Source organism: Cibotium barometz, chromosome 46, assembly GCF_041138505.1.
Source record: "Cibotium barometz isolate CiBa-2024 chromosome 46, ASM4113850v1, whole genome shotgun sequence".
Classification (NCBI taxonomy): domain Eukaryota; kingdom Viridiplantae; phylum Streptophyta; class Polypodiopsida; order Cyatheales; family Cibotiaceae; genus Cibotium; species Cibotium barometz.
Genome location: NC_141091.1, coordinates 9,690,316 through 9,762,404, shown reverse-complemented (window position 1 = coordinate 9,762,404; position 72,089 = coordinate 9,690,316). Strand labels below are relative to the sequence as shown.

The 72,089-nt window shown below is 44.5% G+C and overlaps 1 protein-coding gene across 2 annotated transcripts; it reads left to right on the top strand.

Moving 5' to 3' along the window:
* Positions 1-16,312: 16,312 nt before the first annotated feature.
* Positions 16,313-59,605, top strand: TPR2 (Tetratricopeptide repeat (TPR)-like superfamily protein). 2 transcript variants are annotated; one of them, XM_086783734.1, is made up of 8 exons: positions 16,313-16,539; positions 33,607-33,819; positions 51,188-51,379; positions 51,533-51,735; positions 51,848-51,926; positions 52,050-52,164; positions 58,852-58,944; positions 59,060-59,605. In XM_086783734.1, the coding sequence occupies exons 1-8, from the start codon at positions 16,435-16,437 to the stop codon at positions 59,128-59,130; spliced, it is 1,071 nt and encodes a 356-aa protein (XP_086639860.1). In that variant the 5' UTR covers positions 16,313-16,434; the 3' UTR covers positions 59,131-59,605. The 2 variants fall into 2 exon arrangements, with proteins under 2 accessions (XP_086639860.1, XP_086639861.1); XM_086783735.1 differs by lacking the exon at positions 33,607-33,819 and having other exon boundaries at positions 16,327-16,539.
* The last annotated feature ends 12,484 nt before the right edge of the window (positions 59,606-72,089 follow it).

Below are 72,089 nucleotides of genomic sequence, written 5' to 3'. Positions count from 1 at the left end.
TGGATCTTAAGAAAAAGAGTTGTCCTCTACCTTGCGAGATGAGGACATCTCGCTCTTTTCAAGTGGGGTAGAATGTAAGATTCTCCCCCAGCCTTAGAGGAATACAGGAGTAAGAATCTCCCTTTCTGATCTTATAATTATTCTCTCTCTAAAATAAAAGAAAGATTCTGTTTAAAAAAGGAAGAACCTTTTTCCTGAATACTTCTCAAGAGTCCCACCTGTTTTAAGGATTCAGAACAACGAGTTCAGAAGTGAGAATCGATGTTTTGGATATCAAGGTTTTGGTCTCGAGTACGGCCCAAAAGAAGTTCTTTATCTCTTGGGAAGTATAAGAAGTTATCTCCCACATATTGTGGACCAAAGAAAGTAGGTGATTTAGCTTACGAACTTCTTTTATCTCCTCATCTCAAAGTTTTGAATGCCTTCTATAGAAAAACGTGCCAAACCCAAATCATGGAAAGACGGTAAAACTTCAGTGGCAAGTTACCGTTGGCTTCTAAGTTACGCTAGCTCCTTCCTTTATATAAGTCGTAACTTTTACTTGTCGCTCACAGTAATCTTACTTCCATCGATCTCCTTTCTTTCTTAATCTCCTTCATGGCTTGGCAACAAGAACTAGTTTTATCCATAATGATTCCTCACCTTCAAGACGCAAGTGAGTCTGTGAAGAAGGATTTTATAGAGCAGTATGAGCGCTCACTTTTCCCTCACTTGGGAACTTCTGTAGCGCAAACCAAATGGCGGACCTATCAAGACATAACTAGGGTAACACCCTGGGGTCAGCAACATTTTCGTAATAATGTCCGCTTGGCCATGGCTATTGAAGCTTTGGGATTGGGTCCCCGGTACTACTGCGTCATGAGATCAAGGCATCTTGGGTTTTCTGAGCGGGTCTTCTTACTGGCGTGTTTTCTTCCTCATGAGAAGATATGTCTTTATCCTGTTTTTGGCTTGCCTCTCAGAGGTCCTTTTGTTAGATCGCCTCATACCACTGAGATAGGTGCGGCAATAACTAGCAGAATCATTCCCATAGATGAGTTACCCTATACTTGTGCAGCTTGTGAGGACTGCTTTTGTGACCATATGATGGACGGACTTATGGAAGTGTAAAGAGTTCTTCTATCTTTACTGTATAAGTTCCGAGAATGAATAAAGTTTAAATCTTGTTCTTATCTTGAATCTTGCTCTCTTGAGACTTTTTTTAATTGGTGGTTAATCTTAATTAAAAAAATTTTCTCTCAGTCTCATACTTGTGCATCTTGCGAAATTACCCCCAGTTTGCGAGATGAGGGCATCTCGCGTTTTTTAAGTGGGGTAGAATGTAAGATTCCTCTCCCAACCCCTTTTTGATGTCTAGTATCTTCCCCTGTAATCAACCCCTCTTCAGAAATATAAAGACCTTGTTTCTAACTATTTTAGCCTAGAGAGAGAAAATATTCTAGAGAGAGAATATTCAGATTTTGAATATTTTTGGATAGAAAAATATCTCTTATAATTCAGATGAGTTCCCCTGAAACAGAAATTCAAAAAGAATTTTCCAATATGCAATTGGAATTAATTGGAAATAGGTATAAAGAACCTTAGTCTAAGGGTCTAGATTTTCAGAAATCTTTAGACTATGGTCCAATTAAGGTTCCTATGGGCCAATAGCATCAATCCATGTGTAGGGAGTAGATAAATCCAATTTGTAAAAAAGAAGATACCCAAAAATGAGTAAATGCTCACATAAGGTGAAGAGTTGAAAATGTACAAGGTTTATTAGTAAAAAACTATGAGCAATATTAAAAATATGAGATATTTTGGGAATAATGATTTTATTATGACACATATGTAAGGAAGGAGAGTCCCTTAAATGCTCACATAAGATGAAGAGTTGAAAATGTACAAGGTTTATTAGTAAAAAACTATGAGCAATATTAAAATGATTCCATTATGACACTTATGTAAGGAAAGAGAGTTCTTTAAAGGAGGTGCATATTTCACATGCTTGAATGAGTTTTAAACTCATAAAAATTGAGATATTTCATCTCTCCTCTCTCCTCATTTAAGTCTAGTTCCAAAAAGTTAGCTTAACTGACCTAAAAATGGTCAAATATTGACCAAACTAATTTAGAAAATTCTAGAATCAGTTTGTTTGGTTAGGAGCTCAATTTTTCCTATAAATAGAAGCCTCCCCCTTGTTGAAAAATAGATAGTGTTTATGCATCGTTACTCTACTCCACCTAAGCCAAGAACTGTGAATTCATTTAATAATTCACTAGTTTTTGGAGCTTCCCTCTTTCTTCAATCCCCATTAGTGGCTCCATCAACATACTTAACCAATTGATTGGTTGGGGGCCTCTACCGTGAACAAAGAATCAAGCAATTTGTAAGGTAATTAGTGAATATTGCTCTTTTCTATAATTTCTCAATGTTTCTCTCTTCTCAACCCCTCTTAAGCTTGAGAAGTTTAATTGGTATGGTTTTTTTTAAATGCTATTGAAGTTTGAATAGTAGTGAAGAGTTACATAATTTAATAAATGCTATTGAAGTTAATTTTCATTTATGTTTAAATTCTAATGATTCTTATGTAAATTCTCTCTCTCACTCAAGAAATGGTCATACTCATGACCCATTCTCAATCCAAATCAAGCTTTTCATAAAGCTTTTCCTTAACCCAAGATTAAGCTATGCTTGAGGCCAAATTAATGGCTTTTTCTTATGCTTTTAGTTTATGTATATTGATGATTCAATCCATTATGGATTAAGGATCCAATTAGAGAATCATTTTAATTATTTCCTTAATGATAAGCTTTATCCCTTAGAAAAATTGAGATTTATCAGTCATAGCAGCGGAGCTATGGCAAAATTTTTATAAAAATTATGCATAAAAAAATTTTCATTCAAAGCATAAAAAGAGGACTTCCTACCATATTCTAGGAATCATCATCCTAGATTAATTGAAAGAATTTCATTATAATCATGGAGAAATTGAATTTTAATATTATGCATAAAGGATAAATTTTTATATCAAAAGTGTTATTTTTACCATTTTTATTTTCATGCATAGAAGTATGCATAATGGATAAATTTTTATATCAAAAGTGTTACTTTTATCATTTTTACTTTCATGCATAGAAGTATGCATAAAGGATAAATTTTTATATCAAAAGTGTTATTTTTACCATTTTTATTTTCATGCATAGAAGTATGCATAATGGATAAATTTTTATATCAAAAGTGTTACTTTTTTTCATACATAAAAGTATGCATAAAAGAAAATTTTTATATCAAAAGTGTTACTTTTATCATTTTTAATTTTCATGCATAGAAGTATGCATAAAGGAAAATTTTTATATCAAAAGTGTTACTTTTATCATTTTTAATTTTCATGCATAGAAGTATGCATAAAGGAAAATTTTTTATATCAAAAGTGTTACTTTTATCATATTGGATTTCATATAGGTATGCATAAAAGATATTCTTTTTATACTAAAAGTATGATTTTCCTCATAAATGGATTTTATGCTTAACTTAGATGCATAAGAGAAATTCTTTTATTCTAAAAGTATAATTCCCTACCAAATTGAAATCATGCATAAGAAGATGCATAAAAGATTGATTTTAATTTCGAAAGTGTTAGTCTCCTTAAATGGAATTTATGTATAAATAAATGTGTAGAGAAATCTTATATCAAATAAAAGAATTCTCTTTTTTAAAAAAAAGATATGAAATGTGATAAGATGTGATAAGAGGTGTATGAGATGTGATAAGAATTGATAAGATGCGTATGGAAAGTGATAGGATGTGATAAGAGGTGTGATAAGAGGTGATAAGATGCTTATGAAATAAGTTAGGATGTGATAAGATGAATTAAGATGTGTATGGGGGGATGAGGTAAGAAGTGTATGTGATAGGATAAGATGTATATGGGTTGTGATAGGGCGAGAATGGATGTGATGTAAAAGATTAGATGTGAAGGTATATGGGGTTATATAAATGGGAATGTGAAAATGGATGTATGTATGTGGATGTGTGGATATGGAGATGGGAGTGTGGATGTATGAACATGAAAATGGATATATGCATGAAGATGTATATGCATAGATGTAAATGTGGATGTAGATGTGGATGTATAGATGTGAATGGATGTGGATGTATAGATGTGAATGGAAATGTGGATGTGGATGTATGTGAATGTGGATGTAGATGTGGATGTATGTGAATGTGAATGTAGATGTGAATGTGGAATGTGGATGTATAGATGTGGATGTATGGGAATGTGGATGTGGATGTATGTGAATGTGAATGTAGATGTGGATGTATAGATGTGAATGTGGAATGTGGATGTGGATGTATGTATGTATGTGGATGTAGATGTGGATGTATGGATGTGTATGTATGAATGTGGATATGGGATGTGGATGTATAAATGAGGATGTGAAAATGGAGGTAAGCATGTAGATGTGGATGCATGTATGTGAATGTGAATGTAGATGTGAATGTGGAATGTGGATGTATAGATGTGGATGTATGGGAATGTGGATGTGGATGTATGTGAATGTGAATGTAGATGTGGATGTATAGATGTGAATGTGGAATGTGGATGTGGATGTATGTATGTATGTGGATGTAGATGTGGATGTATGGATGTGTATGTATGAATGTGGATATGGGATGTGGATGTATAAATGAGGATGTGAAAATGGAGGTAAGCATGTAGATGTGGATGCATGGATGTGAATGTGGATGTGGATGTGGATGTGGATATGGATGTGTATGTATGAATGTGGATATGGGATGTGGATGTATAAATGAGGATGTGAAAATGGAGATAAGCATGTAGATGTGGATGTATGGATGTGAATGTGGATGTGGATGTGGATGTATGGATGTGGATATGGATGTGAATATATGATATGTGATGTGAAGGAATCTGAAGTGAAGAGATGGAAAAGGAGGTGATTGGATGAGTACACATATACATGGAATGTGGAATAAGTAATGTGGATTAATAAGGGATAATGTGGAAAAATGAGAGTTAATATAGAAACTGTATTTGTAAACTGTTTGTAAATGCTGTTTGTAAATGGCTGTTTTATGTCAAGAATGCTGGAGAAGCATTTTGACCGTCTTGTGATTAAGGTCGTGGAGACCTAACTGATAAAGTTGCAACTGCTGACGGAGAGTCAATGGAGGACGTCTCGCGTAGCAAGGTCGACCGAGGTCTTGACCAGCCTCGGTTCGATTAAAATGGTGAGCTTCCGGTACGGTGGATGAGGGACCAAGGAAGCGGCCTATGAGTGAAGCGCTAGGTCACCTGCGAAGGATCCTAGAGGGTGCTGACCATACGGTGCTCGGGCTCTGGGTCGCCTAGGATACCCACGCGTGCGTCGAGGAAGATATTGGAACAAGGAGCAAGAGTTGTTTTGTGAAACCGGGCATGGATCTGGTTGACTGACCTTGCTGGTCCTCAACGGATGAGTCCATGGCTCTTTTATATGGATCTGTTGGTTGATCTTGCTGATCTTCAACGAGAGTCCATCTTGATAAGTGATTATATTGCCGAGTATTATGGGCTAGGAACTATGGAAACGGCCTCTGTGTGGACAGGTGGTGAGCGTTCTAGTTGCCAATGATGCCATAGATACTCTGATGAAGGAATGATGGGAAATTATGAATCAACTGGATAAATTGGGAGATTGTGATCAGTGGTACTATGGTTTCATTAAAGGATTGTTTTAAAGTTAGCTGATGCCAAGAAAAAGGCAATTTTCATATTGGGTGTGTAAGTGGTGTGGCTAGTTTTATGTTTGCATGAAATTCCGGCTAGGGGACCTTGGAACTCTTTTCCTTGGTACCCGGGACAAAACCTAACCAAATTCCAAATTGGATCCCATCACTACAGTGGTTGGGCGGTTGGCTAACCCATGGGATCGGATGGGGTTAGGCTGGACTAATGGATCCGTAAACCGAGACTCAATTTCTGTTATTACGATAGATGAAGTAAGTCCCGGATAGTAATTGTTCTATGGATAGGAATCAACGGCTGTGCCTCTTGATGGGGAAAAAAGCGTTGATCCCAATGATCCAAGTGCAAGTTTCTTCCTTGATCCGACCGAGTATCTTTATAGGTGCAGTTGGATCAGCGTGATCAGTAATGATCTTGACTACGTTAGAGTAAAAAATTATCCTGGTGGAATCGCCCGTGCTTTCCGGGTAAGGGAAGTTTTTCCCGGGTTCGGTTTTGGAAAAACCGACGGATTAGTCTCTTGTCCGGATATCCGTGGACGAGGCCTCGAATGTGGGACCCCTGTCCCGTGCGAGAAGTGCTACTTTCGCTGCTAGTACCCCGAATCCGTTGCTCGGTGGGAACAGGGATCTCACAATTCTCATTTAAAATGAATTTATGCATAGGAAAATGCATAAAAGATTGATTTTTAATTCAAAAGTATCATTCTCATTTAAAATGAAATTTATGCATAGTAAAATGCATAAAATGTTTATTTTTAATTCAAAAGTGTTATTTTCCCTAAAATTGCATTTATGCCTAAATAGATGCATAAAAAGATTTTTATAAAAGTGTTATTCCTACTAAAGTTGTCTTTATGCCTAATTAGAAGCGTAAAGAATCTTTATATCAAAAAATTAGAATTCTCTTATAAATAGATGTGATAGGAATCAGATAGATGTAAATGGATGGATGGAAGTGATATGAATCAGATAAATAAAAATGGATGAATGGATGTGATGTCCTGTGAATTAGGATGTGAATGAATGGTATAGGATGGGAAGGAATGTGAATCGTGATATGAATGAATGATAAGGGATGTGAATGAATGACGGCATGTGAATCAAATGTGAATGGATGATGTGGTTTGATGTGTGAATGATGTGGATTGATGTGGATGTATGAATGTCAATGTGAATATGGATGTGGATGTATGAATGTGGATGTGGATGTGGATGTATGAATGTGAATGTGGATGTGTGGATGTGAAAATAGAAGTGTGGATGTATGAATGTAGATGTGGATGTGGATGTATGAATGTGGATGTATGGATGTGAATGTGGATGTGGATGTATGAATGTGGATGTGGATGTGGATGTATGGATATGGATGTGGATGTGGATGTGGATGTGGATGTGAATTTGGATGTGGATGTGGATGTATAGATGTGGATGTGTATATATGAATGTAGATGTGGATGTGGATGTATGAATGTGGATGTGGAGATGGATGTGGATGTATGAATGTGGATGTGGATGTGGATGTGTGGATGTGTGGATGTGGATGTGGATGTGGATGTGTGGATGTGGATGTGGATGTGGATGTATGGATGTAGATATGGAATGTGGATGTGTATATATGAATGCGGATGTGGATGTATGGATATGGATGTGGATGTGGATGTATGGATGTGAATGTGGATGTGGATGTATAGATGTGGATGTGTATGTATGAATGTAGATGTGGATGTGGATGTATAAATGTGGATGTGAAAATGGATGTATGGATGTGGATGTGGATGTGGATGTGTGGATGTGGATGTGGATGTGGATGTGGATGTATGGATGTAGATATGGAATGTGGATGTGTATGTATGAATGTGGATATGGATGTGGATGTATGGATGTAGATATGGAATGTGGATGTGTATGTATGAATGCGGATATGGATGTGGATGTATGGATGTGGATGTACGAATGTGGATGTGTATGTGGAATAATGAAATGCGAATGTGTATGTGAAATGATGTGACGATGATATAAATGAATTTGATGTGATGAGATGGAAATTGATGTGATTGGATGAGAATGAGTACACATATGAATGGAATGTGATTGGATGAGAATGAGTACACATATGAATGGAATGTGGAATAAGTAATGTGGATTGATGAGAGATAATGTGGAAAGATGAGAGTTCATTATAGAAACTGTATTTGTAACCTGTTTGTAAATGACTGTTTTATGTCAAGAATGCTGGGGAAGCATTTTGACCGTCTTGTGATTAAGGTCGTGGAGACCTAACTGATAAAGTTGCAACTGCTGCTGTGACAGAGAGTCAATGGAGGACGTCTCGCGTAGCAAGGTCGGCCGAGGTCTTGACCAGCCTCGCTTCGATTTAAATGGTGAGCTTCTGGTACGGTGGATGAGGGACCAAGGAAGTGGCCTATGAGTGAAGCGCTAGGTGACCTGCAAAAGATCCTAGAGGGTGCTGACCATACGGTGCTCGGGCTCTGGGTCGTCGAAGATACCCACACGTGCGTCGTGGAAGATATTGGAACAAGGAGTAAGAGTTGTTTCTGAAACCGAGTATGGATCTGGTTGATTGACCTTGCTGGTCCTCAACTGATGAGTCCATAGCTCTCTTATATGGATCTGTTGATTGATCTTGCTGATCTTCAACGAGGATTCCGTCTTGATTTTTATAAGTGAATATTGCCGGGTACTATGAGCTAGGAACTATCGAAAAGGCCCCTGAGTGAACAGGTGGTGAGCGTTCTGGTTGCCAATGATGCCATAGATACTCCGATGAAGGAATGATTGGAAATTAAGATTCAACTGGATACTTGGAAGTTTATGATCAGTAACACTATGATTTCATTAAATGACTGATTTAAATACATTTGAATTTGGGAAAAAGGCAATTTCATATTGGGTGTGTAAGTGGTGTGACTGGAGTTAAATTTGCTTGAAATTCCGGCTAGGGGGCCTGGGAACTCTTTTCCCTAGTATCCGAGACAAAACCTAACCAAATTCTAAATTGGATCCCATCACTACAGTGGTTGGGCGGTTGGGCTGTTGGCTAACCCATGGGACTAGATGGGGTTAGGCTGGATTGATGGATTCGTAAATCGAGACTCAGTTTCTGTTTAGTTCGATAGATGAAGTAAATTTCGGACAAAAATTGTTCTATGGAAAAGAATCAACAGCTGTGCCTCTCAATGAGGAAAAAAGCGTTGGTCTCTATGATCCAAGTACAGTCTTTTTCCCTGATCTGACAATGGGAGTTACGGGTTCGGTCAGATGAGTTCAGTTAGTTAAGGCTTTTGACTACGTTAGGGAAAAGTTATCCTGGTGGAATCGCCCGCGCTTTCCGGACAAAGGAAGTTTTTTTCGGGTTCGGTTTTGGAAAAACCGATGGATTAGTCTCTTATCCGGATATCCGTGGTGGGCGAGGCCCCGAGTGTGGAATCCTACCCTGCGCAAGAAGTGCTACTTCCGCTACTAGCAACCCGAATCTGTTGTGCGGTGGGGACGGGGATCTCACAGTATATTAAAAAATATCTTTTATGCATACAAATCATTTATGATGAAAATCACTCTTTTAATATAAAAGCATTACTTTTATGCATCTAATTTATGCATAAAATCATTTATGATGAAAATCAGACTTTTAATATAAAAAATATCTTTTATGCATATGTTTATGCATACAAATCATTTATGATGAAAATCACTCTTTTAATATAAAAGAATTTCTTTTATGCATCTAATTTATGCATAAAAATCAGTTATGATGAAAATCACACTTTTATAATCAAAATAACAATTTCAATATGCTTCCTTCTATGCATAGAATTTAATTCTAAAGAAAGTAACACTTTTTTAATAAAATATTTTTAGTATGCATTTTCTTACCTAGGATGAAAATTAACACTTTAAGAATACATATACGATGGGAATTACTCTTTTTGAGTAAAACTTATTTTACACAATTTTAGAAAATTTTGCCATAATCTCCTTTGTATGGCTGACCATTTTTTAATTTTTTATTCTCTAAAATTAATTAGAAGTTCACCAAGAGTATTTAAATCATTCTAATGTAAACATTTTCTACTTATTAAAGAGAAACATCATGAAAACTTGATTTTATCCATTAATCATTCATCTAGGATAAGAATGGTTGGATTTACTGAAGAAGAGAGGGGAATGCCTTTTTTCAATGAGGCATAACATCATAATCATTTTAGAGAAGACCAAAATCATAAAAACCATTAAAATTAAGCATAAATGAGAATTTATGTATTTCCTTACTACCATTCATCAATTAACTTCAATAGCATTAAAAATCCATTCCAATTAAGCTTCTCAAGCTTGAGAGGGGTTAAGAAGAGAGAAACATTGAGAAATTATGGAAAAAGATCAAAATTCACACTTTACCTTACAAATTGCTTGATTCTTTGATCACGGTAGAGGCCCCCAACCAATCAATTGGTTTGGTGTGTTGATGGAGCCACCAATGGAGATTGAAGAAGGAGGGAAGCTCCAATTTCTTCAATTTGGAGAGAATTTTAGAGAATAGTAAAAATTATCATTATTTCAAAGTAAGGGGGCAGCTCAAATCTGAAGCACAGGGGCTGCTTGTGCCCATAATCATGGGGCTTGAGAACAGACAGAGAAGAAAGAGATTGGAAATCTAGCTTGTCATGGTGTTTTGGTGAGCCCTTGGAGCTCCAAACCTCATCGCCTGGTACAAAAGCGTGCACCTGCTTCGGTCTGTAATAGTCAAAGAAGAGAAGAAGAGTTAAAGTTTTTTTTTTTTGCATTGGCTATGGCTTAGTATAGCCTTGGTGCCTCCAAATTGAATCGAGTGCTGTCAGAGAAGGTTTTCATCTGGATTGGCGGTGTCAAACCTACATTTTCATCCTGGCGAAATCGACGCCGTCTCGAGATGATCGCGGGTTTGCTTTTGTGCGGATAAGGTCTTTTAAAAAGGCCTTAAGCCTTATCTAAGGCTTCTTAACCTTAAGCCTTATCTAAGGCTTCTTAACCTTAGTATTAATTAATCCCTTTTCACACTATGGTCATCTCTTGTAATGGTTTAGAGCAAACCCCTTTCACACTGGGCAGCAGTGAGCTAGTTCAAACAGAACTGGTTCAAGAAATCTACTTTCACACTGGAACTCTGGAGCTGGATATTCTGGAAGGCTGCTTTCACACTGCAGAATTGAACTATTTTGGATTAAACCACTTGGACGAGTTATGTTCACTGCAGAATTGAACTATTTTGGATTAAACCACTTGGATTAAACCACTTGGATGAGTTGTGTTCACACCACAAGCCTGCAAACTGGATATTTGTGAAGCTGTTTTCACATTGGATGTATCTGAACTGGTTTTTCAGTGAACCGGTTCAGCTGTTTTGCGTTCACATCACAGTAAGGAAGCCGGTTGCTTTGGAAGACATAAAGGGTTGTTTTGGCATTGCATTAGCCATTGTTTAGCCATTGCGGTGGCACTCGGGTTGCAGCTATACTTGTCTTCTTGGTTGTGTAGTTGATACTATCTTGGTTGCTTGTTGGTTTGCACATATAGTGGTTATGGCTTCGTCTTCTACTTTAGAAAATGCCTTGTTTAATATTGAGAAGTTGGATGGTACAAACTTCTCATATTGGAAGGAACAAATATACAATGTCTTGGTGCAAAAGAAGCAAGTTAAGCCTATCAAATGCGAAGGGGTAAAGCCTGAAGGCATGGACAGAGATGATTGGGATGAGATGGATGAGCTTGCACGCTCTACCATTATGTTGACTCTCTCAAAATCAGTTTATTTTAATGTAAAGGACATTGAGGGTGGTGCATATGGAGTTTGGAAGAAGTTATGCTACCTCTATGAGAGGCAATGTAAGATTCCTCCCCAGTCTCTCAGGATGACCAGTATTTTCCCTTGTAGTCATATCCCTCTTCAGAAATATAAAAGATCTTGTTTCTACTACCAGTTTTTGGCCTAGAGAGTGGTAGTTCAGTTTTTAAATATTTTTGGATGGAAAAATATCTCTTCTTATTAAAATAAGTTCCCCCGAAATAAAAGTTCAAAAAGATTTTCAGAAGGTGCATTAGAAATCAAGTATAATCTATTCAAGAGGCCTTATCCTGAGAGTTAAGATTTTTTCGAAATTTTAAATTAAGGTTCCTATGGGCCAATAAGATCAATCCATGTGTGGGGAAAAGATAAATCCAATTTGTAAAAGAAAAATACCCAAAAACGAGTAAATGCTCACATAAGATGAAGAGTTGACTATGTATAAGGGTTATTAGTAAAAAACTATGAGTATTACTAAAAAAATGAGATATTTTGGGTATAATGATTCCATTTTGACACGTGTAAGGAAGGGGAGTCCCTTCAAGGAGGCGCCTACTTCACATGCTTGAATGAGTTTTAAACTCAAAAATAATGTGATACTTTTATCTCTCCTCTCTCTTGGATCAAACCGAATCAAAACCGAACTAGGTCCAAACCGAATAAAAAAGGAACCAAACTAGGTCCAAATCTGGTCCAAATTCAACCAAACTGAATCTAGAAAATTCTAGAAATCAGTTGGTCTTGGTTAGAGCCTCCCTCTCCTATAAATAGAACCTGAACCCTTTTTAAAAAAATAGGAGAATTATACTATGCCAGGGCACAAGCAGGCCCCCTGCTTAAGCAACCCCCGTGCTTGCATATATCGAATACATGTACCAAAACCTCTTCTCGAGCAATCCAAAACCAAGCTATTCTGCCTTATTTCCATCCACTATTGGCTGTCCAAACACTTCCAAATTGGGCTATGGCAACCCCCAAACTGAGCCTCAATGGATCCCTTAATCGAAGTACCTGTTTGACTTAAATGCCGGAGAGCTCGGTATTGAGATTTGTACCTTTTTCAAATCTGGACAGCAAGCACGAATGTCGCAACAATGAAGCTTGAATCCTTGAACTTGCAATAAAGCTTGTCTCCTTGCTCCAACCATGAGCCCCCACGGATGTAGCTCTCGGATGTAGCTCTGATACCAGTTGAGAGGAAGCAATGGTGGGATGATGCGGAGTCAATGCAATGAGAGAGCAAGAGGGTGAGAGAGAGAGAGAGCAAAGCACACAAGAAGTTTTTGTGGGTACTCAGTTACCCTTATTCTTCATTATCTTCACTTATATATGACAGTACAATGTGTACATGTATAAGGGGTGCCCGCCCGGCCTTTGGCCATTGGCCTTTACCCCAATAGTATGTGGAATGTCCATCCCAAAGGGTGGCCAAAAGAAGGCACCTAGAAGAAGGTAACAAAAGGCCGACGTGGGTGCTCAGAGGTGGTCCTAAAATCTAGGCAAGATTAGAGGATGGCTTGATAAAGCTTATGAGTCATATTTAGTGGCTAATAGAGATGTACTCAAGCTTATATATAGTTCCTCTATCTAATGGAATGTGTGGAAGATTGGCAATGCAATGAAATTAAGCATATTATTGTATCCATTTAAGTGTTAAGTAGTGGAAATCTTCTAATGGGGGATAGAGTCTTCCTTTGTGCTTATTTACTTGGTGTGTTTATATTTGGTTAATTCTAATTTTCTTGCTTAATCATGATTAGAGTGTGGTTTTTGGACCTCCTTAGATCCAAATTTTAAGTTGGTATCAAAGCTAACTAGGGTAAGACTGACACCTTAATTGTTGAGCTAGATTAGGTCGTATGCTTGATTGCTACTTAGTTCACCACACCAATAGGGTTTATGTGTTTTTTATTAGGGTTCATGTTAGCAAATCATTAGAGAAGAGAGAAATAACGGTTTTTAAAATTAGGGTTCATGTTAGAAAATCATTAGAGTAGAGATAGATTTGCTAACATGTTAGGGTTCGTTTTCTAGCAAATCATTAGAGTAGAGAGGGAGATATTTTTTTAGAAAAATTAGGGTTCATGTTAGCAAATCATTAGAGTAGAGATAGATGGCAAATTTTTTGGCCTAACCTTGCTCCATCACATAGACATCAATTCAGCAAGATATAGTAGCCTCTAGAAGACATTAAGAGCAATGCATTCAACAATTCATTCAACCACAAGAAGACATCATTGAAGGGAGAGAAAATGTCCTTCTCCTCATAAGCTTACCATTGATTCATGAGAGTGGAGCGAGGAAGTGATTGATGATGAAGATGTATCAAGCATGTAACTGTTTTGTATTATGATCAATGATTAATTAATGACCTCTCATGTTTTGCCTCAATCTACTTTGGTGTGCATGTGTATTCGTATTTTTTCAAGTATTATGTCAGGGGTGACAAAAGTTATTGTAACCTTTGTAAGTTGCGATCAAATGAGCATATGAGTGTGTATGGGTGGAGAGCTTGGGCTCTCAGACTCACAAAATGACTGAGCGAAGAAAGTCAAGGGCATAACTCCCTCCTTGTGTTTAAACTCACTACATATGTACCCTTGTATTTAAACTCCCACCTTGTGTTTAAACTCACTCACTGTAAACATACCCTTGCATAAAAATTCAAACTGCAAGTTAACATTATAGCTTATGAGGCACCTTTGATAGACCACTCTAGCAAATGACTAAGAGTGTAGATCTAGTAGTGTATGTATGGTGGTAGGAACTCATCAATTAAGGGGGAGTCTTGAAAATAGCAAGTGATGTTGGGTAAATGTTAGGAGCAAGGGGGAGTTCTATGCGACCCTCAACAAGATTAGGGAATGGCTTAATCAATATTATGAGTCACCAGCCTAGTGGCTAATGGAGATATACTCAAGCCTATATAAAGGCCCTCTATCTAATGGAATGTGTGCAATGCAATCAACCTCTTGATTAAGCATATTATTGTGTCCATTTAAGTGTTTAGTGGGATTTTGCAATGGGATAGAGTCTTCCTTTTGTGCTTATTTACTTGGTATGTTTATGTTTGTTTAGTGCTAATTATCTTGCTTAATCAAGATTAGAGTTATGGTGTTTAAATTGCTTAGATCCAAATTTAACTAATAGACAAAGGTGTTTAAACTGCTTAGATCCAAATTTAACTAATAGACAAAGGTGATTGTTGGGAGTAATAGGCAAAGATGGTTGTTTTGGGAGTAATAAACAAAGATGGTTGTTGGGAGCAATGCAGTTAATCTCTTTAGGATGCTTGCTTTGCATGGAACTATCTTATCCCCTTTGCAATTCATTATCAAGTACAAGAATGAATAACATGCTAGGGAACATGAGATTAGTGTGACTTTACATTGTATGGAAGGACATGCACAACCCCTCACTCTTGTAAATGGGAGATTGTACTCACCCATCCCTCTATTTATGAGCCAAAAAATTATTATTGAGGTTAGGTTAAACATGCATACGCATGCCTATGGTGGGTGTACGAGAGTGCTTGCATTTGCCAGTGTGAGAAGGACATGTCATCATAAAAGATCCTTCTTGTGAGAGACATTGCCAGCCTCACCTTAGTGTAATAAAGCCAATCTATTATGGCCTTTTGGTCTCATTACATATTCTCTCCTTTAAACTAGACCTCTTCACATCAAGGAAATCGGAAGAATGCTGCTTGAAAAATCATCTAGGCTTCTATGTCCATAACATCCAGACAATGCAATGCTTTCTCTTAAAGATTTACAACTTTTAGGAATATTCATATTCTAATGCCATCAGATCAGATGAGTATTGTGAAATTGATTTGTTTGTGGTAGTCTCTATTATGTTTTGTAAGGCTTGTATAAGGATAATTAATATGTTGCCTATACTAGATATAGAAGATTCTCTTGTATAAAGAGGAAATATAAGATCACTCTAGGATATTTATTATTCTAAATAAGTAAGGTCTACACATGCCTCATGATCTAACAGAAGAGGTTACCTCTTATAAGGATAATTAATATGTTGCCTATACTAGATATAGAAGATTCTCTTGTGTAAAGAGGAAATATAAGATCACTGTAAGGATATTTATTATTCTAAATAAGTAAGGTCTACATGCCTCATGATCTAACAGAAGAAGAGTTTACCTCTTATATGTAATGACAACACTTGTGCAATATACCAATGGACCCTCTCTATGAACCATAGTCAGCATTTGGATATTGCGCATTGGAGTGTCATAGCATTCGTTGTACTCAAGTGTTACACTTGTGGAGTTAAGGGCATGCAACCTATATAAGAGACCTAGATGTGCACATATCAATGTTTTGAGCCAACTGTGTATGGGTTCAGGGACATGTGGTGTGTTGCAAGGTGGTCCACAGATCAAGTGTCCTCATGATAGTTAGGAGAAGCGAATCTATGGATGGGTGATGAGTTCATGGAACCACGTGAATGCGTGCATGTTGATTAAGGGGCATCGGGTGTGAGTTATAATACTAGTGGGGTGTATGCACGGAAGCCGATTGAGACATCGGGTGTGAGTTGTAACACTTGTGGGTGGGAAACTCATTGGATGGGATGTGTATGTAAAGACTCTTAAGGGTTTAGAGTGAGAAGCAATAATTATTCATGCAATTTTACAACCCTTTCTCACACCTAAGTTAACTTGCATCAAATTTTACATTAAATACAACTATATGTTTATCATATGTGTTGCACTGTTGTGGATTCTGGAACCTAGAACGACCGACCATGAGGCCTTGACGCTGGTCTAGTTTTCACACTCCATCGCGGAGAGGGTCCGGTATCGTAATCAACCGAGCTCACTAATCAGAGAAGGTTTGATGGCTCTGTGGCTGGAGCCAGGTTCGGAGTCTATCACTCCCGAAGCGCAGGCGGACCTGGACGCCCTCTCAGCCCTCAGAGAGTCTGCTGCAATCGAGCTCAAGGTAATCTCGTCCTTCTCTCTCGACATCGACTTCGAAATCCTCTTAGTTCATGAACTCATCCAGCAGCTCTCGATTTTTCTTCTGGTTATGCGCCCTTGCTTCCTTTTGGGGGGTACTCAACACAAATTGAGCTTCCTTTTGAGGGTACTCAACACAAATTGGTTTGTGAAGCTCCCATCATATCTAATGTGCAAAGTATTTATCATACTTTGGTACACTGAAGGGAATATTCAATTGCTGTGGAATGTCAATTCCTGCACCACCTGTTTGAGGAGGAGTAGGTGCATACTCTTACCTGATTACCCTTTTAAAGAAAATGTAAACTCCTTCAATGCTGTCCCATAAGAGAAATATGAGTACAATTGTAAGCTGAGAATAGGTGCTTTCCTAAGCAACTGCCCCAGAAAACCCGCTTACTAGTAAATTAGCAAGGGCAAGAGTCAATTGCATACCTCTTTGTGTACACCAATGACAGGATGAAAGAGATGAGATGAAGTAGTAGATGAGCTTCGCTGGTGTGTTGGGTTATGTCTTTGAGTAATTCTACTATAGAGCATCAAGAAGTAAATGGCAATGAGGATCTAGAAGGATTGGATCATTTGTAAGGCTTCATTCTTTCGTGTCTTGAGTGAGACTGGCCTCCCTCTTTTGGCTTTCAATTCAGATCAGCAACTTGCTCATGGTCCACATTATTGAGGGTAATAATCCGTCATCAGTAAGGGTGCATATTTTTCTAGCTAAGAGGGATTTCGCTATCCACATGGGGTTTGGGAACCAGGATTTTGAGAGTCTTAGGTATTTTTTTTAAAATTGATAAGATAAAGTCAGGAGAAATGAGCATACAAGATCAAGGAGTTGTAACACCTCCTCTGTATAAGAAGGAATTTTTAAAAAGTTCAGCTTCTTTAGGGTTCGGTAGAGTTTCAATCAAGTTATCAACCCAAGAATGTGGAATAGATGCTTGAAGTAGGATCAATGCAATGAGTGCAAATTGAAACACACAAACTAATATTCAAATTTTGAAATTTTGAAATCTCTCATTAGTTGAATTAATAGGGAGAGAAAAGTTTGGCCAACATTAGCCCAAATAGAAAACTATTAGGCATAGAGTGCTCATCTTTGAGTAAAAATGGCTACCTTGAAGCAGGTGTCACTATTTGGGCATTCTCTGTGCTTCAGGCTTATGGACGAGTTCCATAAGATGGACTGGCATGGTCGAGGACTTGCTGTTAACACCAAGAGCCTGTAGGTTGGTTATGTAGGCTGGGGATATTGATCCGTGCCCATATCTAGAATATGGTACCATGGGTTACTAGCTAAATGAAATGAGAAACTGTTCCACGGTGCATTCTTGCATTGCATCTATACGTGTAAGGTTTTGAACTTATTTTCGCATGAGCTGTTTTGTTTCATGCGTGAATTGTGCGTATAGTTCATGAGTTGGGGATGCCCTCTTGCGAACCGTGTGAGTGAAACTGTCTTCTGACCTCACAAGTGGTAAGTAGGTGCCCATCACCTCCGGAGAGTGATAGAAACTCAGTTCGTTGGTTTTATAAAGCATGTTCTTTTGGACTAATCTTATACAAACTTGCACGTACTCTTGGGCACTAATGACATAAGTAGGGATGTCATAGCTTATTGTCCACGCTATGCATGATAGAGTTGATGAACCTACACTTCATGTTCGGACAGACATTGGAGTTAATGGTTACACTTTTGAGTTGAAGTCTTTTTTAAAGTTTAGCTTAATGTTTGGTTCTGGCTCTTAAGTGCTTTAGGTCTAGAGTTTACAGTTCTTTGTTTTGCTATTTTATGTTCTTGTTTAGTATCTCAGCTTAAAAGATTTAAGTTCTTATTAAGAAGAAGTGTGTGTATGCTTGTGTGTGTGTGTGTTAAAAAAAAAAAGTTTCTTTCATTTATGTAATTGTTTTGTTTTGTTTTCTTGTTTTCTTGTTTTCTTGTTTCTTGTTTTTCTTTTTTGTCTTTTTTGTCTTTTGTCTTTTGTTTTTTGTTTTGTTTTGTTTTGTTTGTTTTTGTTTTGTTTTTTGGTTTTTTTTAATTTCTTAATTAAAAGTCTTCGTTTGATATTATCTTTTGATTTCCCCTTCTTAGTAGCTAGGTTTGTTAGTTTATTTATTTTTGATCTTTCAAATGCTTTGTTTTTGTCTTTGTCCTTCTTCACTATTATTTCTTTCTCAAATTTCTCAATTCGTAACTTCAGATTTTTATGACCTTATGAAGGTATATACTACTTTACTCTATGTTGCTTATTTTATGAACAAATGGCAAATTTTTCTGTTTTGCAGGTCCACACTTTAATAATTGTGTCTGCCCAAGTTATAAGTGAGTTTGGACATCCACACCTCATTAAAGTTTGGGCGGACAATTCATAAAGAGGTTGGACTAGTTTCCACTTCCGGTCGGCTAGGCACAGGTGCCCTTATGAGCTTTGGGCGGCCTCCCACATGTCAAGAGGAGGGATGGTTTGGACGGGTGGCCCAATAGGCACCCTCCATTCATCCTCTACATATCAGGAAAGCTTATCTTTCCTCTCTCCTCCCTCTAGAAGTGAGCGCCAGCCATATGGAGGCTCCTCTTTTCATTTTTGGACACACACACTTATGCGAAAGCTGATTTTCTTCTTTTTCATGATTCCCATAGCCATGAAAGCTAGAGAAATCTTGTCTTCCACTTATGAAACCCTAATTTCAGTTGGGAGTGGAAATGGACTCCTGGAAGCGTAGACATCAACCATATGATGGTTGTACTCAAAGGCAAGAAGCAAAATTGCGGTAAGAGCTCATTTAAGCTCTCTTTCACTTACTCAAGATCCAAATACTAGTCATTATGGTCCTATGTCTCGGTCTTGGCACACACAATGTTTGTGTATGGATGTCTACGGAGCATAGTTGCATTTGATTAGCTATGAGGGATTGAGGAGTGAGACTGTGAAATCAAATGGAAGCTATGGAAGCAATCAACCACATCAACAACCATGTTTGCAATGCTGTTTTCATTTGCATGAATGCCATGGACAGTTTGGCATGTGAATGCCTGTGAAGCTTGTAATAGGAACCTTGATAATACAATCTATTACAAGCGGGGTTGGACCTTTCCGGCCCCAGTGCAACGTGCAAGTGATTTTAATTTTCAGCTTTGTTAAGCTTCATTTTGTGGTGCCATTTTCAAGTTGTTTAATTGTGTTAATTGCTTAAGTGTAAGGTGTGAGGGTAAAAGGATGGAAGGACCAGATATACGAGAGATTAGAGCAAAACCACACAGCATGAAATATGTTAGTGAATATATATAAAAGGGTGAGTGCAGTTATGTACAAGAGCCCTCATATGAGAGGTGACTCTGAGCAGAAAGAAGATCAGTGCTGAAGCAGAGAAGACGTCGGAGCTGAAGCACGGTTGATGATGAAGGCTTGCGTCGATATGAGGCAAAGCACTCCGAGGTGATAGTGGTAGTAGAAAAAGGTAACATCGATGACGATGATGGTGGTGCAGTCTCTGATGACACGGGTGCTGCATACCTGAAGTAGAGCGGGCTGCTGTCCTGAGTGGTGCAAGCTCTGGTGACACGGGCTACTGTCCCGAAATAGCAGAGAGGGCCACTGTCCCAATGTGTAGCAGAGAGGGTTGCCGTCCCGATGTGTAGCAGAGAGGGATGCTGTCCCGAAGTAGTAGAGGGGACTATTGTCCCAATGTGTAGCAGAGAGGGCTGCCGTCCTGAGTGTAGCAGAGAGGGCTGCCGTCCCGATGTGTAGGAGAGAGGGTTGCTATCCCGATGTGTAGCAGAGAGGGCTGCTGTCCTGAAGGTAACCACGGATGTGAGCCCTGATGTATGCGTTGATGTAAGGCTGAGATAAACGTTGATATAAGCCTTGATGTAAGCACATATGTGGGCTGATGTATGCTGTAGCAAAAACGCAGCATTGATGTGATGCAAAGCACTCCGAGGTGATAGCGGAGAAAGGTAACGTCGATGACGATGACGATGGTGCAATCTCTGATGACACGAGTGCTGCGTACCTGAAGCAGAGAGGGTGCCGTCCCGAGTGGTGCAAGCTTTGGTGACACGAGTGTTGCGTACCTGAAGCAAAGAGGGCTGTTGTCCCGAAGTAGCAAAGAGGGATGCTGTCCCGAAGTGTAGCAGAGAGGGCTGCTGTCCCGAGTGTAGCAAAGAGGGCTGCCGTCCCGATGTGTAGTAGAGAGGGCTGTGGCAAAACGCACAAGATATGCTGAAGGTAAGCACGGATGTGAGCCTTGATGTAAGGCTGAGATAAATGCTGATATAAGCCCTGACGTAAGCCTGATGTGAGCCCTGACGTAAGGCTGAGATAAATGCTGATATAAGTCCTGACGTAAGCCTGATGTAAGCACAGATGTGGGCTGATGTCTAGCGCTGATGTATGCTGCAGCGAAAATGCAGATGACTGCTGAAGCAAAGCGCAGATGTCTGCTGAACCAAAACGCAGATGTAAGCTGATGTATAAACGCTAACGTATGCTTTGATGTAGGCGTTGACATATGCAGGAGTAAAACGCAGATATGGTGCAGAAGTAAGCCTGATGTAAGCGCCGAAAACAGCCTGATGTAAGGCTGATGTGAGCCCTGTAGAAGGCGGCCTGGACCAGCAGAGGAAAACGCTGATGTGAGCCCCTGCTGTAGGCAGCCAGATGGTACCTGATATGGCGATGAAGTGGTACAGTGATGATGAGGTATAGGCAATGCTATATATAGTGAAGGAGGGGTGCTGGTCGGTCACCATAAAGGCATGGGCCAGCAGCCAAGACAAAAAAGCCCCAAAAATAAAATATAAGATATCCAGAAAGTCCCTTTTTAGGGCTGGAAAAAGTGCTGTTTCTTCACAAAGGCAAGATTGTGCTCAACCCCGAATGGGGGAGTCTCAATAGGAGAATATTAGCCACTGTAATCCCAAAGTTGATCAAATTCTGCTCAAGAGATGGTGAAAGAGCTGAAAAACTAGTTTAACCTTTGGAAACTAGACTAGACTAAGTTAGGCAAGCTGAGACAATGTGTGCAAAGTGAGGGGGAGAAGCTTAATTTATAGTACTTGGGAAACTCTAGTGTAGAGAAGGAAAGTATAGGATGAAATGACAAGTTGGCTGATTTGACAAGGAGCAGGACAAGTGTCAAACGGTTGCCAAGTTTGGGGACAACTACAGATTGTCTTGACGCTTGTCTTCAAATTTTCAGGACTATTGCTGCTGAATTTTAGGGACGGTTGGAGCTGGCATCATGAAAGTTCTGTCACAATGCATTTCAAATTGAATCTTATGCAAAAGAAGCAAAACATCAAGCAAGTCGTGAGCGTTCTCTCTGAGCTTCCCCCCCTTCCTTGTTTGTTTCCTGTGCCCCCCCCCCCCTCTCGTGCTGTTTTGCCCCTCCACTCGCCTGTCCAGCCCGCCTCCGCCCCCCTTGTTTTCTGCGCCTCTGCCTACCTTTCCTCTGCCCCGCCCTCTCCAGCCTCTCCCGTCTCCCCTCCCCTTTGCCGCCCTCTTGGCCGCCTTGTCCCCCCTTTCTTTCCCTGTGCCTGCCCTGCCTCTCCCTCACTAGTCTCTCCCCACCCCCCTTTGCCAGCCTCTCCCTGCCCCCCGTCACCCAGCTATCCTCTGCCCCCCCTCGTTTGCATCCCCTGCCCCCCCCCCCTTTTTTTTTCTTCTTCTTGTCTCCTCGCCTTCCTGTCGCCGTGTCTGTTTCATTTTCCTTTTTCCTCTCCCTCTTCCCCGTAGGTTGAGTTTCTGGATCTTCGGGATGTTCTCATCTCGACAAGTTTTCGGCATTTTCTAGTCTTCAGCCCCAGGAGGACTCCATGGCAGCCGCTCCGTCATCCCTGACCAAGGCCGCCGGTGCTTGCTTATCCTTTTCCGAAGCGGACCTTCAGATTCTTGCTACCACGACTGTTGTAGCTTTAGAGGCCTCCATCCTGGTTTGCAAAATTGTTGGTAGCAGCCCTGCGCACCGACAACTCAGGGATCTTTTAGCCTCATTGGTGAGCATTCAAAGATCACATACATTCACTCTTTGGGGTGTGGTTACTACCAGCTCGCCAGCAACGTCAAACCGAGTCATGCAGCTGAGCCCCTTGGCACTGCGTACGGCGTAGGCCTTCTTTGTGCGCGGTGGCAGTACGGCTTCAACCCTGCGTTTGACCCACTTGCTGGTGTGTCGGGCTTCCCAGTGACAGTTTGCTTCCCAGGCCTTAGGAAGGAATACCTTCCTCTTCTTTCGGTGATTGGTGGTGCCATCGGGAGAGTGATGAATCCCCCCCCCCCATTGTTGCCTCGGCCTTGGTGCGAGCAACTGGGATTCCATCCCTCTGCATTTGTGTTACCTCGTTAGATTCAATGCCACATGTTATATCTATCCCATGCCTCCGGGGAGACCCCATCCTTCAGCGAGTGGAGTATTAGGCCTTCCAGGCCAATGTTTCATTTGTAGGCAGATGGGCCATCTAGCCAGAGCTTGCCCTCGCGATGTCTAGGAGACCGCCTCGAGTGGTTCCCTGTAACGTGCACACCAGTCAGGTGTACAGTGACATGGCATCATATTAGCATCATAGACATCATCAGGAGCCATTAAATATTTTATTGGCATTTATAGGCATTTTTACAGGCATTTATGGGGCAGCCGACAGCATTTATGGACATGGCATCTGGCCGACAGCCCTTATGCTGGCCGACCAGCAGCATTCACCCATATATATTCAGGCGCCTCTCCATTCAGCCAACCAAGCTCATCATTCAAGCATTCAGCAGTGTGTTCTCCAACGCATCTCCTCCAGGAAGCATTGGGAGCAGCATAATCAGCAAACGCATCATCCGCATCAACATAATCAGCAAACGCAGTCAGTTCAGCCCAACAGATCTGCGTTTCATCATCAGGTCAGCATTCAGCATCTGTTCCAAAGCCTCCCTTCAGCGTTTCCTTCCCAGGAGACGAGGGAAAGATAGTGGACAGCAGTTCATTCAGTTCATTCAGCATATTCAGCATATAGGCAGCATATTCAGCAGTACAGATCCATTTGGATCTCATTGTAACCGCATTCATCATTTAATATAGCTGTATTGCACAAGTTGTGTGGTTTTTGGGTAGGCTCAGCACCCGCCCCGACTTGGCACCCAGTTGAGGCTTTCTAGTGGATTCTGTGGGGCACTCCTGTTCGCTATCTTGGTTGCCAGGTTGGCATTGACATTTCTCCTGAGCAATAGCTCACGCCTCTTCTTCTGACCATTTGGAAGAAACTTTTATACTTGAGTTTTGTGAGGATCTCCCTAGCAGGTAGAGTGGTAGTGGCAAACCAAGTTCTTCTTGCCACCATGTGGTACATCACTTCGTGCTGGGTCTTCTCTCCGGCATGTATTGGCCATGTACAACGGTTGATCAAGAACTTCCTATGGTCCGGCAATGATGGGAGGCTAGCTAGGGCCAAGGTGGCAGGGAGAGTGATCATTCAGCCATGTAGTAGAGGGGGGCTAGACCTCGTTGGCCCTACTATTCAGAGCCGTGTCCTGTTGCTGATCGTTAGAGGACTCCTTCCCGGTGGTGAGCCCTGGAAGGGTTTCCTCTTGGCCCGGATCTGAGCCCGCACCCCGAGTCTAGGGGGACCTTGGTCACATAGTACCAGATGGATTTTCACAAAGGTGCGGGCCCGCGGTTTTAGCCCATCTTTTTAGGACAGATTTGCAGCCAGCTTACTTCGAGCTTGGGATCACGTCAGGCTTGCCCTTAGGAAGATAGCTCCAGCAGCGTCAAAGAAGCGGCTTCGGCAGCCTTTGGTCTGGAACCCCTTGATCCGCTATTTAGAGCTATGCCCTGTTGGGCAAGCTGATCATTAGAGGACTCTTTCCCGGTGGTGAGCCCTAGAAGGGTTTCCTCTTGGCCCGGATTTCAGCCCGCACCCCGAGTCTAGGGGGACCTTGGCCACAGAGTACCAGATGGATTTTCACAGAGATGCAAGCCCACGGTTTTAGCCTAGCTGTTGGGGATAGATTTGCAGATAGCTTACTTCGAGCTTGGGATCACCTCAAGCTGGCCCTTAGGCAGATAGCTCTAGTAGCCTTAGAGGAGCGGCTTTGGCAGGCTTTGGTCTGCAACCCCTTGATCCGTTTACCCAGTGGGCATATGTTAGGGGCCCGACCTCACGTATCATGGGGAACCTTGAGCATAGGACCAGCCAAGTCCCTTGGAGATTGGATCGCACACAGGCAGTTACCCCCGGAGGTGTAGGAGAGAGGCTTGGTAGGGGTACGAGGTAGAGCTAGGCTCAGCATTGACATCGACTTAGCTATCCCTCAAGAGTGGATGACCCCTATCCTAGACCCGACTTAGGGTGGCTAGGTGTGTTTAACAGGCATGATATTCTCGTGGCAGTCCACACGGAGCAGATGAGGGCAGTGGTGTGCTCACTTTTTCTATTGGATCCCATGGCAAACTAGAGAGATCCGACCTTCCCTTAGAGGACTTTAGTGGCTACATCTTGCAAAGGGTGAGGGTGATTGGTTTTCGGGCATGGGAGTGGCACATAGACCCTGGGGAGAGATTCTGGCGGCTATGGATATAGGAGTGCCGACCTGTCATGCGCCTACAGTGGGACCCGGGAGTGGACTTGGCATGACCCCGTGGATCGGCAGGAGACTCTGGATGCCCCCTTCTTTGCACATACAACGTGGCTAGGCCACAAGATCTAGATGCTAGAGATAGATGGCACCCCGACAATAGCAGCACATTGGTAGTTCACAGGGCCTTTCATAGCGTTTCCTTTCAGATTACTGGAAGAGGCTTTGGGACAGTTTTCGGCCTAGAAAGATCACCTGCTTTCTTTGGTTGATGGCACACAAGAGCTTGGCGGTCGGTACTTGGTTGGTAGTTGGAGGTTGGCCAGGAGCTTGCTCGCGGTGCGGCCACCCTTAGGAATCTCAGCGACATTGTCTTTGGGATTGCCTGAAGGCTCAGCAGATTTGGCAGTGGATTCTCCGCATCTTCACTATGGACAGGGCATCAACCCAGATCATTACATGGGGCATTGTCGTTTGGGCCATAGAGGTTGGAGTGGTCAGGGCTTATGAGGAGGATGGGGGAGGGCTAGCCCTTCAGGTCTCTCATCATCGTATTTCGGCAGCACCAGTCACAGCCCCACCTAGAGACTACTGGCGACCAAGCTCATGCGAGAGATGGGGGATTTGCAGTAGCATAGCAGCCTGGCACATTTGGTGAGCTAGATGCAACAAAGCCATCGAGGGTACCCACACTCTGCTGGCTGAGTCCATTGGGAGCATATGGCCCGGTATCATTCACACCCCCGCGGTCAGTGGGAGAAGCTACAGGGAGATTTTGACTGCATGTAGAAGTGGCGGGAAGCTTTCTTGAGGCTTGGCCCATTTCTCACAGATAGAGGTTGTGACCCCACTTGGCATTACAGACCACCTGTGTGGTTGCTCCCCCCCCCTCCCCCTGTATGAGATAGCCGTCTCCTCACAGAGCAGCCAGCCGGAGGAGAAGTCTCTTTTGGCATGGTTTCATACCCACGTCGTCATAGAAGGTACTCAACAACTACCATAATCCACTTTCTAATAGCAGTGACCATGTGCCGAGTTAGTACCATTATCATTGCAGAGTCTCCTTTAACTTTCTTTGACTGTGCATGGATTGGCCTTTTTTGATATGTAGGGAATGGTATGCAACTCTTAGCTTAGGAGGACGTCAAGATGTGATTGATTTTGGTTTCTTTTATTGATTTTTTTTTTTTTGGAAAAACGATCCTTCTATTAGTTAATGAGAAAACGCCATAAGGCTACAAAGCTCACCTCACAAGGAGGGATAATAAACACAGTGAACACCGGAGCTCAACCCCGTGGCTGGCCGCTCTCTGGGGGGGGGGCTACCTAGTAGTACATGCGGGAGGTGAGAGGAGCCAAACTGGAGGCCTGTAGTGCCAAGTGACATCCTCGCCCCTCGCGATGAGGAAAGGGCCAGGCTGCCAAGTGCGGAGGAACGCCTTCCGGCGACCTCTCATGCGATCCGAGTCGCCCTGAAGTTTCCCCCAGTGTCCTCTCAAGGTGTGAATGATGTCCACCCAGAGGGCTTGTATGACCTCCGCCGGTGGAGTCGCCTGGCGGTCTATGGCCTCCCTGCATCGGGCTCTCCATATGTGCCAAGCCGTCATGCTGCTGATCATCTCCCATCTGTGCCCGTCCCCCTCCAGACTGCCGAAGAGAAGTCTGGCGTCGGAACCACCGCCATCACCCTGTCAGAGACCTGGATGGTCACACTGCTAGGGACGTCCTCGTATCCAAGGGCCGGGCCGCTGTCCGTGGCCCAAGCCACCGCACCCCACGTCGCCATCATCTCACCTGGCGAGCCTGCAAAAACCATCCTGAGAGCGCGTTGCCAGACCTGCTGTGCCTGTGGGCAATCCCATAAGCAGTGCTGCTGCGACTCCTGTGCATGGCCGCACCGAGGGCAGGACGCTGGGTGTCTGCCAAAAGCTAGCCAAGCCCCCACAGCCAGTCCTCTATGCGCTGTAAGCCAGAGAAAAAGCGTCACCTTCCGGGGCCGGAAGCTGGCCCAAAGGCGCTGCCAGAAGTCCCTAAGGAAGGCATGGGAGAGCCCCTGTCGCCGCCAATGCTCGGCCGCCGCCGGGGTGCCCGCTGTCCTGTGCCTTTGGATCCGCCACCCCAGCCTCGCTGTGTACTGAAAAAAGGGGGTGCCTGGGCTGGTAGGGGCCGAGTAGGGATCTCGCCAAAGCCACTCGCGTGGATCCCACTGAAGGCGAATAAGAGGCCTGCTGTCCCAAGCCCATAATCTCCAAGAATAGTCCTCCCCTATCGAGGCCGGTGAGGGGTCTACATGCCACTGTCTCTGATGAAAGCCGACCACCCGCACCCTCTGAAAGATACAACCCTGGAACTCATCCAAATCTAGTCGGGTCCTCTGAAGCTGGCCTCCCTCTCCCACCTCGAAGGTGAGTGGGGCGACTCTCTCTGCTGAGCCGCAGACCGCTAGAAGGATCTCATGCCGAGTAAAGACGCCCATCCACTGTGGAGGTGGAGGGTCCTGTACTGGAGTCCGCCACTCCGGGGGGATGGCCGCCTCAATGTCTTTCCTCATCAACTCTCTGCCCCTCATCCCGCTGGGTCTCCTCTCCTGAGCCTCTAGAGGCAGCTGCTGAAAACATATCCAGTCGTCTAGGGACTGGGCTGGGCCGGAGCTCAACGGGCCCCACGACACGTGAGATCGCGATCCAACCATATGACCACTGGGAAGTCGGATCAAGGGGTTCCAGATCAATGGCTGCCTCAGGCGCTCCTCATCGGTGCCCGGGGGAGTTTGGAAGAGTGACGGCCTGAGATGCTCCCAAGCCCTCAGAAGGCTAGCTGCAAAACGCTCCTCGAAACCAAGGCCCACTCCTCTGGATCGCTGCTCTGTAAAGATCCACCTGATGCTGGGGGTCCAGGGGCCGCTAAGAGAAGGAGTGCGGCTAAGAATCCTGGAAACAAGAAACTCCTTCCACAGCTCAGCGCCTGGTAGGAGGCCACGAACCACCAACTTGCCAAGCAAAGCTTGGCTCTGACAAATAGGATCAACTATGCCCAGGCCGCCTCTCTCCCTCGGCTGGGTGATCACAGCCCATGCCACCTTGGCCCTGGCGGGCCGCCCGTCGCCACCGGACCAAAGAAAGTTCCTGATGAGCCTCTGCACCTGGCCAATACACGCCCGCGAGAAGGCCCAGCAAGAAGTGATGTACCACATGGTAGCAAGCAGAACCTGGTTGGCCACAACCACTCGGCCAGCCAGAGATAAACGAGCGGTACTCCAATACAGAAGCTTCTTCCGAATGCTCAGAAGAAGGGGGCTATCTGTTGCTCTGGAGATATGTCAATGCCCACATAGCATCCCAAATAGCGCACTGTAGTGCCGGGGGGCAGCCACTGAAACCCGTACTGGCCTCCAAGTCGGGGGGGGCACAGAGCTGACCCACAACCCACACGACTTGTGCCAGTTGATCAAAGCGCCCGAAGCTCTGCAAAACCTGTCCATGGCTGAGGCGAAGCGGCGGAGGTTCTCCTCCCCTCCCTGAAGATAGACAGCAGTGTCATCCGCAAACTGCGAGTCTAGGAGCTCCTCCGAGGTGCGGATGGGGAGCTGGAGGCCCCGCAAACCTGTATCCTGTGCCGTCAAGAAAGTGCTCATGGCCTCCGCCACAAAAAGAAAAAGAAAGGGCGCCAAGGGGCACCCCTGCCGCACCGAGCGCGAGAGCTGGAACCTCTCTCCGCGCACGCCCTGTATCAGCACCTGGCTATGGGGCGATGTGTAGAGTGCAGAGACCCCACGGATCCACTGAGGGGGGAAGCCCATCCTCTCCATAGTGCCTTCCAAGAAGGCCCAGTCCACCCGATCATATGCCTTCTCGAAGTCGAGAAGGAGCACTGCCAGATCCTCCTGCCGAAATCTAGCCAAAGCCGTAGCCTCCCAGAAAGAGAAGATGTTATCCAGGATGCTCCTATCCTAGATGAAGCCTGTCTGCGTGGAGTGGATGATGTCCGGAAGGTGAGGCTGTAGAAGCCGCCTGCTGATCGCCTTAGCTAGGACCTTGTAGGCCGTGCCTAGCAAGGTGATCGGTCTCCACTGTCTAATCTCCAGTCTGTCTCCTCCCTCTTTGGGGATCAAGTGAATCAACCCCTCTGCCATGCTGTCCGGCATGTCTCCCGACTCCATGATCTCCTGGAATGCCAATCTGAAACCCCTATGCAAGAGACCCCAGTACCTCTGGAAGAAAGCCACTGAGAGACCGTCCTCACCAGGGCATTTGCCCCGAGGAAGTGCCTGAAGAGCCTCCTCCAGTTCCGTATCCGAGAAGGGGGAGAGAAGGGAGTGCTGCAAATGGGCCGGCACAACCGGTCTCGTGAAGCTCCAGACTGCCTCCCGAGCCTCTCTCACCCTGTCATCTGCTGGCTCAGTAGAGAGCAGATCCCTGTAAAAATCTGTGGCGATCGCCCGAACCCTGGGGGGATCCACCACCACCTGGCCATCAGCCTGCCAAAGACGCCTGAGACCCTCTCGTCTGAAGCGAGGCCGTGTCGCCTCAAAGAAGTCTCGAGTCACTCTGTCTCCAGCCTGTGTCCAAAAAGAAGCCCGAGCATGGAATCGGAACTCCACCCTCCTCTCCTCGATGGATCTGATCTCTGTGCGAGCTGACTCCATCTGCTCTGAAATCCAAGGGCTCGTAGGCTCCCTCTCCTGAAGTCTCTGAAGGGAAGCTAGACTCCTCCGCAGGCTCCTCTCCTACTCTCTGAAAGCCTCCAGACGGTCCAGGGCAGCCTGTCTGAGCATCCTATTGATCTCCTGCAAACCCTTGTCAAGATCGCTGGCTGCCGATCCTCTCCTGAACTGAAGCTCCTGCCAGACCTGCTCAACTCTGGTCGCAATCTCGGGCTCCTCTATGAGACAATCTGGAATCCGGACGCTCTGGCCTCGCTCTCCTCTCGTAGGGTCATCGATCTGGAGAAGCACTGGAAAGTGGTCTGAAAACGAGGAGCCTGCAAGTATACCCACAGTGCCACCTCTATCGCAAGCCCACTCATCAATGTAAAACCTGTCGATGCGGGAAAGGTTAACTCCTGTGGCCCGTCTATCCGAGCGCGAGAAAGATAAACTCCCCTGCAACCTGCCAAACTCCGAGAGAGTCCACGGATCCTGGCCTCTCACCTGCAGCACTAGTTCCTCCCAGGCAGCGAACTCCGGCCCATGAATGGTCTCCTGGCTGCCCCCCATCCTGTCCTCTGCATCCTCCAGCATGTTGCAATCCCCCCCTAGGCACCAATGGTCTGCCATGGGGAGGGACTGCCTAATGGTGCTCCAGAACTCAGCTCTCCCGGTCGCCCCATTAGGGGCGTAGAAGTTGAGGAAGCCAATGCGGTCTTCCCCAACCCGAAGGATGATCCACTGCGCTCGACCCTGGACCAGAGTGCCAGAATCCACAACCTCGGATAGAAGCTGCTCGCTGACTGAGATGCATACTCCACCCTGGTTCCCCTGGGAGCCATATGCCAGTGAACAAAAAGTGTGACTCCTGCTTGGCAAGATCTTCCCGCAGGTGCGGGTACGCCCGGCAGAAAGGTGGTGCTCCTGGATGAAAAGGATATCTATGGGTCCTCCAACGAGAGCCCTCTGGATCTCCTGGCGAAGCCCCGACCAATGTAGCAGCGAGGTCCACCAAGACCCTGGATGTTCAATGAGAGGATCCTCATGGATGAGCTATGGCAAGTGAAGCAGCCGCCACTGGCTCACCCCTCTCAGCCGGCCCGGATGAGCTGCCCTCCACTCTGTGAGTCTTGGGCGCCGGCTTGGAGGGAGAATAGTCGCCGTCTGTCCGGGTGCGGAGTCTCTCCAAAAAAAGGGTGACCTGTCTCTGTGTCCAGCCCCACTCCGCCTTCGCCCTGTCCGGGGCATAGGCGTGAGACCAATCCTCAGCATATATGTATCTAAAGGTAGGCTGCACCCTCGGGGCGGCGTGGAGGAGAATCAGTAGCACCGCCTCAACTGAGGTGTGGACCGGATCCGCCCGCCAATCTCCTATACCAAACAAGCTCATGCGGGCTGAGTGTAACCGGGTCTGCAATAGGTCCGTGAGCCCCAGGTCACTGAAGTGGTGAGAAAACTCCAGTATCTGATCACGCAAAACTTCCTCTACAGAGTTGCAATCCCATGCTGTGTCTGGGGCAACACTGAGAGGAAAGGAGAAGGCCACCATACTGCTCACCACTGAAGGAGAACGAGATGGATGGCACACCACGCAAACTCGCAAGGGCGCTACCAGTGTCTCAAACGGGCCAGCGTCCAGCTGGAGACACCTGAAAAAACCATAATCAAATGGGAGCCCCATCACTCGCGGGGGCCCCCCAGGGGAGGCTGGAGAGAACTCTGTGGGGCGGGCGAAGCTATGATCGCCATCTCCACCGGCCCGGAGTGGCGGTGGAACAGCCGCTGAACTGAACTCTGGCCTACCCAGCTACGCTGCCCCGCCGGGGCAGTGGGTGGTCTGGAGGAGTATCCTGGAGAGGCCGAGGGAGGGATGGTGGCTCGCGGAGAGGAGGGGGGAGAGCGAGGAGAGGATGGAGAGGCATCTGCCAGAGGAGAGGTGCCAGGGGGGGCCGCCGGGGGAGGCGGGAGGGGGGGGGCTGGGGGGGGAGAGGGGAGGGAGGAAGGAGTGCTCTCCGAGTGAAGGGAAGAGGGGCCGAGGGTCGCAGAGTGCGGCCCGGGATCCTCAGGAATCTGCTCCATGGAGGGGGCGGGGCCCCCCGCGGGGGGAGGCGGGAGCGGGGTCTCCACGTGGGGGGCTCCACCGGCGGCCTCAATGGGCACTGAGACTGAATCCTCGTTCATCGGGGTGGGACCTGCTGGCCGCCTATCCCTGACTGGAGCATAAGTGCGGGTAGGTGCCTGGACGCCAGCCAGGGTCGCCTGTCCGCCAGCCTGTGCTGCCTGCTGGCGTCTGCGATGGTCCCTGCGGGCCGGCGTTTCCGCCGGCGAACCTCCTGCCATCCACCAGCCTCCTGGGACTGCGCGGCATCCTCCGCCGGGGCCTGCTCGTCAGATGATGGCGCCTGCTGAGACGAGCCAAGGATGTCCGGTCTCTGAGGTGGATGGCCACCCCTCAGGCCTCCTGAAGGGGGTCCAGAGGCTGCAGAGGGTGAAGGATGAACCCCCTTGCGGGGACAAGCACGTGCGAGGTGGCCCATCTCCCGACAGATGTAGCACTGGCCGGGGAGGCCCGAATACTCCACGCGCTGTATCAGATGTCCTCCAGAAAGACAAGGGAGGAGGATCGTCTTCGGGAGGGACTCCAGTGACGGAACCACAACACGAATGGCCGGGAGTCCTGCTGCCCGAGCTATCACTGAGGCCGCTGTCTGAGGCGTCTCCACCACCTGCCCGAACGCCTTGCCAATGGATGACAAGAGGGGCAAGTACTCCCTGCGGAGTCCAGGAAAGCAGATAGTGATGGGGAAACCTGTCGCGCCTGCTAGCGGGTCAGAAGCGGGGTCGAAACCGTGAGTCCATCGCGCCAGGAACGCCTGGGATGAGCGGAGGGCAATGGGGCTCCGAGCCAGCACCGTCTGAGCTGCCTGGGGGGGGGCTCGAAATCCATCTGGTAGTAACCACGTCCCAAAAAATCGACGCTGACGATCTTGGCAGGCACGCCAACGAGGCTGCCTTGCAGAAGGTCGCGAAGCTCTCTCCGCATCGGACGGCTACCCACTATCTTGCAGACCAAGGAGGAGGCCTCAAGAGCGGATACTGTGGAAACAAACAACTGTTGATCTGCAGCTGTGAACTCCAGACGGAGACCGGAATCGGCGGGGGTAGTCGGAGCGGCTTCCATGGAGTCCTCCAGAGGGAAAAGGCCAGAGACCGGGGTCACCAACGGGAGGGACACAGCCCTACGAGGAAACGGAGAGGCGGAGGTGAGAGGATAGCGGGGGCGGAGCGGGGGGGGGGGGGGGGGGGGGGGGGGGGGGGAGCTAGCGGTGGGAGGAAGGGCGAGACGGAGGGGGAGGTGAGGGAGAAGGCGGAGGGAAGAGCCGGCGGAGGAGAAGGCGGGGGGGGAGAAATGGCGGGGGAGAGATGGTGGGGGAGAGATGGCGGGGGAGGAAATGGCGGGGGAGAGAGGGCGGGGGAGAGATGGTGGGGGAGGAAGCGAGGAAGGAGGCGGGGGGGGGGGGAGAGATGGCGGGGGAGGAAGCGAGGAAGGAGGCGGGGGAGGAGAAGGCGGGGGGGAGAAGGTGGGGGAGGAAGCGAGGAAGGAGGCGGGGGACGGGGGGGGGGGGGGGGGGGGGGGGGGAGGGGGGCGCGCGACGGTGAGGGGCAACGGGGGGAGGGTAGACGGGAGGGGGGGATGGGGCGTAGCTCGCAGGAGCAGATCGCGCAGCAGCGATGCTTCTCTCTTTTATTGATTTTGGACTTGGTGATATGCAATAATTGTGGCTTTTCTTCTGGAATAACACAGCTTTTTAAATGCTTTTGAGTTTGCGTTGCACAGGAGAAAGGAAACGAGTATGTCAAGATGGGGAAAAAGTTTTATAAAGATGCTGTTGATTGCTACACTAGGGCAATCGAGCAAAAAAGCATGGATGCAGTGAGTACTGCAGTTTTGTATGCCAATAGAGCTCAAGTTCACCTACTTCTTGGCAACTATAGATGTTCACTCATTGATGCACAAGAGGCACTCAAACTGAATAAAGCAAACATTAAGGTATATACTTCTTTGCTCAAGTTTTGTGCCTTGTTTTCTAGCGAGTTTTGTGCCTTGTTTTCAAGAGTTTGATTGAGACAAAAGTAAATACGCTCTTGGGCACGTGTGTGTGTGTGAGAAAGAAGAAAGAAAGAAAGTTGTATTAACGTCTTCAAAAGGCCAAAATGACCTATGAGACCAAAAGGTTACATCATATCCATGAGGTACATAATCCTGGGTACAAAATAGTAATAAAGAAAGATAACAAAAATCTAGAACTTAAAAATCTGATCTAGGTACATGAGTAGAGAGCTCTCATATCACCCTGATACATCCCTCATGGGCTGCTGTGACATGGTGCTCAAGGTGGTAAAACTGAGTTGGCGCGAGAAGGTCGTGTGATGATGGGAGATGATGGCCCAGATCTTCCTGTGGTGGCGTGGCCGTGGGCGAGGGCCATGGGGTCTGGGGCATCGAGCTCTGCATAACTCAATGGCTCTGTCGAGTGTCACACCTCTCGGCCAAGCTCCTACACTAGCCTATGGTCTGGTATGATGGGTGGATCGGCCCTCGGAGTGCTGGTATGGAAGAAGTCAGTGAGAGCTCTCTGTGCTGGTCCTCGAGCAAGTATAGCTGATCTGGATCTCACTAAGGGCTCCCTGTGTCTACGGAGCTCTAGAAGAAAAAGTCCCAGGCATCTTTGATCCGGGAAGTCCATGATCCTAGAAAGTGGTCCGAACCTAGCTCGGAAGAGGCAGTGGAACCTCCCCTGAATCTCATAGTACATGGGGCATCGGCATATGTAATGGTCCTTTGTCTCAGGCTCTGTGTGACAGAGCTGGCATATCCTGTCCTCTGGTGCGGCTGCCCTAGGCCCATATCTGGTAGTCTCCACTCTCAGCTGGTGGGACGAGGTGCGGATCTGGCCGATCGCACATCTCACCCCAAAGGATAGGTGTATGCCCATGTACTGTGGACGGATGATGAACCCATCCTCTGTCAGGCATAGGAGGTGATCTCTGTAGAAGGCCATCTTTGTCCCCAGTGGACGACTAGGTGAACTCCATGTCCTCTGAGTATCCAGTCTGACAATGTCCTTCTTGATAACCCTGTTCCGCTCTGTGTGGCTGAGAGCAAATGACGGGGCCTCTATGCTGTACTGGAAGGGGGGGAGTGCCTCCATATGCATACCGTGCATGCCAAACCAAGTGCCGACTTGGGCATACCAGCACTCTGTATCTCCCTCAAGTGTCAACTGTCTGGAGGACTCTAGGGCTAGCCGGGGGTATCTATCAAGTGGAAGCTCCTATGCCAGTATGTCACTGTCTGGAATAGAGCCTCTGTGACTATCGGTGCAGTGCCCATCTTTGCCCGCACAATCTCATGTGGCACTGATGGTTTACTCCTAATCATGCGTGAGATCATCGCCACTAGGGGCCTCTCCATTGGCTTCCACCCATCATATACCTCCTTTGTATCTGTCTCGGCCGGCTCTCTCCTCTGTCTCCTCCTGTGGTATAAGCTAGGACCCCAGATGGGGGCACCATACAGTAGTGCAGGTGTAACTAGAGTATCAAATAGCCAAAGCTTCGTCCTCGGCTCCTGAAACTGTATCTGTGAGCATTGCCTCTCTAGCGAGCCAAGGGCTGCATATCCCCTCGTCAATCTAGCGTCGGCCGCCTTCCGCATTGAGAGAGAAAGAGAGAGAAATATTATGTCTACAAAACAGTTATAGACCCAAAGGGACTATGAGACCAAAAGTGATACATCGGTACCATGGATATATCGAGCCATGGAAAATTGAAAGAAAATTGTGAAAAGAAAACACCTAACACTAGTGTATGTACATGTAATCAGCGGATGATCTTGTGTAGAGTGAGATATGCGGTGATCAGCTAATACTAGAACATATCTCATGGCGAACGGAATGAGGCCTCTGATGGGAGCATGTCAAAATCTCATGGATCTTCCTCTGTGAGATGGAAGGTCATGGTGCTTTGGATTGAGGGCGTCTGGCCAACAGAATAGATTGGGCTCACTCACTGGTGACTGAACTCTTTTGGGGCACAAAGCGGAAGTGTGGGTATGGGTGGTGGTCATTGATTGTAACATGCCGAAGCTTTGGGGTCAAATCAGTAACTTCAGTGCTCAGAATTCAGCAATCTTTCACGACGAACATAATGCACAAAACTGAAGTAGATGTACAGAATATATATATATATATATATATATATATATATATATATATAGAGAGAGAGAGAGAGAGAGAGAGAGAGAGAGAGAGAGAGAGAGAGAGAGAAATTTTATTAACGTCTTCCAAAAGACCGAACTCGGCCTATGAGACAAATCAGTGTACCTATGTGGGGTATCCTTTGTCATCCCAACAAAATGAAAAAGTACTGAACTAAAAAGCTGAATCTGGGTGTGCAATAAGTACAATGAGTGGGGGAGGGGATGGAGCTCTACTACTAGGAGAATGCAAAGCTATATGCATGGAGTATACAATCATGATATGCAACCTAGCTAGCTCCATCCTGTACCATACTGGGGGTATAAAATGGTATACATCAATGAAGGGGGTGTCCACAGCTCCTTGAAGAACATGCCTGGGTCTGCTCTGAAGCGAGCCAGTCGCTCCGCACCCTCTTTGTGAAACTGAGCTCTGATCTCTGTCATCTCTCTCTGGTATAGGCGTGGTGTCCGAAAGCCAGGTGTCCTCTATCTCCTGCGGGCTCTGAGTGTCTCTGCTCTCTGGAGAGTAATTCCCTGCTGTGTAGGGGCTGGGAGTGGGGTGGATCTCTGAAAAAATGTAGTAATATGTGTCTGTCGTCCCCCCTCTGGAGCTGTCTGAGCCTGTAATGATGTCTCTCTGTGATGCTGTATGTCTAGAATGAATCTCCCCAGTATGCGTTGGTCTGCTGCCTCAAAGATCTGGCGTAGGGAATGTGGCTCTCTGAATAAAATGGGATCTCTCTCTCTCATGGCTGTATATGCTCTGCATCTGCATACATAATGCTCCTCACTCTCCACCTCCTCTCTGCACAATCTGCATACCCTCTCCTCTCGGGGGATCCGTGCTGCTCTGCCAGTCTTGATCTCCAATCGATGTGATGAGACTCTAAGCTGACCAATAGCTACTCGGGAGCCGTGTGGTAAAAAGCGCTCCATGTATCTAGGCCTCTCTATAAATCCATCATCAGTGATACTCATGAAGTGATCTCTGTAGTACAGCATCTTCGGTGGAAGAGGCTGTGTAGGCGATATCCATGTCTCTCGTGTATAGAGCTGCCATAGGTCCTGTCTCAATACTCTGTTCCTCTCACTATGAGAGAGACGGGTATGTGGTGCATCCCTGTCATACTGGAATGGTGGTAGATGATCCATGTATAGGCCATGCTGTGAGAACCAATGTGTGACCTGTGCATACCATGATCCTTTGTCTCCTGCCTCAGCCAGCTGTCTAGATGCCTCAAAAGCTCTGTATGACAATTTGTCTTGTGGCATCTCTCTGAATCTGTCTAGTAGGCATATAGTTTGGAATATGGCCTCTACCATCATAGGAGGCGCAGCAAACTCTGCGCGGATAATGTCATGAGGTACTGACGGTTTGTCGCGTATCATGCGTGCCATCATGAGGGCCTGTGGTCTCTCTATCTGTGTCCACCAATGGGTAGCAAGGCTTGGCGCCCATACCGCTGCTCCATATATCAGTGCCGGTGTGACTAATGTGTCAAATAGCCACCCCTTCGTCCAAGGCTCCTGAAAATGCGCCTGGTGGCACTCTCTCTCTAGCATAGCCAATGCTGCATATCCCCGTGTCAATCTAGCTCTGGCTGCTGAACCCATGGTGAAGCGCGTGGCTATTGCAGAGAAGGTAACTTGGTAACCCCTAGGTACACGTATGATGTCACCACCTCCACCTGGCGTCCTGCGAGCGTGAATGTCAGCTGACTCCTGCCCTGTCTCGATGTATGAAAGACCATAACCTTGGTTTTCCCAAGGTTCACAGTAAGACCCCTCTGTGTGCAGAAATCATCGAGTGCATGTAGATGCTGTTGTAGACCTCTTGGAGACTCAGACACTAATACAATATCATCAGTATAAAGCATAATATGTAGTGAGGTACCCGCTAGATCAACTCCATCTCCACCTCCCCGTGTAATGAAGTCAGCCACCTCATCAATGTATAACCCAAATAGCGTGGGGGAAAGTGGGCATCCTTTCTTCACACCAATGGTGCTAGCAATAGTCTCGGACATACCTCCTTGGCATATGACTCGCCCAAAAACCTGCTCATATAATGCATAGATGCCCCATGTCATATCTGCTGGTATGCCAAGAGATTGCAGGCGCTGAAAGAGCCTCTCTCGTGGTATTGTGTCAAATGCCTTGCGGAAATCCACAAAGCAGCAATAGAGCTTTCTCTTCCTCACTTTGGCCTGATCAATCATACATCTCAAAGTGAATACATGGTGAGTGGTAGAGAAAGCTCTCCTGAAGCGTGCCTGCCCTGATGAGCGTAAACCTGCTCGCTTAGCATATAAGCTAAGCTCTTGCTCCACTGCACCATAGAGTTTGGCCAACACGTGCTCTGCTAGTGCCCTGTTAAACAGGTGTGCAAGAAAAGGAGCCAAAGAATCTACTGCATATATGAGATGCTCACCCTGTAGGCCCATATGGTTGGCGGCCCGTCCATGCTGCAGGAAGCAGATACCTTCCTTTACCATCGAGTGGGTAAAGAAGCTAGATGTGGTAGGTCGAGGCTCCTGTGGGGCTGAGGTATAGGTGGCTGCTGTGGGGTGTGGTATAGGCCCTCTGCATATGTGTGCCATGTCTGTGGGTCTGCAATGGGTGTCGGTGTCCGGGGCTCTCTGAAGTGCCGCCATGAGATAGGGCTATCTCTACTCATGAAGAAATGGAAGATCTCTAGCTCCTGTATCTCTGCGAAGGCTTGCCTTTTGCGGCGAGTAAGTCTCCTCATCTCTCTCCTCGACTCTTGCTCTATGATGGCTCCCAAGGCTCTCTGTATGCGGAGCCGTGAGTATAGGGCTCTGCACTCGTCATCATACCATCTGTTCTGGGGCATAGTCCCAGATCTCGCAGGTTCTCTTGAGTGGACACGATGTGGGAAGCTCTGTAATGCAGCTGTGTGTGTAGGAGTGATGCCAGCTGGGCTGTAATGGTATCCATAGGTGCCAGGGGATCCATGAGTAGGAGCCCATCCTCTACTCCGCCAGTGTATATGTCTGCCATGTCATGTGTGAAGTAGACGGTAGTGTGTGGCGTCGGGATGTGGGGGGCTGGTGATACTGTGATCCGGCTAGTGAAAATGCCAAGTATGTATGATCTGCCCCAATAGGACGAGGTGGGATGGAGAATGAGGTGACAAGCTGTGATGCTTCCAAAGATCCCATAATGTAGTCTACCACCGTGCCTCTGGTCCATGTATGACCCCCATGTGGGAAGCATGTCAGCCCTCCTGATCCCGGCCACTGTAGCATCCCGTTATAAATAACGAGACGATGCCTGGCTCCCAACTCTAGTAAGTGGTCCCCATAATGTCCTCTGTTTGGTCCAGTGTCCTCTGATGCCCGACTAGCCCCTATCCCCTTTGGATCCACAGGGTGGAGGATCTCCATGTCATCATAGTCATACACCTCACACTATCTGCTCTGTGTGTGGGCATTGAAGTCACCCGTAAGAAATACTTCCCCTAGTGTAGAATAATGCATAATCTCCTCTGACAGACAAGTGTATGGCGAGGCTCCTGTCTCCTCCTGTGGCATGTCCTCTGTAATGACATAGGAGGATCCTGATGGAGGAAAGTAACATAGGGCTATGTATATAACCCTGTCCTGTGAGAGCTGTAAGCTGATCCACATGTATCTTGCCTCTGGATCCTGTGCTACCACTCTCAGTCTCCCCCTATAGCTCCCGTCTGAATAGAATTGCTACTCCCCCCGAACTTCTCGAGGTACCCTGGCGTGTGGTCCTCCTGTATGCTGACTCCCACTGGAATCCCTCTACTCGAGGTAGCCCTCTCTCTGGGCTCTGATGTATCTTTGTCAGAAGTATGATGTCTCTCCTCACCATAACATGCTCCAGTCGTGCTTACATGCTTACAAGCCAAGGCATGAGAAACAGTCAAAAGGAACACAAAAGATAATACCTCAACATGGGTAGAAGAACATGCTTCAAAACATAACCCAAAAGAAGGAGCAAAACCTTCTAAAACCAAGAAAAACAAAGAACAACAAACTGTCGAAACCAAGGTCGAATTAAAAGAAGAGTCTTTACCCCCTTGAGCAAGTTGGTGAGAGGTGCTGTAAGGTTGAAAAATTAGTGAACATGAGTGCTGTAAGCTTGGCAAAGTCCTACGAAAGAACGGATCTCTTGTGCGTTCTGAGGGATGTCCCAATCCAAGATATCCTGAACCTTTGAGGGGTCCAATCGAATCCCAGTGCAACCGATGATATAGCCCAAGTATTGAACCTCTGTAAAAACGCCGAAGATAGACTTTTTGGCGTTTATGTAGAGCCCATTATCTCGCAAAAGTTGCAAGACTTTCTCCACATCCTTCTCACGTTGCTCCACAGTGGCGGAGAATATAAGTACGTCATCAAGAAATATGAAAACACACTTACCAATGAGGATTGCAAAAATCCTAGACATCATTTTATTGAAGGTTGCGGGTGCATTGGTAAGCCCAAAGGGCCTGACTACGAACTCATAGTGACCACGCTCTCTCTGGAAAGCTGCTTTTGGAGTGTCAGCTTCAAAAATGCAGACTTGATGTTCTCCCAATCCCAACAGTTCCCATGTTCTCCCATACAATCCCAACTCTGATCAACAAACATGGTGTGGAAACAATGAAACACTCACTCCACAATCGCAACACGAATCCACGTGTATAGTGGAGTGTTCATTGAATTGCCCTCTCACAATCCCAACATGAATCCACATGCATGGTGAGATGAATAATCTTGGCCTCTGTATGGGGAGATAGTGATTCTAATATGGCTTAAAAATAAATAAATCCATGTCCCAAATAAATGGGCGAGACAAATCAGTCCCATAAGTCGAGATATCATAATCCAAGCTCAAAGCACACAAACATGTGCCAATCCACATGACCCTTGGCGTACACATAAGTCCCTTGCAACCAGGTATCATGTCCACTTTACCACTTGCACTCCGTGTTGGTACTCTGACCACACACCTTGGATGAGAGGTGGGCTCAAGTAACCAGATAAAACGATCATTTGTCGCAGGCATAAACAGCCTGGTGTTCCATAAGCATTTCTGCTGCACATAGTTTATAGGCATTTCGGCCACCAACTCACTCTACCCTCTCAAGTGCCCATGTTCTCTTCCATCTGCTCTCTATTGTTCCACCCATACAAGGTAGAAACAATCTTCAAGAGAGCACGTAGGACAAGAGAACACTACACAGGGTACGTTGTGCTTGACACTACCCTCTGAAGTGCCCATGTTCCCTTCCATCTGCTCTCTATTGTTCCACCCACACATGGTAGAAACAATCTTCAAGAGAGCACGTAGGACAAGAGAACACTACACAGGGTATGTGAACAATGAGTTTCATAAGTCCAATGCATCCCAAATAAAGGGAGCCAAAAAGAATAATCCATAAACGTGAGATAGATCCAAATTCCTATAAAAGAAGTCCAGGAATCCATAGACCTGTATACCGTAATCCTTGTATACCATAACTCTTACCACATACTCCGTGCTAACCACACACCTTGGAGTAGAGGTGGACTTTATTCATAAAAGCATCATATCCATGAGATATCCAAATATTTCAAGTATTAATACAACAAGTATAGAAGCTGGTACAGTCAATACAATGGGTGGTACAGCAAGTACAACAAGTACAAGGATTGGTACAGCCAGCACAATGGCTGGTATAGCAGGTACAAAGGTTGGTACAACAAGTACAATGACTAGAAATCATAATAAATGATTAAATACCCTTGCCTTCAGTATTTCTTCGCGATGGAAGCCTCCAAAACAGTCCCCAACAGCCGGTATTCTTCATGGGCAGCCTTCCACAGAGAGAGAGAGAAAGAGAGTAGCCATCATTAGGGTAGCCTGTAATGGTGGTAGAGGCTAGTGTGCAGCAAGAGAGCCTCTGTTAATGAAGAGAGAGGGCTCCAGTTTATAGATTTGGGCCTCCCATGAGCTAAAATGGCAAGAGAAGGCTACAATGACAAGTGGAGAGCCACACAATAGCTGGAGTGACAAGTGTGAGGCCACTTGTCTCACTTTGATCAGAGATGGGTTCTCCCATAATCTTTAGCTCTAAAAATATCCCAACTAGTAGACATTCTGTCATAGGCACTTTGCCAACTCTTGGTATCTGCTCAATTCCAGATGTAATGACGCGAACAGAATTTCCATCGAAGTCGGGCCAAAAATAGCAACTCCTAAATTTTAGGAGTGTGGTCCTTTGTATTCTAGGATAATCCCCCATTCCCAAAGCTTGTACTTTCCAAATATTCAGACATCCTGGAGTCCACCAGACCCCTTTGATACTGGGAAATGTCCACGCTGGTGACAAGTGGTAGTCTTGTTAGGGCACTCCTTAGAAGTGTCCTTTTGTATGACAAAAGAAACACCTACCTTCCTTCCTGTACTGAGATGTCTCCTCAGCGCTCAATTTACCACCTGTCTTGCTTGCCTGAGCTTTCTGGTTTGGAGTAAGCTTGGGCGCATTGGTCGAGTTCTTGGAGCCAGAGGCCCCTGTGCTCTGTCCTGGGAAGACCCTGTCTGGTTCTGGCCATTTCCCCTTGAGGCATTAGCCTTGCGAGTAGCAGGCTGGGAAGTCCTGGGCTTTCCGCCGTTGCACTTCATTTCAGCACTTTGTGCAAGTGAGAGTGCGTCCTCGAAGGTGGTTGGCCTAAACATACGCACCTCCCACTGGATTTGTGTTTCAAGGCCATAAAGGAACTGCCCTTTCTTGTCCTTGTCAGATAAGTCCAACTGCAAACATAAGTTTGAAATCTTATTGGCAAACTGAAGGACTGGTTGCGCGTTTTGACGTGCTCCCCTAAACTCTTCTTCAAGTCGCTCAAGGTAATAGGGTGGTTGAAACCGCCGCTTAAGGTCGAGGACAAACCCGTCCCAAATATAAGCTGCCATACCTAATCTAGCGTGGGCATGAGTCCACTGGGTCCACCAAGGAATGGCCTCACCTTCCAAATACCAACTAGCCAAGATCACTATGTCAGTATTACTTTTTCTAATTGCGGCAAAATAAGCTTCAAACTGATGCAACCAGGAATACAAGTTGTGGGGTCGAGTTTACCATTATACTTACTGAAGTTCATTTTTTGGGGAAAATGACTCGAGGAAGCCATTGGTGTCATTCTTGCGTCCAAAGCGCAAGGTATCTTTCGTGTTCCATGCGTCACCTGACGTCGACCTGTGCAGTAGCACGGGCTACTGCCGCACGGTCTTACATCTGTCGAATCTCCAATGGACGCATCTGTACCTCAAGCAAACAAGTCGGTTGCGGTCGTTACCGCTTAAAAGGGTCATTTTGTAGAGGATTTGGAATCTGGGAAACGGAAGGAGAGGGAGGAGGAGACGGAAAAAGAGGAGCTCGAGAACGGGTGCACTCTTCTAGAGCCAAGATCTGCGCCTTTTGCTCTTCCAATTTGGTACCTTGTTGTGCGATTGCTCGCATCATCTATTGAAACATCTCTGTGACACTCACGCCTGAAGCCCTAGATGGATTGCCTGGGGCACTCTGGTCCCAAGGTTCTCTTCGTCATAGCTCGCCATAGCAAGAAAATGCACTTTCTTTCCGGAGCATTATTTGACCATCACTGTGTGTGGGGGAGACTTCCCCGGAGGCTGAAAACCAACCGTCCTTCGAGGGACAAGAGTCACACCGAAGGGGGGTGGTCCACCAGAAGAAACCAACCACACGAGAGCGAGAAAAAAAATTTCTTTCTTTTTTTCTGGTTTTTTTGGCAGAATCTTCACACTTGAAGAAGGCTTTGATACCAATGTAACATGCGGAGGCTTCGGGGTCGAATCGGTAACTTCAATGCTCATAATTCAGCAATCTTTCACGACGAACATAACGCACAAAACTGAAGTAGATGTGCAGAAAAGAGAGAGAGAGAGGAGAGAGAAAGAAAGAAAGAAAGAAAGATATATTAACGTCTACGAGAGGCCAAAGTCGGCCTATGAGACAAAAAATAATACAATTGTCTTCTTCCGGTCATCGGAAGAAAAGAAACAAAAGAAAAAGTGTGCATGTGTCTGGATACAACTGTGAATCATCATGGATCGGTGGAGCCCATATACAAACAATATAAGGGGGATGGGGATGTGGATGGAGTGCTAAGGCAAGATGCATCTCTATATGCTGAAGGGGTAGTACAAGCATGCTATGCAGATCTATGTCTAACTCCATCGAGTGCCATAAGAGGGGTATAAGATATCATACATCGCCGATGCTGAGGCTGTGAATGGCATGAACATGTACCCTGAGTCTGAATGAAAGCGAGCTAGCCTCTCCTGTGTCTCCATCTGGTGTCTCATTCGGATAGCTGCTATCTCTCGGTGACGGAGTCGGGGTGCTCTATGTCCAGTCTGTCTAGGTCTCCTCCTGGCTCTCAATTCCTCTGCTCTCTGTGCGGTCACCCCACGTGGTACATCAGCTGGCACTGGCATAGCTCTCTAGAAGAAATCTGTGAGTTGAGACTGTCTCCCACCCCTAGTGGGAGCGGGTGTCTGGAGGAGAGAGAGAGAGAGAGAGAGAGAAGAAAGAAAGATATATTAAGCGTCTGCTAAAGACCCAATGGGCCTATGAGACCAAAGTGGTACAATAATGTCCATGGCATATCTCATCATCGAATGGAAAATAAAACAGAATGAAAACATAAATATAGCTATCTCACTGGGGTGATACAAAACTGTCCATGGAAACTCGTCATAGAATCCTAAGAACGTAAAAACATGGGAGCAACATTAGCTCCGAGTAGATGGAGAAATGAAATGAAATGAAATGTTATATTAACGTCTTCAAAAGGCCAAAGTGACCTATGAGACCAAAGTTACAACCATGTGACATCTGATACACTGTCTGGAAAAGAAAAGAGATAGCCCCACAATACATCAATAGGGGGGAAGCTAATGCTACTAGTCAAAATGGGGTACATGGATACATGAATACATGAATATGGGGGAGTACAAAAGTGACAGTGAGTACAACAGTATATGGCTGGAGTCGTAATCATCCTAGGAGCTCTAGCATGGGTCTTTGCCGGATGGCCTGGATATCTGCCATAGTGAGATGCTTGGTCGGACGATCCCGATGCCTCGCAATGATGCTCTGAATCCTCCGGTGTAGGCACCGTCTTCGATGTGAGGATCCGCGAACCCTCGGGCGTCTAGATCTGCCCAACTCGATAGCTCTCTCAACTAGAGTCCCATGGGGTGCCCACTACTGGGCTGTCGGCTGTGTGTCCTCCGGGGTAGTCCCTCTAAAGAAGTCAGTAATCTGTCTTTGTGTGGACTCCCTGCCAGTCGGGCGTTTGCTCCTGATAATGGACTCTCTGAGCCTGCGGATCTCCAGGAGATAAAAACCCAAGCATCGCTGATCACAATAGTCCATGACTCTAGCCAGTGGTCCAAATCCCTCTCTGAAAAGGCAATGGTAGCGCCCTCGAATCTCATAATATGCTGTGCAGCGACAGATGTAGTGCTCCTTCGTCTCTGGCTCTATCCAACAAATCTGACAAATCTTGTCCCCTGGAGGTATGCCTCTAAATCTGCTTGTCTCTATCTCCAACTGATGTGAAGAGGTGCGGATCTGCCCAATGGCGCACCTCAATCCATGAGACGGATGGGTATCCATGTAGCTCGGTCTAAGTATAAAGCCATCCTCAGTGGTGCGGAGAACATGGTCTCTATAGAAAGCCATCTTCGTCCCCAACTCCTGTGAGGGCTCTAGCCATGTCCTCCTAGTGTCCAACTGAATGAGGTCCTGTCTGACGACTCTACTAATTTCAGAATGTGTCAAGGTGAGAGAGGGTGCCTCCAGAGAGTACTGGAAGGGTGGAAGTCTGTCTAAACTGAACCCGTGGAGGTCAAACCAGGATGCTATCTGCGCATACCAACATGAAGTGTCTCCCTCCATGGCTAGCTGATGAGAGGACTCGAAAGCAAGTCGTGCATACCGGTGTCGAGGAAGCTCCCAGGTGCTGTGAATGAAGGACACTGATGTGGCAAGAGCCTCGACTACGATTGGTGGTGCTCCCATCTCGGCTCTAATAATCTCATGGGGTACCTACTACCGAGGCCTTAGCCTGAATCATCCTGGAGATCATGGACACAAGTGGTCTCTCCATCGATCTCCATCCATCGTATGTGCGTCTTGAGATCGACTGTGACGATTTAGGCTAGGCCCCCAGATCTGTACTCCATATAGCATAGCCGATGTGACAAGCGTGTCAAAAAGCCACAGCTTAGTGCATGGCTCCTGAAATTGTACCGGTGAGCACATCCTCTCTAGACCTCCTAGTGCTGCATATCCTCTAGTCAATCTGGCCTATGTTGCCTCCCTCATGGAAAATGTGGGCCCAGTGAACACCACTCCAAGATATGTGTATGAGTCAACATACTCCACTGTCTCCTGCCCATATGTGAAAATAGGCGCTGATCTCCAAACCCACTGAGCTGTAGTGTTAAACACCATAACCTTGGTCTTACCAAGGTTAACTGAGAGCCCACTGTCCTGTGCATAAGCATGTAAAGTATCCAAGTGCCTCTGCATACCCTTTGGTGAGTCTGCCATAAGCACAATATCATCAGCATATAAGAGTAGAGGTATCCAAGTGCCAGCCAACTGGGCTCCTCTGTCCCCTCGTGTCCCAATATAATCGGAGATCTCATCAATGTATAGTCCAAATAGAGTTGGAGAGAGCGGGCAGCCTTGTTTCACCCCTATAGTGGAGTGTACTGGCTGGGAGAGACCCTCTGAAGTCCGCACCTGCCCAACTACTGTCTCATAAAGTGCCATAATACCCCAAATGAGCTCACATGGAACCCCCAAGTCTTGCAGCCTGCGCATCAGTCTAGCTCTGGGCACTGTGTCAAAGGACTTGCGGAAATCCACAAAGCCACAGTAGATCCTCCTCCCATGTGCTCTGCCCTCCTCAATGATAGCCCTGAGGGTAAAGATATGATCCAAAGTAGAGAATCTCCTCTTGAAACCGGCCTGTCCCTGAGCTTGGACCCCTTGTCTCTCTGCCCATCTGCTCAACTCCTGCTCAAGAATAGAGGCATATAGCTTGGCCAGCGAGTGACCAATCATAATGGTGCGGTAGCTAGTCGGCAGGCTCGGATCTCCAGACTTGAGTACCGGCACAATCGTGGAAGTACTCCAAGTCCGAGGAAACCCCTCACACATGGCTCTATTAAACATGAGAGCTAGCAAGTCTACAATCATATCTCTAGCATGTATGAAATGCTCGGCTACAATGCCCTCATGATCCTGTGCCCTCCCTGTATGCAATCTGTTGATGGCCCTCCTCACCATCTCTGTTGTGAAGAAGGTAGAAGTGGGTGGACAAGGCTCTGGAGGGTTCGGTAGTGGTGGCTGCCATGGTACTGTGTAGAGGGAGGCTGCATACTCGCCCCATGTATCTGGAGAGAGAGAGAGAGAGAGAGAGAGAGAGAGAGAGAGAGAGAGAGAGAGAAAGATTTTATTAACGTCTTCCAGAAGACCGAACTCGGCCTATGAGACAAATCGGTGTACCTGTATGGGGTATCCTCTGTCATCCCAACAAAATGAAAAAGTACTGAACTAAAAAGCTGAATCTGGGTGTGCAATAAGTACAATGAGTGGTGGAGGGGATGGAGCTCTACTACTAGGAGAATGCAAAGCTATATGCATGGAGTATACAATCATGATATGCAACCTAGCTAGCTCCATCCTATACCATACTGGGGGTATAAAATGGTATACATCAATGAAGGGGGTGTCCACAGCTCCCTGAAGAACATGCCTGGGTGTGCTCTGAAGTGAGCTAGTCGCTCCGCACCCTCTCTGTGAAACTGAGCTCTGATCTTTGTCATCTCTCTCTGGTATAGGCGTGGTGTCCGAAAGCCAGGTGTCCTCTGTCTCCTGCGGGCTATGAGTGTCTCTGCTCTCTGGAGAGTAGTTCCCTGCCGTGTAGGGGCTGGGAGTGAGAGAGAGAGGACACAATATTGGTCCCAAATACCCTCTATAGGGTGCCCACCACGAATGATGTGTTTGCTTTATCAGAATGATGCAAATCAGAAAATAAAGACTGAACCTTGACCTGTTTTGGCTGAGATAAATCTTTGCCCTTGACCTTCAGCTTTCACCCTTGCGTTAGCTTCGCCCTTGGCTGTCTGGGCCCTTGAGATGCTTCAGCACTTTGTGAAATATGAGATGGAATGAATGAAATCATGTCTGACCTTTTATACCCTCTTAGGTACCGAGTTGGCTAGCAGCATGAAGTCGGGTGGCATTAAATGCTCATGACTTGTGAAAAAATAGCAATAAAATGCTGAAAAAGGTTTCACACTTCTGAAAAGTGGCCTGGCCACTTTGCGCATGGGCTAAGGGCTGCTCAGTACTCTGTGTGGGCTGTCCCACACCTGGCCGACAGCCCCTGGGCTGACTGCCTACTAGCCATAGGGCTGGCCAATAGTCCCTTCCAGCCCAACACATGGCTGGTGGGCACAGCCGGGGCCCTCCTGGCCCCTTGGGGGTGGTTGTACACCTCCCCCATGCCCACACTAATGGCCTTGGGGTAGCCCTATGGGTTGGCCCCATCTCTACATGCAAAACCTACATGCCTACACAGAGGTCTGGCATCCAGCAGCGTACAAGATGCACAAAACAACTAACATCATTCCAGAGGGAGACTCACAACGCGGACTGGCACTACTTCATGTGCAAGACAATGCACACCTGACACCTGACACCTGACTGACCTTGGACGCATAGAGTGGAACCTTGGCTGACTTGTCCCGGAGTGGGCTCACATAGGGACCAGTTTCCACTCCAAGTCGTGCACCTTCTTGTTCAGATATGTCTATGTGGCATCCAAGTGCGGGATGCACGTGACACTGATGTTGAAGCAGAGCGTTGGTATGGTTAGTGGACTCTGATGTGTATGCCTGTACAACAAAGAAACCTGTGATGGCTCTCTGAGACATGTCTTGTTGAGGCTAGGCTTGTTTCTCAGCCTGCTACCTTAGTACTACATCCTTGTGTTGTTTGAGCTCCATCAAGTACATGCCCAGACATTTCCGATCCTCATACTGTATCACATGTGCGAGTAGGTGGAATCTCCCACGTATTTTCCAGGGTGCTAAACATATAGTGTGCCTCATCCTCTACCTCTCCCATGGTACATACTTTGCATATCCTCTCCACGTGGGAGATATCCTCGGCTTGGCTAGTCTCTACCTTGAGGCGGTGGGAGGATATCCCGAGTTTGCCAATCGTGATATGCATAGAATGCATAGTTGCAATGAAACGCGTTTCATTCAGTTTGAATGAAACGAAACGTTTCGTAAGCGTTTCATACGAATGAAACGCGTTTCATACGTGTCCACTTGGGAACTGTACGATTTAAGTGTTTTTAACCCAGATTCTTTAGTTTTAACTTGAAAACATGTTTTAATGTGTAAATGATGCATGTTTAATATTGTTATTTTTGACACAATATAAACTTACATATAAATTTTGGGGCCTGTAACCCCCCCCGTTTTGTATGAAACGTTTTTGAAACGTCTGGGATTTGAAAGAAACGTTTATGAAATGCGTTTCATGAAACGCCTGGCAACTATGATAGCATGTGATGTGTGTATCTGCATGTATCTCGAGATCTCAAAGAATCCATCCTCTTGAGAGTCTCAAGAATTGGTCTCTATAGAACTTACATATAAAACCAATTTCCGATGGGGACACCGACTTCCGATGTATGTGTAGTCCAAGTAGATCTAACTAGATGATCCGGTTGATCTCATGCCGAAAGAGGTCGAGGTAGAGGGGATCCAGGCTGTATTGAAACAGGGGGGGACGGTCAAGTTGTATGCCATGTGCATGAAACCACTAAACTACCTCTGAAAACCTGCATGTGTAGGTAATGGTGGTGGCCGTTTTTGAGGAGGGGGCCAATCCAGCCCATCTGACCCGTTCCCATTCCCTCTCCCTCTCCTACTGTAACTGCATAAAGAACTTAGTGTTGGGCGCAGGAGTCGGGGTCTCTGCCAAGAGTGTGTATACATGCTGAATGTAAGTGACGGTCTGAAAGAGGGCATCTGTAACCAGTGGGGCCACCCCAAAGTCTGCACGTATAATGTAATGTGGTACTGATGGCTTACCCCTGATCATGCATGACAACATCATCACTTGTAGCCTCTCTATGTTCCTCTACTCATCCTTCCCTAGGCCTGGTCCTAGAAGGCTGCACCATACATAGCTGGTCGTACTAAAGTGTCAAAGAGCCAACACTTAGTACGGGGCTCGTGGAAATGTGCTTGAAAACACTCTCTGCGGACAGGCTAGAGAGGCATGCCACGTCGATAGTCCGTCAGTGGCAGCTGTGGTCGTGCAAAACTTGGGACCTGTAAAAGTGACTCTGAGGTATACGTACTTCTGCACAATCTCCACGGGGGCCTCGGCCATGTGCCTGGATCCACAAGGCCAGAGTTGCCATCTTTTTGGAGGTTGCCCACTACTCGGCCACCTTATACTGTGTTCACAGTGGTTCTCCTATGCTCTCACAATGCTGTTCTCCCCACTAGCCATATTATACTTCCCAAAGCTGTCTCCTTCTGCCATGAATCAGAGAACTGTCTATGCGTTTGGGGATCCAGGTTACTGGTTGCTTCTCCTTATCTAAAGGCCGGTGTGACCAATGCAAGCTGGTACCTGGACATGTGTTGAAGCATGGAGTAAAGGCTTCTGATTTGTAAAACTTAGTCTATTCCTCTATCTCTCTGGTTAGGCAGGTGCTGCTTCTAGCAAGCTCCTTAGGCACTTGCAATTTACATGTATTTGGCTCAGATCTGAGCTCAATTTCTTTATCAATGTTTTGGCTTGTTGTTATTGTGACTCCCCCTTGCTGTTGTTTTTCCTTCAAGTTGCTCCCTATAGCTGAGCACTTGCTCTGCCCCTTCCTGCTATTACTCTTAGTGCTTATAAATCTTGCTAAAAAATCTTTACAAAAGGTTTCGTGCATTTCAAGGCTTCTGCTGCATGTGTTCCAATGCATTGTTCCGTAATGTGCAATCTGTTTCGTGCATATCAAGGCTTCTACTGCATGTGTTCCAATGTTTCGTAAGTCACTATGGCGAATGCTTTGTCCAGGCATACTTTCGTGGAGCCAAAGCGGCACTTGCTCTTGAGTCACTGCAAGATGCGGCACAGTTTTGCTCTCTTGGACTTGAACAAGATCCTAGCAATGGAGAGCTGGAAAAACTGAGGGTTGTTATTGACAAAAAGATTGTGAAAGCTAAAGAACGTGAGAAACAGGAAGCTGTTGCAGTTGCAAAGGCTGAGGTTCTCTCTCTCTCTCTCTCTCTCTCTCACACACACACACACATATGCACGCACGCATGTACGCATGCAAAAACATACAAACACATGCAGCAATATCTGTGACAGTGCAATGAGAGAATATTTGTTGAAACTATGCTTTATCTTTTTGAAAAGGTGCTATCAGCTGCTCTAGTTGCTAGAGGCGTAAGAATGGGAAAGCCATCATATAAGGAACACACGGCAGGTCGGAAGCCCTGGCTGGATGACAGCAAATTACTACATTGGCCAGTCCTCCTCCTTTATCCGGAGGCTATGGCTAGTGACTTCTTAGAAGATTTTTGTGAGGTTGACTCTTTTTCTTCTCACCTTGATATTATATCCTACAAGAGATTCTTCAGCATATGGCAAATATTTTTTTTTTTTGAGAAATTAAGTTTGCTTTAATGCTAAGGATGATGCTCATTGTGATTCTTAACAATAATCTAACATTTTTGGGGAGGATACCGCACCCTTACCTTGGGATCATAGGCATGACTATACACGAGACAAGATACAACTTTTCTACAGGGTGAGTCAGCTCTCTTCATGTGTTTTATCCTCTCTCTTCTCAATTTGTGGTGTATAATATAACTTCTGCCTGTGAAATTTTTGATTGATTCAGATTTTGATTATTAGCTGCGAACTGTTACAGGCTAGTACAGGCCCCGCTTTGTCTAGAAATCAACTTTTATGCTACTTTTTGGAGGGCAGTGACAGTTCTGAAGACAAGGATACTGAGGATGTGGATCTTGGTAACAGCCAAACAGGTAGGACCACTAATGGGTTTGTTGTTATACCTTGCAGTTATTCATAATTTTGAGTCTACCGGACACTCATGATTATGCACATCCTCTCAATGAGGAATCCGAAGTTACTTGAAACCTAGTATATCTTGTGTAATGGTGCCTACTTATAGGGAACTCTTAGCAACGGGGTTCCAGTTTCAGGGCTCTCAAAAAAGAACCAAAACCTTCCAAGCATCCCAGCTAGCTCCAATTAGCTTTGAAAAGAGGGGTTAGGACCTTCCCACAAGCAGTGGATACCCTCGGTGTATTGGGAAGGAAAAACCTCACAGGGTCCAACATTTAAGACTGCCAAGGCAAATGCTAGATGTTCATATTGCTGGCAGATGGACAATGCTTGAGGTGTCGACACACACAATCTTTGGAGCCTACATAGGTAAGCCCTAGCGTTGCACCCAGTGGAGGTCTTATGAAGGAGATTTTGAGATGGGGATGATGTTGTTTGGGCAGTGTCGGGGAATACAGACATGTGAAGAGTGGCTGTTGACCACGTTAATAGATACCTGGATTGTCAAGGTCATTCAATAGGCAAGCTACGGCCAATGCTGTGGTACTTTGATGAGAACAATGGCGAGATTGTCATTCTAGAGCAGGAACCCATTTTTGGATAATTGGTATTGCATTGGGATCCCATTGTCCTTGTGCTTAAATGGGCTCTACAGCCGCTGTTACAATTCAAATCAGACATTGGGAGTACGATCCTGGTGTTCGCAAGCTCCCCTTATCTAATGATCTCCTTGTGTGTTTCCAATGTTTCAGCAGGGACCATAGCAACAGTAGGACCACAGGAAAGACTTGCTTACATACATGAAGGGAAATGCTTTAAATGTGGCAGTAAAGATCATATTTATGTTAAATGCCCAGATGTGACGAAGGAAAAGGGAGATAAGCCAAATGTAAATGTGATTGCCATATGCTTGCGGGTTTCTCCTGGTATAAAAGGTGAGGACATACAAGATACCACACATTGAATAAGATTACCATCAAGGATTGGTTTCTAGAATATATGATGTCTTCGACAAGCTAGAAGGTGCGGCATGCAGCCGCAGAAAAGTGATTATCATCAAATTTGTGTGACACCACAGGATGTACACAAGGCAGCTTCTGCATATCTTGTGGTTTATACGAGAACTTAGTGGTGTCCTTTGGACTCACTAATGCTTGTGCAACTTTCAATAGAAAGACACACGAAGTTCAATGGCATCTTCTTTGATGACATATTAGTGTCCTCCAGGATGGAAGATGAATACTGTATTCGTTTATGGTCTTTGAAGAGCTATGCAAGCATAAACTCTTCATGAATGCCAAGAAGAGAGAAAATTTCATCTCAGAGATTCACTATTTAGGCCACATTGTATAAAAAGAAGATATACACATGGATCTTGCCAAGATCAAGGCCATCCAAGAATTGTCCAAGCTGAAATTTGTGCAAGAAGTACGGAGCTTTGTTCTTACTATACAGGAGATTCATTGTACATTTTGCACATATATCTTCTCCATTGAATTGACTAAGAAGAAGCAGTGTTTCAATTAATAGCTAAAGAGAAAAATGCATTAGGCTTAAGGATCTTGACCGTCACTTATTATTCCAAACTTGCAAAAACCTTGTGGAGTCGAATGTGATGCATGTAGCGGAGGTCTTGGAATCAATTAACCGTGATTGACAACACAACACACACACCCAGACAATAAATAAAATATTTGCACATATGTTGTCCATTATGGATCTCCCCTTAATAAAGCCATGTTGTCTGGGGGAAATCACCTTTTGCAATAATGGAGTCATTCTCGTTGCCACAACTTTAGCTATGATTTTATACAAGACTGTAAGCATGGTGATTGGCCTCCGATGTGAAAAACATTCGCAAGCCACTTGTTTAGGAATCAGTTTGATTAGCCCTTCCTTCACACTACTCTCCAATTGTTGATGAAGGTGACTGGAATCTTGAGAGTGCTTGCCAAGTTGGGTTTTGGATCCTTAATCTCAAACATTATTTATGTGCTCAGCTTTGGTGCTAAGTCAAGTCTCATTCAAAAGGTCGGTTAGACAGGGCTGCCCTCTTGCTCCATTGTTATTTGCTGTAATTTCTCATCCTTTGATTCTAGCTCTTGAGTTGGCAACTGCTGAAAATCAAATATAAGGTCTACAAGTGAATGATGAACTGCAGATGGTGATTCAATGCTTTGCTGATGACTCACTTCTCTTCTTGGATGCATCCAATGATAATATTAAAAAGGCTTTGGCAATTGCACAAGTCTTTGGAGATGCTTCTGGCTCCAAATGTAACATTCACAAGTCAAGGTTAATCAGTTTAACCGAGGATGAATCCTTTGATGTAACCAGATGGGGATGCCAAGTTGTGAACAAAGGCGAGATCTTTAGACATTTGGGATGTCCCATGGGAGTGGATGTTTCAGGTAAAGACATAGCGGACTGGCTTATGGACAAATTCATAGCCAAATTTAGAGCTTGGGACAACGTATTTCTTCCCTTTCATTGAAGGGTAGTAATAGTAAACATGGTGGTGTTGGCATGCTTTCACTTCTTTACTCCTTGTATAGATTTTACAGCATGCCTCTGGAAGAGAGCTTTAAGCTATGCTAAAGCTTTTCTATGGAAGAATAAGTAGGGCAAGAGACCATGTTCCTTCTTGGCATGGCAGAAGGTGTGTAAACCCAAGAAGGATGGGGGAATTGGCATCCTAGACATGGAAACACATGCAATGGTGAGAATGCCAAAAATGTGGACCTCCTTTCTATAGCAGAGTCAACCTTGGACTAAGATGCTTAAAGAGCTTTCTCTGAATATGACTGTGAGTTGGCAAGGCAAATGGAGGGGACTCTCTTGGATTGATAAGATTTTTTTCCATGCTCCTCTTGTCTTTAAAAATATGCCCTTTGCTGAATTTCTGATTAAGAAATGGAAGAGGATCATTCCCCTCATTCAATGGCAGGGATCTCCCAGAACCACGGGAAATTCATTATTCATGTATAATGTTTGGTGGTCCCCAGTTTTTTTTCCCCCATTAGCCCTCATTGAGCCCAAAGTGAGCAAAAGACTCAACAACAAAGGGATAAACAGTTTTGAGGATTTCTGGGATGGTCCTCTTCTGGGGTGGAGAGATGAGGATCAGTTATCTGTCATGTATGGTCTCTCAATATTTGATAAGAATCATTTGCATGTAATTATTGGTAAGCTCAAGACGCTAGCTATCAATACTTCTAAGCTTACGGAAAGGTGGATCAAAGATTGGGGGTGGACAGATGGACTTCCCCTTGGTCGGGAATCAACTGCCAAGTTTTATTAGATGTTAATGCAAGAGAAGAGAGATTTTAAACATTTCAATACAATATGGAAAGTAGCTTAGCCGGACAAATGCTGGGAATCCAGATGCAGAAGAATTTGGGGATCCAAACTGCCAACACATGCTCAGACTTTTTTGTGGAGAATCATGGTTGGGGCTCTTCCGTTAGGCTGCAAGCTGATGATCAGAAATATGGCCTCAGGGATATGCCCAAGATGCAAAACAGCCATTGAGGATTTCAAGCATGCCTTTTGGGATTGCCCGGCATTAAGATCCTTTTGGACACAGCTCTCTAAATGGGGGGGGGGGGGGAACATTTTTGGGCTGCAATGTACATGGTCCCATCGGGTTTTGGGTAAAAAGATTGGTGAAGCAAAGGAGAGTAATAGCCTTTTTGGATTTGCAAGATTTACATGCCGGTGGGAGATATGGTCTACGAGGAACACTCTGGTCTTTGTTAATGATGGCATGCAAAGTGTAGATCCTAAGAAAGTTATTTGTTTAGTGAAAGCTAACATTGCTAGTCTGGTGAGTATAAACAGACCGGAGTCAGATGCAATGAAACTACTCACCAAGAGGATTTTGGATTGAGCAGTTTCTGTGGGTAGTTCTTCTCTTGATTGTTTGAGAAGACTATATAAAAATACATCTTCACTAAAAAATAAAATAAAATATCTGCACAATACACCACACCAAGGGCTGAAGATGGGTCAATCCCCCCCCCCCCCCCCCCCTCTCTGGTTATATTACCAAAAGAAGAAGTCTACTTCGAAGACAAATCTTGGGTGCCCGGGGTTTAGCACCAGTTTGCACCTGATCAATCCAAGTATGTGCAATGAATACAATCAAACCAAATGTAGCCTTTGGATCCTTCTGCCCCACGTAAAGATTTCAAAGCAAACCTTCCTAGGCTCTTCTAGCCTTCTATATGGGATCAAATATCCCCAAATGCTTTTAGGGTTAAGCCGATCACAAATTTTGATGTACAGTCCACCTAGTGCTGGGCTGAATTTATCATCAAAACAAACCATTAAACTTTAAGATAATTTCTCACGGAGTGTAACATGCAGCGGAATTATGTGTAGATGAAGGACCCTGTCACACAAAGTCTCACACTTCCTTCTGTATCCTGAGTTTCGTGAGTCTTTAGCAATCCACCTTATCACTTCAAACTTTAAGAGATGAGACAGAGAGAGAGATTTGTACACTGTATTGGGTCCCAAATTACTCACTGAGGAAGGCCCCCCTCCTATTGCTATTTGCTTTATTTCTTTGAAGAGAATGACTGTATGAATGACTTTGGGGCTGTAGATACGCCAATGTAAGACCTTCGGCAGACCAAGAGTTGGGCTGACTGTACACTGATGACCAATCTCGACGCCAGTGCACTCTTCCAAGGGGCTGTAGGAAGGTTGCAAGACTGAGGCTGAGAAAGGGCTGAATTGAGGGGAGGGGCCTGTCGGGGGCTCTGAGAGGCCGGCTAGCCTCTCAAAACACTGGGCTCGGGGGGGGGGGGGGGGGGGATCTCGACGAGGGATCGGCTGCCATACTGGTGGGGCCGGAGGGGCCCTCTCCGGGACTGGAGAGGGTGCGTCAGCAACGGGAAAATGCTGAGATAAATGCTCGTAACGGTTCTCTGACAGAACTGAATCCTCCTGAGGTCTGCCAACCTGGCATGCAGGGCGGCATCGCTCGGCTCTGGTGGTCTTCTAGTGGCCCGGGCGCGATCCAACGGTCTGCCACTCACTGTCCGATGGGTCACCCGAAGACAGGGCATGGTGCTCTGCCTGCCTCTCTCTCTACCCCCCGGTGAGGGTCAGCACGAGAACCGGGGAGAGGAACCACCGGCGGAGGCGGTCTCCTGGACTGCTGTCGAGGGCAAGCTCTAGCTAAATGACTCATCTATCTGCAAATGAAGCATTGGCCTGGAAGGTCAGAATACTCCACGTGCTGTTGTAAGGGGTTGCCTCGGAGGCTAGGAATAGATATACAATGCGGTATAGACTTCGGCGAGGCGCCACAGATGCGGAGGGATGGAATCCTAGCTGCCCTAGTGAGGACCGAGGTAGTGGTGGGGGGGGGGGGACTCCATCACTCTCCCGATGGCACCACCAATCACCGGGAGAAGAGGAAGGTACTCCTTGCTAAGGCTTGTGAAGCCCGAAACGCCAGTCAATGTGTCAGACGCTGGATCGAAGCCGTGCTGCCACTGTGCAAAGAAGGCCTGCGCCGTACACGGTGCAAGGGGATTTGGCTGCATGACTTGGTCTGATGCCGATGGCAAGTTGAACTCCACTTGGTAGTATCCGTGCCCCAGAGGGTGAACATCGGTGATCTTTGCAGGTTCGCCAATGAGGCTGGCTTGAAAAAGATCGCTGAGCTGTCCGTGTGCAGGACAGCTACCCACAATTTTGCAGACCAAGGTGGAGGCCTCAAGTGAGGCAATAATCGTGGTTTGGAGAAGGAAATGCAAGCAATGGCGGCTTCGGTTAGGGATGACGGAGCAGCTGCCATGGAGTCCTCCTGAGGGTGAAGACTAGACCTCCTGAGGGTGAAGACTAGAATAGGCCGAAGCTTGCCGAATAAAGCTGAAAACCCCAGAAGCCAGGAAGCACCAACCTGCATGGGAGGGGAGAGAGGAGAGGGGCAGGGAAACGAAGAGAAGGATGGAAAGAAAAAAGGGGGGGCAGCTGAGAGAAAAAAGTGGGGGAGGTAGGAGACGGGGGGGGGGGGGGGGGGGGGGGGTGTTAAGAGAGAGCACGGGAGCTTGCGCACGCTTTTGATAAGGCTGTCTTTTCTTAAGGTTTATAATGTTGTCCTCCATCGATTTATGCATTTCATTCATGTATAGAGTATTTGTGGATGGCTATGGGATTGGGTTCATCCAAGTCAGAAACTGGCAGACCCATATTTGTAAAAGGTTCGTCCAGCAGTTTTTCCCCCCCAGGGCAGTCAGGAAGGTGTCTGCATCTAGTGAATGCTTGGGCACGCCAGCAAGTGTTGGACACTGAGATCATAGTGCTAGGAAGGACACCATGATTATGGTACGAAAAGGCTAGCACTGTACATTACAAATGGTATTTGGACCACCCAATCCAAGGACAGTGTTATCCAACTGTCTCAATCGTCTACGTTTCCCATCTTATCAAGGCATCTGATTACTACCCATAGGTGTGTAGCCTGGCTGTAGGGGGTTTTGGCTGCCAGGGTGGGACACTGGGTTCAAGTTACCCCAGCCTACACTTGTTTTGTGCCAGATGCCTACAAGTACTTAAACTCTTAAAGAAAATATTCAGATTATTTCAAAGTCGTCTTTTCTCAAGGTGGGTTTTTGACATTTATGCAGAAGATACTGCCCAAAGGTGGATACAAGTTTCAGAACGATCCATGCTACATGATGTACTAGCAAAAAAAAATCATTCTATTCCTGGAGTACCTGGTAGGTTTCTTCTCCATCCTTTTGCAGTATATCTAGTTTTCCTTGTAGGAATTTCTGGTTTATCTGCAAGCTCTTCAAGCTCTGAAAATTCTAATATTTTTCTGTGGTTTTGCAGTGTTTTATGTGCTTTCAAAATGTTCCAGATTCTATGGAGAATTTCTCTCAGGAAGGTGGTTTCCTCCCTGAGGGGGTCAACTGTATGAAAGCCATTTTTAAAGAATTGAAGTGGCTCATCAATTTTGAAAGGCTTCAAGCTGGCAGGATTTGTTTCTTTTAGAAACTGTATATTAATTAGGAATAAGCTTGAAAGGGATGTAGGATATGTCTTATTGATTGTGTGATCATCAAAAGAAAAATGAAGTAGAAAAGCAATTGTAAAAAATAGGTCTCTCACACATGCATGGACGGGCATAAGAGAGAGAGAGAGAAAGAAAGTTATATTAAACATCTTCAAAAGACCCAGTGGGTCTATGAGAGAGAGAGAATATAGGCTGTGGATGAGTAATTGTATAGGAAAAAATGATTAACTGCAATCATTGCCATATAGTGGAGTGTGGCTGCCACATAGTACACACCTGCTTCACTAGTGGAAGACTACTAGTAGTGGTGGAACAAGCTGACATGTTGGATTTCTTGGAAAATGCATCAGTTTTATTGTGTGGATGATATGGTACTTTTATCACTGTTTAGATGCCCTACATAAGGAAAGTTATCAACACTATTTAGATGCCCTTCATAAGGAAAGTTGACCTTGTAAGACAAAGGTTATGATCTTATACAAATACTCAGAAGTTTGTGTTGCTTGCATAGATATTCTTTTACATTTGGAGAGCTAGAGAGGTTTTGCAAGCATGCACTTACTTGGCAGCTGTTTCTAGAGCCCAAAGTTTACCATAAGGTGGATTACCACATCATACATGACAAGACATTATTAAAATTGGGTATAGTCTGCGTGCAGTTTGCAAATGCTACTCAGATGACCATATGTGACAGTACATGGAATATTTTCCTTGGGCGTGGTCTTTCCCTCACCACAAGACTTTCCTTTCACACACAAAGTATGAAGTTTGCAATTTATCATCGATGCAAGAGAAAAATAAAACAATGTTATATCACGTAGATCACCTTGGGCAAACGGTTTCACAGCAATAGTAGGATGAAACAATGTGGGACTATATTGCTAGAATCAAGTATCTCCACATGAGATGCACTTATTGCATGTACATGGTCTGTCATAATGTATCATTATCAAAGTGAGCCATCAACATTGACAATGGTTTAATATGGAAATGATTGTTATATCTAATATGATTGTTTTGTATGTTATTTTTACCACTAGTAAAACTGATTCTAAACATTTAATACACAACTTTGCGTTTTATTAACTCAGTGTTTGATTTTCTCTATTGTATGTTGTTCTTTTTTCTATATTGTAAGTGTGATATGGTAAAAGCACATTGCAGTCATAGGGGAAATTCCTTCAAGCAGATTTTGGTGGATGTAGGAGGTCGAGTTGACTTTTTGTGTTTAATAATAATTTTAAGCATAGGGACATGCGGCAATACTTCTTGTAGATGTCATGGAGGCAATGTTGTTGTCTATCAAAGTTTCATAAACGTGACACCACATACGGTGTGGCCATTCAACATTATTCAAGGGAAATCTTTTGTGGGAAGATCTATGGTATCTCCAGATTGCGAGCATTCATTGTCTTTGATCGATGGAGATGCTCTTAGATAGTGAGGCCATAAGTACATTTTGATACATATAATGGATGGGTTGAGAAGGAGGTGTATTTCTTGCTATGTAGCAAGTTTTTTATATCTTTTTTGAAGTTCTTGTTTTTATAACGAAGGCTTATTCATCCACAGATTGAGTGTGTTACACCACTAGGGCTAGAGTCTTAGAAACTTGCATTTTTGTACATTTTAAATAACTTTTTTTAAAATAAAAATAAGTGTTGTTTCTATAATGTCTTTCTTTTAAGATAAGTCTTTTCAATTTATGGATTATCAACTTGTTATTATTATCATTTTTAAAGTGCCACTCAAATCTAAAGCTCTCACCCTTGACTTCCTTCTTAATCACTCAAATTCTTCTCTTGCATCTTGGTACAGAATTCTTGATAGATAGTGCTCCTCTTGCATTTCGCGATTTATCGTTATGTGTAAGAGTTAATGATAGGGAATGAAGCTAACAATACATCCTCCTAGTCAAAAGCAAAGCTAAGAAGTCATATAACCCCTAGGGCCAAATGGAAAGGATAACAGACTCCCGTTTGATGATGAAGCTAATCATGCAATCACTTGGATTGAAGGGAAATTTGGACCATCCAAACTCCAAAAGAATATGGAAAACCAACGATGATGATAAAGTTAGCCTCAAATCGTCTTGTATCGAAGGGAAGACCAACTACTAGTTCATCCTCACAATCGTAATGTGAGCCCGGCATTGAAGACGCACATGATGAACTTGGAACTCGTGGTTGGAATGTCAAAATGTCATGGCACAAAAGGACCATCGTGCAGGTTAAGACTAGGATGTGCCATAGGTGCATTTGAATGTCGAGCCATATAATCAAAAACCAAACACTACAAATGGTAAATGATGCACCCAAAAGTAAATGTCTTGGCTCCACAAAACATAGGATCATGTCGCCAATCATAGGAACCAAATGCACATAGATCGCACTCAGCATCATGTAAAACCAAATAAAAATCGGTGTCGACACAACTTAAAACATTCAAGGCATGATCCTCTATATCCATGTATGTATATGCATGACTCGAACTATGCATCACCTCCACATGTGCAAATCCCTCGTGTGCATGATTCTCCAAGATAAGAGTATGATCAATAGGATCATCATAAACGTCATCATTGAGGCCTGACAACGTATCCACACATGAGAGAAATGGAATCATCATCCATAAAATCCCTGTCATTAAAGTAATCCTCATAGGTAGGATCTATCTCTATCCATAATGGATCTGAGAAAATATCTAAATAAAATGTGAAACTCTCTAGATCCATATGAACAATCATGTATCTCCTATGAGATCTCACTTCAATAAAATCAACACTACCCTCATGCACTATACTCGATTTCTCAAACACATAGACTATACCCAAGTGAACACTGCTAGGTACACTATGAAGGTAGGAGTAGTGGTATCGTGAACATCTCCACATGCGAAAGCCTGAGAAGAATAGCTTGTCCTATCTAGCACAAGGAACTCAGGCTTATGCCCATAAGTATCTCGAGAATCCACATGTAAAGTATCACTAAACTCGTGTGCTATACTAGATATATCACTAGTCGAATGCACACCATCCTTTAAAATGCTCCCATAATCAACTAATGTATCGTCATGATCCGTATGAAGGAAGATGAGCGTAAAAGTATCAATGCTCAATGTGCTCACTGTCATCTCTGTCCTCGAGATCATGCGTGCATGATCCAACTTACACACATTAATCTCATCATGTACATATGTGGCAATAGAATCATGTGCATGTGTATCACTATGATCATATGCATGTGTATCACTATGATCATGTGCCATGTATATCATCATGTGCACGTGTACTAATATCATCACAAGTGTGTGTGTGTGTGTGTGGTACATCATCATGTGTATGTTATGAGATACATCATCATAGGTATGTGGGTGTGATGCATCATCATCTGAATTTGTGTCGGTGTAGTCCACGTCCTTAGGGACATAATCTTAACGGCTTAAGAGTGTAGGACATTCATGTAACATGCCAAAGAAAGAATCATCCCATGTGAATAATACCAAACCATCCGTGTGAAGGAAGTCAAGCAATGACACAATAAAATCCTCGTGTGCGAACAATTGGGCACAAACATCCACCTCATCAAACAAATGTCTTGAGTGACTAAGCATTAATCCCTAGAGCTTGAAAAATGACCCATGGCATGAATAGGCGGCCTCATCATAACGTCAAGTCGATGAATGAGGATCAGAAGGCCTAAACCTCGAAGTATCGAAAGTATGTGTGAATTTGCAACATAAATATAATCGGTGACACGAAATGGTAACTTGTAATAACGAGTGTAAAGCCATGAAGATAATGTATGCGCATCCCTTCTAAGATCACGAGCTAAAATGGTAACATAGTGATGTCGATGACAATGATGGGATGTAGAGTGTTGATCGAATGAGGGGTAAAAATAGTAGGAAAAACCCATAACTATGTGTGAACAATCTCCACAATGCCCTCGAATGTGTGAACACTCCTCAAAACACAAATGTGTGAAAACATACTCACAAACCACTAAGCATGTGTACAATTCCCAAATAAAGTGCAAATACGCGTGAATAATACCAACTAAAATGGTCGTGCATATGAATAATACCTCACAAATGCCCAAGGTGTGTAAACAAAGCTAATGACCCACACGTCGTGTGTGAACAAGGTCTATAAAACCCAAAAGTGTGCAAAACAAACCCTCAATGTGTTATGCGTGTGAACAAGGCCAAATAATGTGTAAACGCGTGTGTGTTAATTAGAAGCATTCACCTTGTCTTCCACCGATTAACTTATCATTGGGAACTTTGTCGAAGAGCCGAAGGTGGTGGTAATCTGCAACTTCCTCTTGTGAATGGGTAGCCAATCCATCCGCATCCTCACTCTGTTGTCACACCGGAGAGCTCCATAGACAATGGGATATAAAGAGGGTGCTCACTCTTGCTATGATGGAAGTAAAAAGAGGCTCTCTACTTTGGTAATGTCTCACGCTCACTTGAAAAAGAAAAGATTATGCAAAAGAAAACCAACTAATCATAACCTAATTACAATTGCACTCCATCATGCAATGCAAGATTACAAAACAGATCACATGCAAGAGAGAGAGAGAGAGAGAGAGAGAGAGAGAGAGAGAGAGAGAGAGAGAGAGAGAGAGAGAGCTCACATACAATCTATTGCAAAGGGTAATGATTATGCTTTGCTTATTGAGAAATTGACTTATGTACATGTGACTAGTGTTCACACTTGCCCTGCCATGACTTAAATATAGTCCATGGCGGTCTTCTTACATATGAAGTCCAAGACTTTCCCTATTTTACAATAAGCCTAGTGTAAGGCTACACACTCATAAAGTACAGTTATTGTTATACAAAATGTTGCATCTTTTTAGTGTAAAATAAGGTAATGGCATCGTAGGAGTTTTATCTAATATAAGTCGGAGTGGGGGATTAGCCCAAGGCTATTTCAACCCTAGTGTGGTGTCTTCTCTCTCTACTCTCTCTCTTGTTTATTTTCAAATTTTCTCAAGGTTTTACGTATGAAATTGTTGTTTTCTTGAAGATAAGCTAAGTACCCGTGCCACAACCCTTATGAAGGCCTTTTCAGTGGTATTACAGTGAAGGTTATATCTCTCTCCTACAAGGAATAATGATCTTTACATGCGATGCTTTTTGCTTTTTCTTGAAGCAATCGGAAGCATCACCACCAAGAAGAGGACCAAGCCACCAGAAGTGGAAAGCAAACCCAAGAAGACCGACCCACATGGTCAAAGAACCTATGACCAATTTGGACACTATTCTCCAAGATCCTGACTTGATGAGAATTTTTGAGCAACTACCTAAGAAGATCGAGAAAATGAAGAAAGGGGATGAGCAACCAACAAAGGAGGATGTTGCAAAATTTTTTTTGAAAATAAGAATGCAGTAATAAGGCACCACCCCATAGAGATCAAAGCAATGGCTCATAGACCTCCACCAAGAGTTTCTAAGAACTACTAAGTATCTCATTATGGTGATGTTTTTTTATTCATTTAGTTATTATTATTTTTTGAACACAAGGTCCTACCCCATGAAGGTTAAGGCTATGGTCCTAAGGTCTGTAATAATGAACCTAATGACCTACCGAGATCAGCATGGTGATGGTTATCTTCTTGGTCATTTGGGGGGGGGTTATTAATGTATTTAGTCTATTTTTACCTATGCAAATTACCTAGAAGTCTTTCCTCCAGCGAGAGAAGGCACATTAATGACGAGGGAAGTAGTTGGCAGATTCCTTTGGCATAGTTTATGTAACTATGGGACTAGGACCTTTTCTTTACGAAGAAATTGTTTGATGTTCATCGAACTAATAATTAGAGGAATATTACCAGTCATAAGATGATATAATGCAGGCTCTCAAAAAATGACTAAAACATGAAAATTTTAATTTTGAGAGTTTTAGTTTCGAATGTAATTGGTAGGTCCTGAAGTGTGGAATTTTTGATGTAGTCCATTGTTCGTGGTCTATGTAGATCTTATAAAAATAAATACTCTTACCGCAACAATCCACCATTATAGCCATAATCAATATGTGGGTTCCGAATCAGCTTCACTATGTGCATCCTCTTCCTCACCAACCATTGGTCTTCTCTATTGCATAGGATTCTCTTCGGCCGGGTGTAGAGTCAATGGTGTGAGTTCTTGTCTATAGAATGGCATGGGGATTACCGGCAAGTAAGCTAAATAGATACCTTCAGTTAATTGTTCAAGGAATTCTTGCGCTATGCTTCTAAAAGGACATATAGGTGGTAGCATTATTTCATAGAACGTTGGAGTTATTACATATCTTCTATTTGTTCTCCATTGTTCTGCGAGTTTTTTTTGTTCAATTCTTACATGATAGGTTCCTCCCAACAACTGAGTAGAGTACACTCATGTCATCTCGTCTTTGTGGGGTTTCTCCTACCAATGATTAAAGGACTCCTGTCGTCCCATAGCGTTTAAAGTATGTTCTACATTGCTAGCACAAAAAGGATGTTGTGGGAACCATGCATCTCTCACAGACTAAACAAGGGGCAGAAGGATGAAATTGTGAACAAAAAAGATCCACAAATGCAATTCCACAACACCTTTCTCCTAATGATGCATAAAAGTAACGAGAACGGGTTTGGAATGGAGGAATACTTCTCTCCCCTTAGTAGAACCACTATATAAAATCCGAGTCAATGATTAGGGCACTTGTATCTACCCATGAGAAGTCCATGTTCGTGGCCTGTAGCAATAAAAGTCATAGAAGACTCAGTTTTTTTTAATATTTATTTTAATCCCCAGTATTAATTTTCTAGACAACTGTTTTTTAGTTTTAAGTTACATATGTACATTGTTGCTAAGGTTTAGAGATTTAAGGAACCCAAGAGTTAAATCGCTTGCTTATCCATGATGATACCTTAGCTGTCATGGTCACTGGATTTGTTGGTGAATTTGACTCAACTTTGGCTTTCCAACTGGCAAGCTGTATGTGGTATGTGGCACATGGAATTTGTGTGGATTTTGGCAAATCCACATGTTGATATTGATGATGTAGCTCTACAATGGTAATAGAGATGGGTATGGCTACTTTTGAATTTTTTTGTATGTATTTATAGCTGTTTTGTAAGGCCAAAAAATCATCTACAATAGATTTTGTAGCCTTTGGTCTCCACTATCGCTCTTTTTGTGCATTTGGTTGGGGTGAATATATTGTTTTTGGTCTCCACTCCATCTTGGTTACTCTCTATAAAGAAAGGTTAGGCCTTGATGGAGAGGTTCTCTTTGGGATCCAAATGCTAGAGTGGCCTTCATAATAGCCCTAGGCTATATACAATAAGGAGCTTGATTGGTATCCAGATTTGTTTTGAAGTTGGATGTATTCGTCAAGGCTCCTCTTTTCCCTATAATTTTTGGATGTATGGAGTAACTTTGGATGAGGTTTTTGGTCGCCATGGTTTAGGTATGGCATTGTATCTATTCTAATGATTCCAGGTTTTCTTTGGTATTCATACTTTTTTTGGGGCTTGTTTAGGTAATTGTTTTGTTGGTTGCCTAGGTTCTAAATTATGTTTTTGTGCTTTTTCATTAAGGTTTATGGATTTTGTCGGCGCAAACTTTAGTATTTTTGTCAGGTTTTAAATTTATTTGGCTTGTGTTATTGTTATTGGAAGTGGAAGTTTGAGAGATTGCATGGTTCTAGTTAGTATCGTGTTCCAATGGTACAATCACTTTGTCATTTTGCAATTGAAGGATTGCTGTTCTTTTGGTCTAACTGACCATACAATTCGTGGCCATTATCCATGTTCTCCCTAGTATGATGTTTTCTTCAATTGTTTCTGCAGGGGTCACATAGAATTTGTTTCTTCAATTGTTTCTGCAGGGGTCACATAGAATTTGCAAAATGCACCTTTACTCCTAATAATAAGCTCAGTTTCAAGGTTTCCTCTACAGTCATTGTTTGACAATTGTTGACTGTAGCAACCGTTGCTATCAATGGTGTGAGATTGGGATGACCTAACAAGCTCCATGTTTTCCATGACATTACGTTATGATTGATTCCTATATCAACCAAGGCTAGCCATGCTACTATATGATTCAGTTGGGTAAAATCTAGCTCTAGACAAGCTGGATCCACATACAAGTCTTGATTATCAATACCTATAAGCTCGCCTTTATGAATAGATATTTGTACACTATCAGGTCTTTATCCTCTTTGGTTCTTTTTTTTTCAAGCGAGCGCTTCAAGTCATGCCTTGCAATTGTCTTTGTCTTTTTTTTTTTTGCTTTTCTTCTTTCTTCTTATGGATTTTATAGAGCATATCTTGGGTGAGTGGTCCATAGTAGCATTTTCGTTTGCTACCATTGAAAAATCTAACCATTTCTTGTACATCCAGGGTCTCAAGCTGAACTCTCCCTTGAGGAGTGATTTGTGAGACTCTATAGGGACCTAGGCCTCTATATTTGAGTTTTCTTTTTTCATTTTTGACATTGTATATAAGTACCATGTCTCCTTGTTCATGTTTTTATCTTTGAGCAGGTTATCAAACCATTGCTTACGTCGTGACTTTTCTATCATTAATCCGTAAGTAGAATTCAATCTCAATTTATTGAGTTTTTCCATTTTAATAAGTCTTTCTATGACAAGGGATCTCCATGAAGATTGTGATGAACAAATATTTGAAGGCTTGGAACAATATATTCCAATGGCATTACTGCGTCAAGCCCAAATGCTAGCAAGAAAAGTGTGTTGTTGATAGCTACCTTATAAGCTGTACATTAGGCCAATAGAGTAGTGTGTAATTTGTGCTCCCAATTTGTTTGTGATGCCTCTACAATTTTAGTGAGAATTGCACACAATGTTTTGTTTGTTCTGCGTGCTTGTTCATTAGCTTGTGGATAATAAGGTGTCGATTTTCTATGTACCACAAGGAATTCTTTGAGGAAGAATTCTATCACTTCGTTTATGAAATGGCTACCACGATCACTCACTATCTCTAGTGGGCAACCAAAACGAGTAAACACATTTTTATAAAGGAATTTAGATGTGGACCTTGCGTTAGCATTTTGTGTAGCTTTGGCTTTAGCACAATTAGTAAAGTAGTTTGTTGCAACTATAATGTATCGTGCTTGTGAACATTTAGTTGCTGGGCTAATAGGTCAAATAAAGTCAATGCCTCATTTTTCAAAAGGTTCTTTTGAAATAATTGGGGTTAAAGGCATGTGATCCCTCTCTTGGACCATGGAAAAACTTTGACATTCATCACAATGTTTAACAAATTTAGCTACATCACCAAAGAGTGGAGGCCACTAAAGTCTTGCTGCCAAGAGAACCTTGCGTGCAGTGGTATCAGCTGAAAAATGTCCTTTGGCTATTCCTGAATGGGCTTATTCAAGAATGGCAACAAAGTCATCTTCATGAACACATTTTCTCATGATTCCATCTTGAGCCTTATAAATCATTCCCACTATCATTTGATTGGTTGTAGCCTTCTTGATAAGGTGTTTAGATTTGTCCTTGTTATTATAGGATGATCACATGGTCGATTTGGAATAACGGAGCATTGGGAAGGTCATCTTCCACACTTGTTGGTGTTTCTCCATTCGGTATTCTTGAAAGATGATTAGCAAGCACATGAAATGAACCCTTTCTAACTGTGACTGTGAAGTCAAATTCCAAAGAATAAGTAACCATCTAGTGATACCTTTTGTAGTGCAATGTTTGTTCACCAAATATAGCAATGCTTGATGGTCAACAAAGAAAACGAATTGGTTAGCCAATAAATGGTTCTTGTATTTCTTCACAACATAAATCATAGCTGGTCCTTGTTTTTTTGTTGTTGTGTAATTGCACTCAGTGTCATTAAGTTGACGAGACTAGCAAGCACCACAGTAGGGAAGTCCATGTTGTGTTCCTTGGGTTGGGCTTATACACATTCAATGGCAAATGTTGATGCATCAATGTGCACATGGAAAGTTAAATGCCAATTTGGAGCTCTTAAGATTGGTGCACTGGCTAAAGCCTTTTTTAGCTTCTCTGATGTCCATTGGCATTCATCTATCTAGTCAAATATAATTATGAGTTTATACAATGGTCAGACAAGTATGACATATAAAAGAAGATAAACCTTCTGTAATAACCAACATGGCCCATGAATCTTTGGACTCCTGTGTAATTTATCGACGGGTGGAAGTTCTAATGTTAATTGGGTTTTGTTGGCATCGGCGGTGGATGTTCCATTTTTTGAGACAATGTGTCCTAAAATGATTCCATGCTTACCCAAAACTGACAACGGGTTTAATGAGATGTGATATAGTCTACATCTCTCAAAGACTTGTCCTAAACAAGTGATGCTATTTCCATTTTGAGTGCACACACAAATCATCTCAATGACCTTTCCATTTTGAGTGCACACATAAACCGTCCATTTCTAAGCTCTTTCAAAGAAGATCCTTGAAAGCAATACTCATTAAGCGTTGGAAAGTGGTTGGGGCATTGGTTAGTCCGAATGGCATGATGAGATATGCATAGATTCCCCATTCCATAACAAACCCTATCTTATGTTGATCTACTAGATCAATCACCACTTGGTTGTATCCTGAGAAACCATCTAAGAAGCTATAAGCTTTTTCACTAGCTAATCTCTCTAGTACGTGTTTTGTATACAGGAGTGGATAATGATTTTGGACTGCGGTGTTAGCCTTTTTTTGAGGCTTACTCACACTCTGAGTTTTCCATTCTTTTTTGGAACAATCACTATCAGGGGGTACCCATTCTGTGTGTTCTATCTTATAGACAAATCCTATTTCAATGATCTTGTCTAGATCCTCTTTGACCATTTGTCCATATTTAGGGTTTCAGTTGTAGGTTCTTTGTTTAGTGGATTTTGGACCGTCTATTGAAGCAATGGTGTGTTTTACCACTTCCCCTTCATATATCAGTGTATTTCCAGGCAAAAAGATCTTGATATTCCTTGAGTAAGGATACCAATTCTTCTTCTTGAGATGGGGTTAGATCTTTTGTTGGAATGAATATTGGCTTTGGTTCTTCCCTTGGGTCATTAAGATTTATCTCTTTAACCTCAGCAAGACCATCATAAGATGTAAGAGGCTTTGTGCTAAGTGTTCTCTGAGCTTTCTCACGACATATTGACCTGTCCCCCCAATACTGTAGGACTTGAAATACTCAACACTTGTCTTAAATATTCTTCATAAGAATCAGCAAGTGTTTTAAGTTTAGCTTCCTTTTCTGCATCAACTTTAACTTTGTTAAGCTTACATCAAGTAGAGTGACATAGTTTAGCATGTCCAGGTTCAGATTAGCTTCCCATTGGCATGTAAAAGTTTCATGGGAACTTACCACTTTAATATAGAAAAGCCAATGAAGGTCAGTTTCCATAGGAAAGACATATTTCCTTGGCTTTTTGGGCGACTTTCTTTTCCTTGTTGAATGAGAATTTGTGGACAATATGGAATTTGGTTCAGATGAGAAATGTCTTCTGAAGTTTCACTTACTATCCCTAGCTTAAAATCATCGGTAGCTTCTAAGATGGATGTTGCACTTATCATGTTTAGGGATGTTATTTCAGTTCCATCCAATCGTGCAAATCATGTCCTCAACTTTTGCAGAAGTGTGTCCATGGTTGCCAAAACGTGAATCCAATCCTCAAAGTCTTATGGCTTTGAAATGGCTAATATTTTGTATCCCCATTTGTACCATCTAGTAATTGGTTACACGATTGACACATGCTGGCAGTTGTGGTGCTAGCTGTTGCATTACATGCCCTACACATGTCAATTGAAGTGGTTCTGGCAGCAGTGGTGCAGACTTATCTGCTAGTATTCGTCGACCCATACGGTGCCTTTTCCAAGAATTGAGGTCCACTTTTGATGTTTAACCTCCTTTTCACATGTAGATGTGATTGGTTTCCTAATCATGCACTAATCGAGCTTCTCTCGTCATTGTGTACGACCCTTTTCTTTGAAAGTTCATTACTACAAATGTGTGGCTAAATGTGATACCAAATGTATTGATCTTCACATTTGCAAGTATACCCATTGGCTGTGCCGTAATACCATCAACAAGTTTGGCCACGAGACTAGTGGGCTTCCCCAAGTCTCCTAGCAGTTCTTGGTGATTATGTTAACATCAGCAACACTATCCAAGATTGTTGTGACTTGCTTCCCATTATAAATGACAGGTAATATGGCATTCATATCATCACTCTCAAATTATTGTCCTAGTTTGTTCATGGGAACTTTTGGATATTCGTGTTTTGTCTGAGGCTTAAATGGATTTTGTCCCATTGGAAATTTGTCCCATTGGAAATTTGTCCCATTGGAAATGGTTTAAGCTCATCTAGCTCTTCAACATGGTCTCTTAAATTACCATTCATCCAGTTCGATAAGTCTCTCCATAATTACGTGTTACCATTTAAAAGAGAACTTCTTGGGACATGGATTTTCGAGGACAAGAAGGCTTGGAGACCTGCTATATCTTTTGGTTGGTACTCACATTCACTCCTCAGAGGGGGGCTAGGACCTATAATCATATACGATAGATGTACTGAAGCATCCTTCATAGATTTTGGCTCTAAAGGGGATGATATAAAGTCATCACCAAATCACCTCTGAGAAGATTATGTATGTGCTGGTATTGGAAGTATTTCATGATTCTCCATTGGTGGCTCTACAATTGAAATGGTCTTTGCCAAGTCTTGAGGTATTCTTGTTGGTTGTAAAATCGGTTTTGGATCATAGCCTAGTGTAATTTCTTGTTCTCTCAGTGGTTCATACTCAACCACTTGCTCCAAGATCAGCTCTACGTTAGCTTGAACTTGTCATACAAGCTCTTGAGCTTGTTTTAGC

Excerpts from the sequence above, each read along its gene's own strand:
- TPR2 (XM_086783734.1), top strand. The coding sequence starts at position 16,435 with ATGGCTCTGTGGCTGGAGCCAGGTTCGGAGTCTATCACTCCCGAAGCG. Across the intron at positions 33,820-51,187 it reads TGAATAAAGCAAACATTAAG|GCATACTTTCGTGGAGCCAA; the intron begins GTATATACTTCT and ends TGCTTTGTCCAG. Across the intron at positions 52,165-58,851 it reads TCTTGGTAACAGCCAAACAG|AAGATACTGCCCAAAGGTGG; the intron begins GTAGGACCACTA and ends ACATTTATGCAG.